Genomic DNA, 72089 nt, shown 5'->3' on the forward strand with positions numbered 1-72089 from the left:
TATACACTTATTATGGGAAATGTTTATAAAGTGCTTTTTGCCCTGCACTTCACTTCACTTCCTGGATAACATGGTGATGTCCCTTCCTGGATAACATGGTGATGTCACTTCCTGGATAACATGGTGATGTCCCTTCCTGGATAACATGGTGATGTCCCTTCCTGGATAACATGGTGATGTCACTTCCTGGATAACATGGTGATGTCACTTCCTGGATAACATGGTGATGCCCCTTCCTGGATAACATGGTGATGTCACTTCCTGGATAACATGGTGATGCCCCTTCCTGGATAACATGGTGATGTCACTTCCTGGATAACATGGTGATGTCCCTTCCTGGATAAAATGGTGATGTCACTTCCTGGATAACATGGTGATGTCCCTTCCTGGATAAAATGGTGATGTCACTTCCTGGATAACATGGTGATGTCACAACCCGACTCCCAGAGCTGTGTGGTCTGTGGCTACACAGTGTTGTCTAATTTACTTTGCACCTCCTCACCATCAAGGGCTTCTCCATTATGACCTCAGGCAGCAGTAATAGAGGAGCCCCAGAGGGAACTACAAGTACCATCGTCACCAAACACCTCTGTGGCAGTATTCACCTCAGGAAGGAAGAAAGCGATTACACTCGGCCTGTGACAGGATATTCATCTATTTATCTAATATGGCCTTCCCTTTCACTGAGTCACCCCCTTAAATCCAGTCTGCTACAACTGCACTTGTGGGAGCTGGTAGGCCTCAATTGATATCTGTCACCTCTTTATATCACTTACTGAATTACGTGTAACAGTTTGGTATTACATGCCTGTCAATTTGTAAGCTACAGCCAATAAATTTGCTTTTTACAACCTTTTAAAGGGCTTCTAAAGGTTAATGTGCGGGAATGGAATTCAAATATTTGCTTAGCTTTTGGTCTGTTATAAAATCCAAAGAGAATCTGATAAAGGCAACTGCTTCAGAACTGTGTCCTTTGTCCTAAATGTGAACTAAGCGTTCTAATCCACAAGAGGAAATTCAGTTTGTTCCTTTAGGCCAGCTTCACACGTACCGGATTTGCAGCGGATTTTACATTGCAAGTTTACAGCGAAATCCGCTAAAAATCCTGGTACTGTGATATTCAATGGTGTTACATACCCGCAGCAGGATTTTCATTCTGCTGCGAGTATGTAACGCCGGCCCCTTTAACCCCTTGCCACTAGAGATGAGCGAACCGGCCGAGGTTCGGGTTCATATGAACCTGAACTATCGGCTTCTGATTCCCGCTGTCTGCCCACTCCGTGGAGAGGGTGGATACAACCTTGAGGACCGCCTGGAAAACTGGGATACAGCCATAGCCATAGGCTGTATCCCAGTTTTCTAGGCGGTCCTCAGGCTGTATCCACCCTCTCCACGGAGCGGGCAGACAGCGGGAATCAGAAGCCGAGAGTTCATCTTTACTCGCCGCCCTGCTGGACTGACATGAGCCGGGAGCCTCAGATGCAGCAGGAGCACGGACCAGGTAATGTATACTGCAGACGGCGGGGGGTTAAAGAGGCCGGCGTTACATTCTCGCAGCGGAATGAAAATCCTGCGCGGGTATGTAACCCCATTGAAGATCACAGTACCAGGATTCGCAGCGGATTTAACTGCAAACTCGCAGCGTGAAATCTGCTGCAAATCCGGTAAGTGTGAAGCTACCCTTAAAGTATATATAGTTGTCAGCACGTCCGCTGACCCGATTAATGGTAAATTCCTCTCTGTGGCTAAAGTTCAGGTATCCATGGATACTAAGACACCGACACCATAATGAACACAACCCCATTGGATCAGAATGAGGGTTGATCAGGCGTTAGGAGCTTAGTAAGTGGCCCCTTTCATATAGAAGACTTGGGCTTCTTTTACACGGGCAGGCTATCTATCCGTAATGAGTTATGATATAGGAAGTTGATGGAAGCTCATTTACATTTATTTTCATGTTGCTATATTATCGAGTGGTTTGTATGAATGGGCAATTGTTCATACAAACCACTTTACATCACTGTCAGCACATCCCTTTTTTACACAAAGGGAAGCACTGTTGACATAAGATAATTTTTATGTCTGGAAATGAACGTTTTAACGTTTGATTGTGAGGCGTGTTTACACTAGACAATGATCAGCAAAGAGCGTTTATATGGGCAGTGATCAGGCTAAAGAGCTTATATGTCCCCTAGAATGAACTTTACCTCAGCACTTCTTACCTACAATGTCAGGGGCCTATATGCACAGAAACATTGTGAACAGTCAATGGGACAACGAGGGTTCAGGACTTCATTGATAACCAGACTATATAGGACTAACTATAATCCAGCCCTGACCCTGAAAATCAAGGCAGCCTTTCCATCACGACTTCTATGGTCATTGATCATTTGTGAATAATAAAAAAAACTGTACATCCCTCCGGGTTTGTTGCGGGTCCCTTGGTAACTTGTTACTGCAACCTGGAGTGGCCGTAGACCCACCCGGGATTTTGGTACTGGCACCCACAGAGAAGGGGAAAAATAACCCAAGGTAGACGGTGGTGTGTGTATGGATGCAGGTGCAAACAGAGGAAGCAGAGTCCAGAGCGTTTCGTATAAAAATAGAACAGTTTACTGTATAACGTTGCAGGCAGACAATACACTCAATACCAGTAGGGCAAATCTTGATACAACTTGGTTGCTGACAATAGAGCAGACTTAATGCTTTTTTTAGGAATAGAAGCTTGGTAGAAAGGCTTTGTAGAGGTAGAGAGAAAAGGACAGGAGTTGCCAGAGGAGCCCTGCCCAAGGTAGATGCTGTACTCTGTCAGAACTGAAGGATATATATAGAAGTACTCATACTCGTACGCATGTTTAGACTAAGTATGACCGCCTTCTGCCCCCTAGTACTGTAAAACTCATCCTAAGTGGGTAGCATGAGCCCTAATCATCAGTTATCTGGGTGTAGCAGACTTCCAAGGTAACCCGGTTGTTCTGCACTGCGCAGTAGGATACATACACCTTTGCTTATGGTGTCCTACTGGGATCGATTCCTCTTACTCTTAGATCCCCCTGTACTTTTTAGAGTGGTTCCTGGTGAGAGAGATATAGTCTGAAAAATATCTATATGTATATGTAAACTGCCATATGGTAATCATTATATAAACTTGAATGTGTCTTTGTTTCTCTTAAGACTTGGGAGTGGGGGGAGGATATGAGTGGTCTTAAGTGTCAGATAACTTAGGAACTCATCAGCATAAGACTGATGAGACTCCCGAATAGGCAAATAGCCAATTGTGCCAGTATTAACCAATGATGTAACCACCCTTTTCCTGTACGTCATAACTAGTATAAGAACTGTTGTTTGTGTAATAAAGCAGAACCTTTTTGCATTGATACCAATTGCTATTGGTGTCTGTTTGAATCTGTATGAGCGCCCATACTATTATTTGATATAATTTGGATACCGCACAAAGAGGAAGAAATCGCTATTAGTGCGATATCACTGGCATGGACTAGAGTGAACCTAGGTGGCTTCTCTCCCCTTAAGGTAGCTTAGCACTGAATAACTGTAGTGTTTGCTTGTAGATAGAAAATCTTTAGTTGCATTTGGTTCCTGTCAGGGGTCCTGGCCGAAGCCAGGCCCTGACTTAACTTCAGTAGGGACAGTTTTCTGTGTCCTCTCTCACTAGAAACCTGAAAGACTTGTATATTAGAGCAGCACTACCGGATATCCCGAAGTGGGTGCCAGCGGGTGGCCGAGACCACGGCTTCAACTTGAATATATGTAGAAATCCCCACAGCACTCCGGATTGGCAAAAATCAAACGTGGTTTATTGCATAGTGTAACAGCACACAATAGTCAAAAGCGACGTTTCGACGACCTCCGTCGTCTTTTTCAAGCGTGACTCAATACAAAACAGCAGATCCTTTATACAGGTGTTTAAATTAGTGCAACACAGTGATAGGTGCAGAGAGTGCACGTGACTAAGGTTTGACAAGCAACCAAATAAAGTTTTAAACTTCAATGTAAGTGAAAAAAAAAAATTACATAAAATTGTATGCAAGTGCTCAAGTGTAATTAAAAAACCGCTTGAACCAGGCGGTGAGGTATCGCAAAAATTTGTAATTAATATATACATATAAACTGTTCATATAATTTCCTTTGTAGCGGCTTCGGCTCACCACCGGTAGAGGGAAGAGTTTGAACCTTGGCACTTCTGCGCATGCGTGCGCTGACTCCATGAAAGATGACACCCATCATGACAGATACTCCGATGGGGGTGGTAGTTGTAATGGTACGAATGGATAACGGTACTGCAAACAGCCTACTGCATCACCGTGGCATCACCCCGGACCATTGCGGCACCCGGTACCGCCACTCCTGCATTAATGGCTGATGGTTCCCGCGTTTCTCATGTGAACAGTCACCACACTTCTACATACAGGGCGATCATACCGGTACTTGGGACGGTGGTAGGAGAACCGCATCACCCCGGACTAAATGTTCTGTCCGGTACCGCGTCCTCCTTCCGTCCTGTGGCCCCTCCAGGCCCCTTTCCCTTAGATCGCTAATTGCTCGTAGAGTTCATGGTTTAAGAATTAGGTGTGAACAGTGACCGAAGATTATTCATCCAAGTTGGTAACGATGTTAATTGCTGCCTTGGTTCATCTTTCCTCAATTGGTGGTGAGTCTGACCGCTACCTTCCAATATATTATGATCTGTAAAACAGACAAAAATGAATAAATAAATAAATAGAGAATCCACTGTAAACAGTTATTGCACTAAGAAATGCAAAAATAAAGAGCACAATGGGAAAAAAAGTCACCTCCTATTTCAACATATGTCGTAAGGTCTTATATTCTACATTAAGTCCCGAAGGGCTTAAAGCATTAGTCTTGAATATCCATTCAAGTTCACGTCTATGTAAAGCCAACTGTCTATTACCTCCTCTCACAGGTAAAAGAACCTTGTCCACAACCATACATTTTAATTCAATCTCCTGGTGTCCCATCTCCGTGAAATGTTTTGACACAGGAAGGTCCATTTTTTGTTTCCTGATGCTGTACCTATGTTGGGTAAATCTGACTCTGAATTCACCCGTGGTCTCACCCACATAAATCTTGTTGCACGGGCACCATAAGATATAAATGACGTGATCAGATCTACAGGATAAGTAATGTTTAATTTTGTATTCTCTTTTAGTCATAGGGTGAACGAAGCTGGATCCCTTCTCCATATGTCTGCACGTCACGCATCCCAGACATGGGAAGCATCCCACACTCCGTGTACCCAGGTAAGTCTGTGTGTCTGTCCTTCTTTGTGTTACATCCGTAGTAACTAATTTGTCGCGTAAGTTCGCTCCACGTCTATATGATAATAGAGGGGGGGTCTGAAACTCCAAAATTTCAGGAAAGCTATTTCTAATGATAGGCCAATGTTTATTAATTATGTGTGCTATCCTTGGAGAAAAGTGAGTGTAGGTCGACACAAATGGCATACGTGTAAGTGTATTGTCCTTACCCTTACTCCTCAATAAATCATCTCGATCCATAGACTTTACGCTAGTGATACATTCATTGAGTAATAGTTTAGGGTACCCCCTCATTCTAAACTGTTTGTTCATCTGGCCTAGTGCTTGGTCTAGGTCAACTGCATTGTCCACTATTCTCCTAGCCCTGATCATTTGGCTCTTAGGGAGCGATTGAACCATTCTCCCTGGATGACAACTATTATACTGTAAAATAGTATTGCAATCAGTAGGTTTGACAAAAATATTAGATGTAAGTCTGTTGTCGCTTATTGTTACTTGGACATCCAAAAAACTCATTGTGTGTTCATCTCTGTGACATGTGAACTTAATGGTCTCATCAATGTCATTCAGGACAGAGGTAAACTCATCGAGCTCCCTGTGTTCACCTGTCCAGATGACAAATATGTCGTCTATGTAGCGCCACCAGACCAGCACATGCTGGAACTGGTGGGCCACATAGATCTTGTTTTCTTCCAGAGATGACATGACCAGATTGGCGAAAGTGGGGGCTACATTAGCCCCCATCGCCACGCCGCGTCTCTGTAAGTAGATTTTTCCATCAAAGCAAAAATAGTTGTTAGTAAGGCTCAATTCTAACAATCTCATAATAAAGTCCTGTTCTTTAGGTGTCAATTCAAGTGATGTCAGTGCTTCCCTGATGATCTCAAGTCCCATATCTATTCTGATGGACGTATAAAGACTCACCACATCATAGGATACCAAAATTGCCCCATTAGGTACATACAAGTCTTTAATGTGATTCAGAAAATGTGTCGAATCTCTTAAATAGGATTTAGAACCTTCTACCAACGGTCTAAGGATCCGGTCCAAGTATATAGAAATGTGACTCAGTATGGAGTCCCTGCCGGAGACAATTGGTCTTCCTGGTGGGTTCTCCATACTTTTATGGATTTTTGGCAATAAATACAATATGGGTAACTTAGGATGTAATACTGTGAGATACTCATATGTCTTTTCATCAATGATATCTTGCACTAAGGCCTCCTGTAGTACTGTTTCTATAGAGGCTGCTATTTTAAATTTGGGATCACCGGATAATTCAGTGTACACTGCTGTATCTTGTAATTGACGTTTAGCCTCCTGGATGTATTTATCCCTGTTCATGACCACAATCGCCCCGCCCTTGTCGGCCGGCTTGATGATGATATTGTGGTCATGAACAAGAGAATTGATGGCCTCCATGTCCGACCTGGTCATATTAGGGTGTAACACATCACCTGTTTCAATGCTACTTTGTAACCTCTTGACGTCCCTTTTAACTAGATCACAAAATGTAACAATACTGGCTGGAGTGTCAGGTGGAGAAAAGTTGCTGTCAGTACGTAAGTTCAATTTTTTTATACTCAATGTTCTAACAGTAGCAGTATTATCATTTATAACACTATTACATTTAAACCAAGTTTTCAGTGATAGTTTACGTGTGAACTGTGTGATATCTAGATCTAAGCCGAACCAGTCCACTGGCTGGCTCGGACAAAAACTCAGTCCTTTACTTAAAGTCTCTATCTGTGAGGCAGTAAGATTTGTGTCAGAAATATTTACCACACTCACTTGTCTCTCTGTTTGTTGGTCGTCCTGGTTGTGGCTGTCCGGCTCCCCTTCCGTGTCTTTTTTACGTGATCTGTGTCTCCTCCTGCCTCCTCGTCGGGTTTTTTTGCAGGAGTGATGGTTCTTCCTAAAAAAACTTCATTTTCCGAATCTTGTCCTGGTGTCTGTGCAGATTTCATGGTGTCTTTCTTTTTTATTTTTTTCGAACCATATCCATTATCTTCTCCTGTGTTCCATGTGTAGATTTTTCCATCAGCATAGTCTTGCATATCCCGGAACCATTTATGTTTCTTTTGTTCCTGTAATTCTTTTTTATGTTTATCAAGAAAAACGCATTGCTTATTTAGAAAGCGTTCACATTCATCATTTGGTAAACAGTCTTTAAGTGCTTGTTCAGTTGTTTGTATCTTGTCTTGTATGGTTTTTAGTTGTTTCTGCATACTTTTAATCTGTAGTAGAATAAGATCAAGTGCATATTTGTTAGACAAAAGTTCATAAGTCAGTCTGGATTCTGTATCATCCAAAGGCATGTTCGGTTTAAGACGTGCACGCATACCTCTCGGTATGCGTTGGTTAGTGTGGTATTTACCGAGTGCACCAATGTGGAGTTGTAAATTCAGTCTTTTCTTGGTTAGGAACTCAAAGTTCCTCTGCAGGTCCAACACAGATGGTGTGTCCAAATAGGTGGTGTCCTCTTCTATTTCCCCTATGATCTTCACCGCATCTCCCAGTGTAAAAACCGGTGTATATGCTGCATTGCGGTCCATCATTGACGTAGATTCTGAAAAAACCTCCATATGGAAAAAGTAGTGTGTGCCAGCTCACTGGTCAAACATAAAAGACTTGTATATTAGAGCAGCACTACCGGATATCCCGAAGTGGGTGCCAGCGGGTGGCCGAGACCACGGCTTCAACTTGAATATATGTAGAAATCCCCACAGCACTCCGGATTGGCAAAAATCAAACGTGGTTTATTGCATAGTGTAACAGCACACAATAGTCAAAAGCGACGTTTCGACGACCTCCGTCGTCTTTTTCAAGCGTGACTCAATACAAAACAGCAGATCCTTTATACAGGTGTTTAAATTAGTGCAACACAGTGATAGGTGCAGAGAGTGCACGTGACTAAGGTTTGACAAGCAAACCTTGTTTGTGTAATAAAGCAGAACCTTTTTGCATTGATACCAATTGCTATTGGTGTCTGTTTGAATCTGTATGAGCGCCCATACTATTATTTGATATAATTTGGATACCGCACAAAGAGGAAGAAATCGCTATTAGTGCGATATCACTGGCATGGACTAGAGTGAACCTAGGTGGCTTCTCTCCCCTTAAGGTAGCTTAGCACTGAATAACTGTAGTGTTTGCTTGTAGATAGAAAATCTTTAGTTGCATTTGGTTCCTGTCAGGGGTCCTGGCCGAAGCCAGGCCCTGACTTAACTTCAGTAGGGACAGTTTTCTGTGTCCTCTCTCACTAGAAACCTGACTAGGGCTGAACTCACTTCTTCTAGCAGTTTAACTTCTCCTACAGGGGCTATTCTAAACCCTCCTGTAAGTGGTGGGGCTGAATGTGGGTAAGAGAGAGGAAGAAGGGGACAGGAGAGATAGAAAGGGCACCTGTGAGTGGTCATCACATGAACATATGACACAAAACAGTTAACCCATTGACTTCAGCTGTGCATAAGAAATACATCTAAACAATAGCGACACCTAGTGGGGAACATAAGGCACTTTTACCTAAGTGCACTACTTACTAGGGTGCATATATAACAACACCCGTGGGGGGACATCACATCAAAAGCTATTGATTGCAGTGGATCTGCCGAGACCTGCTGTGATCAAGAGATTTAGCCAGGGAGAGTGTGTGGCATATTTAAAACAGGGATGCTCCTGGTTTATTCATTTGAAGAAAACAAAGGAAATTCAGCCTTTACATCCTGGCATTAATACAAAATAAACCCTGTTAGTCCAAGCAATGACTATACATTAACGTTCCCTAGCTATACAGGTGACTTACTACCAGTCACTTAATGAAAACAACAGGTAAGATGTGGTACCTCACACAAGTATGCATCAAGTCCATAAGAGGCTTTCAGACCTCAGGCCCTCCACTACCAGGAGAGTTATCCTTACAAGAGCCTCTCTAAAGCACGCTGTGTGCAACCTTATATGCACCCAGTGACTTCCCTACATCTCCCTATATAGCTCAGCTAACTTTCCCTGGATTAGATATGAACTTTCTGAAACTGAGTGCAGACATGTAGTGGGGAAAATAAGTATTCCCTACAAAGAATAGAGAGGTATGTAATTATTATTGTAGGTACACTTCAACTGTGAGAGACAGAATTTATAAAAAATAATTCCAGAAAATCACATTGTTCAATTTTTAAATAATTAATTAGCATTTTATTACATGAAATAATTTGGTACGATAGAAAAACAGAACTTAAAGAGGATGTACCACCAGGTACGTCCTCTTTAACCTGACACAGGGATAGAACAGCGTCGTGACGGGGAAGACGGTGCCGCGGTCTGTTTTTCGAACCATGGCCCGATTCCCCTGTACGGTGCCATTCTTTCCACGGTTACCGGCTGGTGCTCAAGCACTGGAGGTAGGCCAGCCCGCCCCCAGTGGGAGGAAATTCCCTCCCCTCTATGACGCGGCTCCTTTGATTCTAATGGAGCCACGTTATAGAGGGGAGGGAATTCCCTCCCACTGGGGCGGGCCGGCCTACCTCCAGTGCTTGAGCACCGGCCGATAATCGTGGAAAGAACGGCGACGTACAGGGGAACCGGGCCGCGGTTCGAAAAACCGACCGCGGCATCGGCTTCCCCATGACGGCACCGTTGTATCCCTGTGTCAGGTTAAAAAGGACGTACCTGGTGGTACATCCTCTTTAATATTTGGTACAGAAACCTTTCTTTGCAGTTAGAGAGGTCAGACATTTCCTGTAGTTCTTGACCAGGTTTGCTGACACTGCAGCAGGGATTGTGTCCCACTCCTCCATACACATCTTCTCCAGATCTTTCAGGTTCGGGACTGTCGCTGGGCCACACTGAGTTTCAGCTTCCTCCAAAGATTTTCTACTGGGTTCAGGTCTGGAGACTTGTTATAGAGATGCTCCTTAGTAGAGATGATCGAACAGCGGAAAATCTTAGGTTCTATAGAACTCTAACCTTGCCGAACCTTCCGCATTTGATTCCCAATGCCTTCCCGGTCCGTGGAGGAGGAGACAGGCCAGGTACCGCCTGGAATTCCTAGATTCAGCCTAGGTAATAGGCTGCATACCGTAATTCCAGGCGGTACACAGGCTGGCTTCTCCTTCCCCACGGATCAGGAAGGCATCAGGAATCTAATGCGGAAGGTTCGGCAAGGTTCAAGTTCGAAAGAACCTAAGATTTTCAGCTCTTCGATCATCCCTACTCCTTAGTTGCCCTGGCTATGTGTTTCAGGTCATTGTCATGCTGGAGGACTTGGCCACAAACCATCTTAGATGCTCTTACTGAGCAAAGTAGGTTCTTGGCCAAAATCTTGCTATACCTGACCCCATCAATCCACCCTTCATTACAGTGCAGTTGTCCTGTCCTGTCCTGCAGAAAAGCACCCCCCAAAGTATGATATTTCCACCCCCCATGCTTTGTGGGGCTGTGATCTAAGGGTTGTACTGGATGTTGTGGAATTGCCGACAGTGGGCGGCCTGGGACCCGGCAGCTTAAGCAGAGCTTGACAGGTAAGTATATATATCACTGATATGTCCCCTGCAGCCCTGCCAGCATAGCTAAATAAAATTTTTATCCTGTTGCCTGTTGACATGTCCTATTTTTAGCAGTTATACCCTACTGTACTGTATACAGTTGTGGTTCTTTTTCTTAGAGCACAGGTATATAGTAGGAGCACAGCCCAGGTTTTTCTGAACTGGGCTCTTCCACGAGTTGCTACACTCTCCTAAAGTGAGTTAGATATACTGAATGTTTTGCACCATAAGAGGCATTTTTTTTTTTTTAGCAACAAACAAAACTGTTTCTGGTAATGTAATTTTGTATCATGTCCTAAGAATGGGTTTAATGGGTATTTCCAGTACCCTATGGCCTGTTTGTAGCCCCTGGAGGTTCAGGAAGCCAGAAGCAGCCAAAGCAGGTAATTTACACAATGTGGGTAACTCTCGTTGACTTTAATAGGGGTCGTGTAAACAGCATATCCCCACGAGCTATGCTGTTTATAATGCGAAACTCACCCGCTTTTCAATTTCTTCCTTCGTAAAGTCAGGGGGTTAGGAATGTTAAAATGCTGAGATGGGAAAATAAGCCATACATTACAAGTTTTTTTTTTTATTTAGCACAGTCATTTAGTCATTTGATATAATACATTTTTCAGGTTTTCCCAAAATGACTGCTTGTTGAGAAGTCTACTTTTCACCATGTTCTAAGTCTGATAATGGAGATGCTGTGTGATTAAAGGGGTTATCCAGCACTACAAAAACATGGCCACTTTCTTTTGGAGACAACACGACTCTTGTCTCCAGTTCGGGTGCGGTTTGAAATTAAGCTCCATTCGCTTCAATGTAACTAAGCAGCAAAACCCCATCCAAGCTGGAGACAAGAGTGGGGCTGTCTCTGGAAGAAAGTGCCCATGTTTTTTTTAGCGCTGGATAATCCCTTTAAAGTAAAAGGCGAGAGCTGTACCTAAAAGTTACCTTCAAAAGTGATATTCCCATCTCAACTATTATAGTTAAAACAAAACTGTATCCAGTGTTTGTTAGATGAACTGAATTACTCCCTGGGTGTGTTTTTCACAATGCTTTTAGTGCCTTGATTGGGGTGAAAAATCATCTTTTACTCTCTGGTGTCTTCTCCCCCCCCCCCCCCATTTCTAAGAACGCCCCCTGGCCGGATCTTTCCTCTTCATGCGCCACAGCAATCCTAGGCTTCTCGTTCCAGGATAGCTAGTTTAGCTAGTTGGAGAGCAGACATGGCCTGGGGGCATTCCTAGAAACAGGGGGTCACAGAAGAAGACACCAGAGGCGTCACAGACCTAAGGCTTGGACATACTAGGCCCTGTCCCGGTGACACTGCTGCTGGAGAATAAAAGAGATTATTTTTCATCCCAAAGACGGCGCCAGGAGCATTTTGAAAAACACATCCAGTTCAGTTCATCTAACAAATAGTAACAGTTGTTTGGGGGGAGGGGGAATTCAGTGGGTACAGATTTGTTTTATATTTGTTGGGCTCGTCAAGTTTTATACTTTATACTTCTCCTGATTTGCCCGCTCTTCTCTTTCCATTGACAACTCTTTGTCTAGGTTACAGACCACTTCTCTGCTCTGAGAGCAGTGGTCTGGCTAATGTGTTTAGAGCAGAGTGGTGGTCGATAACCTAGACAACGAGCTGTCCACAAGAATGGCTAATGTGTTTAGAGCAGAATGGTGGTCGATAACCTAGACAACGAGCTGTCCACAAGAATGGCTAATGTGTTTAGAGCAGATTGGTGGTCGATAACCTAGACAACGAGCTGTCCACAAGAATGGCTAATGTGTTTAGAGCAGAGTGGTGGTCGATAACCTAGACAACAAGCTGTCCACAAGAATGGCTAATGTGTTTAGAGCAGAATGGTGGTGGATAACCTAGACAACAAGCTGTCCACAAGAATGGCTAATGTGTTTAGAGCAGAGTGGTGGTCGATAACCTAGACAACGAGCTGTCCACAAGAATGGCTAATGTGTTTAGAGCAGAGTGGTGGTCGATAACCTAGACAACGAGCTGTCCACAAGAATGGCTAATGTGTTTAGAGCAGAATGGTGGTGGATAACCTAGACAACAAGCTGTCCACAAGAATGGCTAATGTGTTTAGAGCAGAGTGGTGGTCGATAACCTAGACAACAAGCTGTCCACAAGAATGGCTAATGTGTTTAGAGCAGAGTGGTGGTCGATAACCTAGACAACGAGCTGTCCACAAGAAAAGACTACGTCTATGTTGGCTTTTTTTTTTCTTTTGTTGGCCATTTCTAAAATTTTCAAGAGAATTTTATAGTCTGATTTTTATAAGGACCTGCTCAGCTCTGAAAAGTGAATTTGCAAGGCCTGTATATTAGCTTTAGATCATTTGGTCAGCCAATTGATTTTTTTATTTACTTCTAATAAAAAAAAATCTCAAGTCTTCCAGTACTTATCAGCTGCTATTTGTCCTGCATATAGTCATGTACTCTTTCCAGCTTGGAGAGCAGGAGAGGTGATGCTGCTCTGGACAGACAGAGGTGGCAGCAGAGAGCACTGTGTCAGACTGGAGATAATACACCACTTCTTGCAGGACATACAGCAGCTGATAAGTACTGGAAGACTGGAGATTTTTTTAATAGAAGTAAATTACAAATCTCTGGCATGTTCTGTCACCAGTTGATTTAAAAGAAAAAAAAATCTGGAGTACCCCTTTAATAATTTTTACATAAATAACCCTTATATTTAGCATAAAAAAAATATTTACCTGGAGTGACATTTCGGGCTATGAAAGTAACGTTTTTTTTTCTGTAAAGTTGATCTTTGCTCTTTGTTAACAAGATTTATCTTGGCTATCTATAAATGTTTAACAAAGTATTAGTGCCTGTTGAGAAGCACATGTTAACGTGATCTTCTTACTTATCTGGAGGATAAGATGATTAGCATCAAATCCAATGGATGTGTCCTTGCTATAGATGCTAGAGAAGATTTGTTATGTAAAAGTATTACATTCAAAGAGTTTATAGGAGGGACATCTGTGAACTTGAGATCAGGTTACCCCTGTGATAAGGTTATTTTTACGTTATTTTGACAAACTAGAGAACATATTTATACATACACATAGATAGTAACCTATTATACCTGGTCACACTTCACATCAGATGTAAACTTCAGATCCTCCATGGACAACAAGAGAGAGAGAGACATTTACTCTATCAAGAATGTGTGCAAATCCCCACAACCTACTCTATTCCATTGTTTTTAACATTTGTGATAGAAACTGAATGTTACTGCCTTGTAGAAGATGATTCGAAAGTATTGTACCTGCCTTTGTGATTCTATCTAGTCCGGAAGTTCCGGCGTGACAACATGCACACGTCCATTCAGACCTTCATGTAGAACAGCGACTTAAAGTAGTCTATGGAATGGGATCAAAGGTTATTCTCTGCATTCTTTCTGAAGTTTAAAAAATCTCAAAAAGTTGGTTGATGTCATTTATAGATGCTTTAGATTAGGGCTGGGCGAAATAAAATCTCGATTTTTTTTATTGATTTAAATCTCGATTTTTTTAAATTTTTTGTTAATTATGATGGGTGTAGTAGTAGAGGCATAGTGGATAAGGGGTGTATTAACAGTAGAAGCATAGGAAATGAGGGGTGCAGTAGTAGATAAGGGGAGTAGCAGTGGGAGCAGTATTGGGAGTAGTATTAGGGGTAGTATTGAGGGTAGTAATAGAGCAGTATTGGGGGTAGTAGTAGAGCAGTATTAGTAGTAGTAGAGCAGTATTAGTAGTAGTATTGGGGGTAGTAGTAGAGCAGTATTAGGAGTACTATTGGGGGTAGTAGTAGAGCAGTATTGGGGGTAGTAGTAGAGCAGTATTAGTAGTAGTTTTGGGGGCAGTAGTAGAGCAGTATTAGTAGTAGTATTGGGGGCAGTAGTAGAGCAGTATTAGTAGTAGTATTGGGGGTAGTAGTAGAGCAGTATTAGTAGTAGTATTGGGGGTAGTAGTAGAGCAGTATTAGGAGTACTATTGGGGGTAGTAGTAGAGCAGTATTGGGGGTAGTAGTAGAGCAGTATTAGTAGTAGTATTGGGGGCAGTAGTAGAGCAGTATTAGTAGTAGTATTGGGGGTAGTAGTAGAGCAGTATTAGGAGTACTATTGGGGGTAGTAGTAGAGCAGTATTGGGGGTAGTAGTAGAGCAGTATTAGTAGTAGTATTGGGGGCAGTAGTAGAGCAGTATTAGTAGTAGTATTGGGGGCAGTAGTAGAGCAGTATTAGTAGTAGTATTGGGGGTAGTAGTAGAGCAGTATTAGGAGTACTATTGGGGGTAGTAGTAGAGCAGTATTAGGAGTACTATTGGGGGTAGTAGTAGAGCAGTATTAGTAGTAGTATTGGGGGTAGTAGTAGAGCAGTATTAGTAGTAGTATTGGGGGTAGTAGTAGAGCAGTATTAGGAGTGGTATTGGGGGTAGTAGTAGAGCAGTATTAGGAGTACTATTGGGGGTAGTAGTAGAGCAGTATTAGGAGTACTATTGGGGGTAGTAGTAGAGCAGTATTAGTAGTAGTATTGGGGGTAGTAGTAGAGCAGTATTAGGAGTACTATTGGGGGTAGTAGTAGAGCAGTATTAGGAGTGGTATTGGGGGTAGTAGTAGAGCAGTATTAGGAGTACTATTGGGGGTAGTAGTAGAGCAGTATTAGGAGTGGTATTGGGGGTAGAAGTAGAGCAGTGCTAGTAGTAGTATTGGGGGTAGTAGAGCAGTATTAGGAGTAATATTGGGGGTAATAGTAGAAGACGCACACATTAAAGGGGTTATCCAGCGCTACAAAAACATGGCCACTTTCCCCCTACTGTTGTCTCCAGTTTGAATGGTGTTTTGAAACTCAGTTCCATTGAAGTAAATGGAGCTTAATTGCAAACTGCACCTGAACTGGAGACAACAGTAGGGGGAAAAGTGGCCATGTTTTTGTAGCGCTGGATAACCCCTTGAACAGGCACACACTCACACCAAAGCGGGCACCAGCTTCATGTTTCCGGTGCTCGGAGGAGCCGCTCTCCATTTTGTGGGGGTGGGTGGCGATCTTACAGGTGGATGGGGGCAGGCGGCTTCGCGCGGTCCCGCTTTGACCTGGAGGTGGAGCAGCTTGCTCGGAACACCACTGCTCCCTCTGCAGGTCGGAGGGCATTTTCTTTTCTTTGAAAATTGAATTTACGATTATCAATTAAGTTAAAATCGATTCTCAAAATCTAGGCGAATTATTCAAATTAATTTGATTAATCGCCCAGCCCTTCTTTAGATTTATTCATGTCTGTTACATTTATGTTATATTTAAAGTAAATTGCTGCCAATATATTAAAATTCACTTGGGTCTATTTTATCTGAAGTTGTTAGTTTGTGCTGCAGAGCTGTTATTCTGTAACTGGGAACAGCAAATTCCCACCATAGTGGAAGTTCTTTTCCAGGATATAACATGGACATGCTTTGGGATGTCTACTAAAACTGATAGGGCCCCACCACTACAGTACCCAGCTAAGCGACATCCAAATGAGTGCGTCTGTGTACTGAAGCCCAGCATTACACAGCCCCATATACCTGCACACATTGGCTTGCAGTACTAGCCACAGTGGCATGAATATCACTGTACAGGTTACTGTAGTGAAGGGGCTAATGTGTCAGTGATCATGGACAATATTATACTCCACTATATAACTCGGATTAAATGACAACATCAATTCCCCCATAGAAGTCCGTGAGATCTGTGTTTTTCACGGATTGCACGAATCTGACATCCAAGCAATCCATGAAAAATATGGACGTGATGTAATCAGTGTAATTTAAAAAGCTTTGCACAGTTTAATAAAAACAAACAAACATGGAAACGATGTTTTTTTCCATGGATCACAGATGTAGATTGCAGACTTCATCCACAGACCTTGAAAATCACTGAACGTGTGAATAAGGCCGTAAGCCTCTGCCCCATCATTGTACTTATTGGTGGAAGTCTTGGTGTGTCCTTTGAGGCTATATATTGGAAAATCACTAATATATTGTATCCAGAAAGATACGGATACAGCCTAAGATTGTATCTAGGTTTTCCAGGACTCCTTATGGCTGCATCCAACTTCTCCAGCCACCAGGAGTCAAATGCTAATACTGCATTTACACAGAAAGATTATCTGTCAGATTATCTGAAAGATTATCTGACAGATTATCTGCCAAAGATCTGAAGCCAAAGCCAGACACAGATTATAAACAGAGATCAGGTCATAAAGAAAAGACTGAGATTTTTCCTCTTTTCAAATACATTCCTGGCTTTGGCTTCAAATCTTTGGCATATAATCTTTCTGTGTAAAAGGACCCTAAGGGCAACATGTATCATCCGGCGTACAGGTGATTTTCGGCGGAAAGTGGCGATTTGCATTTTTATTTATTCGCAAATGGCCAATTTGCGAATAAAATATTCGCATATCGGCACTTTTCGCCAAGTACGCCGGGGGCGCGGACTCAGAGTCCGCTCGATTTATCATTTTTTCTGTGCAAATATACGCCGAAAACCTACTCCACCTTTCAGGTGGCGTAGGTTTTCGGCTGTGCGCACCGACGTGCACGGGATTTATGTAGAAGCGGTCCGCCTCTAAATAAATCTCTGTAGCGCCGGAGATGTAAAAAACGCTGGACTTAATAAATGTCCCCCTAAGTGTTTGCATGTGTGCAAACCCAAACCTTCAGTAACTTCATTCATCACTATACTCCACACTTGTAGAGTCAAGCTTCTGCAGCCTGGATCTGTGTGAAAGGTAAGTTTGTTCACCATTACAGTGGTGAGTTGGATTAAGAGCATAATTTGTTCTGGGACCGTGCTTATAATCCAAATCAACTCTTAAACCAAAGCAAATTTTCCCATAAGAAATTATAGAAATGCAGGCAATTGGTTCCAAACCCCAAAAATAATGATTTATTATTCTGAATAACATGTAAAACAGATGAAACAAACCTTCAGAAACAGCAGAATATGTGATATTATAAGTTACTGTACAGTAATGGAGAGGATGGGAAACACAAGGACTGACAGAGACTGCAGGGAGCATGAAGGAATGAGCAGGGCAGATGTGGGCACAAACATGCAGCACTCTCTGTCCAGGGAGAGAGGGGTTACAGCTATGGAGAGATTACCTCCACAGTCCTGCCCTCTTAAGTAAGCCCCACCCTGAGGTGGATCTGGTATGATTTGGAAGGTAAGAGAGACTTCCTGGGCCAGAGTACAGGGCTGTAGACTCCACTGTGCAGGCCATGCCCATCCTCCACTCACGTTCCCACCCAGTATAGGAAGTTCTTAAACCAAAGCAATGCTCTTAAACCAAGTCACAATTTTGAAAAACTGAGCTCTTAAACCAAGTTACTCTTAAACCAAGTCACAATTTTGAAAAACTGAGCTCTTAAACCAAGTTACTCTTAAACCAAGTCACAATTTTGAAAAACTGAGCTCTTAAACCAAGTTACTCTTAAACCAAGTCACAATTTTGAAAAACTGAGCTCTCAAACCAAGTTACTCTCAAACCAAGTTACTCTCAAACCAAGTTACTCTCAAACCAAGTTACTCTCAAACCAAGTTACTCTCAAACCAAGTTACTCTCAAACCAAGTTACTCTCAAACCAAGTTACTCTCAAACCAAGTTACTCTCAAACCAAGTTACTCTCAAACCAAGGTACCACTGTACTGGGGTACTCTCAATCCAAGATACTGATGTACCCCCGTTATAGGTAGCTGTGGGAAGGTTTATGAATGCACACACTGGCTTTTTTTAATCCCTGGGAGATTGTACAGCTGGTTCCTATAAGCCATACCAGGAGTACAGTCCCCAAACAGAGAGCAGGCATGGGGCAAAGACTGAGGACGGGGAATAGTGTGATGGCAAGTGCCACCCAACAAAGACATAGCTGTTGAGGCAGGGGGGCAGGTGGAGCTTAGTTCCACTGGGAGTGGTGAGGAACCCACCAATGTTACAAATATTGTACACAAAAGGGAACCAATCAGCATGATTGTGCTGATAAAGTTCCCAGCCGCACAGTACAGCTCCCTGAGGCTACCAGACGCATCTGCGGTGGTAGCTTCACGTCATGGAAAAACTAGGCGACTAGTCATCTGGGCGAGGAGCTGCTCATTACTAGTCACAGCTCAATGTCTGTCAGCGTGCAGTGCGAGGGATGATTGACAGGCAAAGAGACTCATTAGTGGCCGGTAGCCTTGGGGAGCTGCACAGTTGATCTATACTGTGAAACGGGGAACTATATCAGCACAGTTGTGCTGATTTGTTCCCTTCAACAGCAAATCATCAGCATAAAAACCATCCAGTAAATAACTGGAAGAATTACTTACCTAGGATTCATAAACATTTTTTACAAAATGTAAAAGCATAGCAAAAACCTGACGGACTGGCTTACAGGAAGAAACAACAGTCACAACAATAGCATTTTCCATTACATAAAGTTTTCATGAGAAACAATAGATTGTTTTCCGTCCAATGCTGTCTCTCTCTAATGGATGCTGTACATGTAAGGCTTATATTCTACCACATATTCCTATGGCTAGATATCAATCCAAATATACATTTTCTACAATTTTTAGAGGAAAAATAATTCAATTGAGAAATGTATTTTCTCTAACCTCCAGTAGTACTAACAACTTCATTAAGAGTGGGTTCACGGATCCGTAGCGGATTTCACCCTGCGAATTCGCATTCATCATTTCAGGGTCATTTTTCTGAAAATAATAAATATCTATAGTACAAGAGATTTTAAGAAATTCCGTAATAGGTTTTATTTACCAAAAGAGTTTCCTTCTGTACTGAAAAAGCTGTTTTCCTACCTCCCCCCTGACTTCAGAAGAAGCAGGATTTCTGTGTCCATTATGTGGCTATGGGGAGGGGCTGAGAGGAGTGAATGAGCACGGAGCAGTCCTGCACAACACGACACCTTGCAATCTTCTCTCAGCAAGTTCCTAGATAAGCACTGACTTTTCTGACCTCTGAATCCAGCGTTTTAGGTGCCCACATTCTACAAACAGCTGACCTTTATGTCTCCTCTTCCTGCTCACTCAGACCCCCCCCCCCCCCCAACACTCATTTTCAATGAGACTCTATACTTGCAGCGGGATAGTGCGGGGCAGCTCCCTGATTGACAGAGCACCGGGAGCCCCCAAAGCAAGCCGGAGTGCAGACCCGGTAATGTATGTGCCAAGCTGCAGGGGGTTAAAGGGGCTGACTTTTACATACTAGCGGTGGGATGACAATGACAGTACAGAATTTGCAGCCATTATGTGTGAAACCGCCCTAAAAAAACCTTGTCAGTCTTCCTGCCATAAGAGCCCGTTCAGACTATGAAAAAACAGGCAGAAATCCTGAGCAGAACCCCCGCCCCCGGACTCAGAATCCCACCTGCTATCTGTTTCAATGGGAGGCCTCGCGCTCCTCCGCAACATGTCAATTCTTTGAGCGGAGGCATACCGTTGAAACCAAAAGCAGGTGTGGATTCCGCTCTGAATATCTGTCTGTTTTCAGTAGTGTGAACAGGCCTTAACAGACTATCCTCTTCAGGCTACTTTGAAACAATAAAAAAAAAAGAAAAATAGAGCAGTAAAATAGATATGTAAAGCAATATGTAATTTAGTTTCGCTCATCTCTAGAATTTTTACTATACTAATGTGCCAAGTTCCAATCTATGGAAAACAAGCCATCTGTCCACACATTCTAAAGCAAAGTGGTTTGCTTTTACAATGTGCGCACAGACAGACATTTTCCATAGACTGACAGAGCTTTTTTTAACACATATGGGGGAGATTTATCAAACATGGTGTAAAGTGAAACTGGCTCTGTTGCCCCTACCAACCAATCAGATTCCACCTTTCATTCCTCACAGACTCTTTGGAGAATGAAAGGTGGAATCTGATTGGTTGCTAGGGGCAACTGAGCCAGTTTTACTTTACACCATGTTTGATAAATCTCTTAGTAGCATTTATGTCAGTCTAATGTGATGTTCGATAGAGGAGAAGCAGTTTATTTTAATAGCAAACTTTCTGCTTAAAAATAGCAGAATATAATCTACAAATTTTTAGTTAGTCATTCAAGGAACTGTTTGGCCAATGTGCGACATACAATGTACTTTTAGTTGCTAAGCATTATCATGTTTGTGCATGTCATATTTGGATTATAAAGTTTTAGAATAGGAATCACTCTGCCTACTAAAAACACACACGCCCAATGTAGTCATCAGCTGTGTGTCAACAGATGCACAGTGTACATAATACGCGCAATACATTAAGTAATCTATTAATAAGAAAGAAGAGCATTAAACAGATGTTCCCTATATAAAAGGTGCAGCTTATGAGTGGGCAGTAACTGCTAGAGCTATAAAAGCAAAAAATGGAAATTATTAGAACATATCCAAGAACGTAGCTAAAGGCCTCCACACAGTCCCCCCCCCCCTGCACCCCCAAATCAGACAGGGGCAGAACACACACACAGGACAGCCTCAGGTTGCAAAACTGAAACCCCCATCATGAACAGTCACCAGGAGATGCTGAGATCTGGAACGGATAGAGTAGTACACTGCTTTGAACTCCTAATCAGTGACACCTGCTGTGATCAATAATTTGACATGTCTGATATTGTTAAAAAAACAAACAAAAACCAAACAAACACAACAGCCAGCACACCAACACCACTGTTCAGACTATGCAGGTGCAGGCTGCTGTGGCTAATATACAGACTTCGGGTATGTGCACACTATGGAATTTGTGCAGATAACACCAGTGCATTCCATCGCTCGCCCCAGGCAGATTCCGCTGTCCGGCCAAGGAATTGACATGTCAAGTGGAGCGGACACCACTTGAAATTCTGCCTGTCCCTTTGATTCAATGGGATTTCTTGTGCGCCTCCGCTCAAAGAAGTGACATGTTAATTCTTTGAGCGGAGGCGCACAAGAAATCCCATTGAATCAAAGGGACAGGCAGAATTTCAAGTGGTGTCCGCTGCACTTGATGTTTCCACCTCTTTGGCCCTTACTGTATATACTCACTGAGGTCACCTTAACGTGGTGAGACTGCAATCAAATGGTTTGCTAAGAGCCTCATGTTTTAAAAAAAAACACACACATCAAAGCAGACAGGATTGTGTAATGTTATCAGTATTGAAAACATCTCTCAGCTTTTTCTAAATACTGATTCTATGTGCAAGTGGTAACAGTGGTAAAAGACGAGTCCTTGCTATAACTTTCAGAAAGTTACGTTTTGCTAAAATATAAAACAAAACTTTGAAATGTTGTTCTCAATGTGTACAGACTACTATTTTTTTACATTACAATAAATATTGAAGGATTAGAGAAAAAGTTTGTGTTCATGCCAAACTCAACTTTAACAAACCGCATTAAAACAGCTAAACAACTGCAGGATTTTAGCTGTTTTAATGCAGTTTCTAAAGGCCGCAGTTTATACTTACATTTGCGTGCTCGCTCTGGGTCCTCCTTCTTCAGTCCCGTCGTCTTCTACGGTGAAGGCTCGCTCAGTCAATCACAGGCTGACCAGGACAGGGCAGCACCATGGGCTGTGATTAGCTAAGCGGACTGTCACTGTTGTCTCTAGTGACAGCCCACTCAGCCAATCACAAGCCGTGGTGCTGCCCCGTCCAAGTCAGCCTGTGAATGGCTAAGCGGGCTATTACTCTTAAGATAAGAGTGACAGCCTGTTTAACCAATCACCGGCTGACTGGGAAGGGACAGCACCATGGCCTGTGATTGGCTGAGTGGGCTGTCACTCGAGAAAGCGGTATTGCCCGTCCTAAATCAGCCTGTGATTGTCTTTTGCAACGTTCGAAACGAATCTGGGTTCAGCAGGTTAAGTTCACTCATTTCTATGAGGGATGTATTTAGTCTGCATGAGATCATGACAAGTAATTTAATCACATGCAACAAAAAAAAAAGCAAAAATGTCAAGTCAGAAAAGAAAAGACATTTAGCATAAAATAGTTTATTGCTGTAAAATAATATTGAGGATAGCATGCAAAAGCTTTATACATCCTCCTTAAAAGCAAATCCAGACATATTTTCTCTTGTAACACTAAACATCATATACAGTATATAAATGAAGGTACATAAAAAGAACTTCTATAACACATATATAAATATACACTGAAATACAAAGTGCTTTGTGTAGGGTTTCCCTTCTCTCAAACATATGTACATTATCTTTATACAGACATTCTGTTTTTTATAGATATGTAAATATTTTTACAACAAAAAGTTAAGCGTATAGGCAAAATATTAAGAGAAACGACGGCACATAACATTAACATATAAAAGATAAAGAAACATTAAAAAGAGAATAATGATAAAACATTACAAAAAAAACTTTTATAAGATTGCAATAGCTCCATATAATGAAATACATGAAGCCAAAGAAGGTAGAATGCAGTTTAGTATGGATGTTCTCCGCTTTGTCCCTGCGTGAAGATATGATATAAACCTACATTGTTGGCACCTTAAACAAACATTTTCTCTATTGTGGAATAAAGTACCAGCAAATAAAAAAAAAATTTTTATATTTATGTTGGTTCTGCTATGGAGTAACCTTAATGACATTAAATCACAGCTTAGAAGCAGCTTCATGAGACAGTCTGTAGGCAATATGGCAGGGACCTGGTGTTCTCACAGGTAGCCGCCTTGGTACATTTGAGAAATTGGTTGTCTGGTACCTGGTCTGACAGTGAAGGTCATTCCTGGTTGGTGTTTACTTTGTGCCCTAGGGAGACTAGAGAGAATAGAGCAGTTTAGAAGCAGAACATAATAAGATACCTTAAAGGAGAAGTTAGGCGAAACGGATTATTACTATGGCAGGGGGTGGGGGAACATAATAAAGAACTTATATACCAGTCCCCTCGCAGCAGCACCTCACCATCCTCCCATCTCTCCTTTTCTTGGTACATCATTAGCCGATGGGAAAGGGTGGGAGATAGCCCACTCAACCAGTCAGTGACTGAAGCAATATCCTGCCTTAGTCACTGACTTGCTAAGCGGAGAATCAGTCAGCCGGGTCAAGACCTAGTAGTGGGGAAGATATAGAGCAGTGCTTCTCAAACTTTTTCTACTAGGGCCTCACCCAACAGACCAAGGTAATGCCTGGGCCTCACCAGAATGACCAAGAGGGTGCCTGGGCCTCACCAAAGTCTATTTAAAAGCTAAAAATAATGCTAGGGCTACTTTTCACCCATCTTACAAGCTCTAGATACTAATAAAGCAAGTAATAAATAAATTAATAGTGTTGCTAAAATGGAGATTTTTGCAAACAGCAAAAGAACTGTGCAGATTATAGTTACGTTTCTGAAAACTGGCTCCCCAGCTGGGCCTCACCAACAACTAGGGGGCGCCTCACTGGTGAGGCCCACCTCACAGTTTGAGAAGCACTGATATAGAGAATACTGACAAGGGTCCAGGAGCGGGACACAGCACTGAGAGGCCACCAGGGCTGGTAAGTATAAGTTCATTAATATAGCACCCCCACAACCTGCCCTAGAATTAAAAAATGTTATGGCCTTGGACTTCTCTTTTAATGTCCTTTTACATTACACAATTTTTCTGTCACCTGTATCGTTTGCGCAGCCATATATATTCATATATCTGTGCTGTCATTTTTCCAGATCACACACAGCAGTACATACTTATCTTCTGAGCTGCTGCTGTGATACGGCATCCTGTTCTCCAGCTCTCCCGTCCAGCAGCTGTGTCTTCAGTCCTCACCTCCTCTGGCTTTCAATCATTTCGGAGGAGGCGGCGATCTGAAGATTCAGCGGCTGGATGGGTACAGCGGAGTAGGCAAGTATGTACTGCTGTGGAAATATGAACATTCCTGCTCTCAATTAGCCTTTATCGTTATCGGTCTCAAATCCTCTTTACAAAGAAAGTTGGGTCCCCTTGTGCCTCCAAAACATCTGAGTCGACCACGCCGCATTATAGCCATGCAAATCCTTATGCTTGATCATTTTTTGCTCAACACATCAGGATCTGACAGTTTAATTGCTGCCAACTACTTGAAAGTTTTCTTTGTTACAATAAATGTTATTGATATGAGCTGTCAGTGGCTATAAATGTTATGGTTTGATGGTAGACATCTTATTATGGTAAAGTGCTATCTTCCGGCAGGGGGACATTTAACAGGTAAGAGCATACAGGTGTGTATCCAGCTGTACACCTGGAAGAGCCTGCTCATTTTCTTGACAACAATATACAGAAGTGACTGGAAGAGTTGGGGGGGGTCGTCTTATAAGCTGAAAAATACGGTAGTCCCCCCCCCTCCCCCCCCCCCCCAAAAAAAAAAATCCCCTTTTTTACCTCTACTTTTTCTCTGTGTTTGTTTTACTTCTGGTAAAATTACTGACATAAATAAGGCCCAAAATATGTCCTTTGCAATATCCAATAAAAATATTTTAATTAAAAAAAAAAAAAACACACTAACCTGGCTGATGATGGTTTTCCCACTGGGTAATCCGTAGTTGGAGATCTGTATCGCTGATCAGTCATTGGTGGTACTATTCGACCCTGAGGTACGAATCTTGATGTTGTGTTGGAACGTCGTGGATCTAGAACCATATTAGAACTTGTCTGTCCATGTATATAAGCCCCTGGCAGAGTAGAAGACCTTAAGGAGCTTGTACTTTTCCCATGGTTCCATGAACTCTCTGGTTCAGGCATGTACAGTCGCCTCTTAATAAGCGAGCGACTCTGTGCAGTGCCATAATTGTCATTGGAGTAACTGTTATAGCCAAGGTTACTTGTGGTCGACAGGGGAGCATAAGGCTGAGTAACTGAATTACTTCTGTCGTAGTTTGGAATTAAATCAGACTCAAGACTTGTTCTACGATCAAAGTCATATGCTCTGTTTTCCCGCTGAAGGCCACTATTAATGGATGGTACTGGGCTATTCATGAACTCTTCTGGAGGTGGTATAATTCCATATTCAATTTCATTATCCATTTTTCGTCCAGGGATAGGTGAAGGAAAAGAAGAGATATTAAAAGAAGGAGATTCAGTTGAACTTGGCACGGTGGTAGATATCTGGTTATCAAACTTTGTCGATTTCGGCTTCAAATACTCTTCATGCCTTTTTGTGGTAGAAAACGGTATTTCAGCTGAATTATAAAGATATGGTACACTGAACCTGTCATTAGAGTTGTCTGTATCTCTACCCAAAGTACTGCTCATATCAGAAGACTGGGGCTCTGCGTCCCTCCAAGTTGATGAATATGGAATATTGTCTGAATGTTGACTTGAGTTATATGTAAAACTGGTAACTTCTTCCTCCGTAGAGTTTCGGATATTTTCTTTATTAGGAACAACGACAAATGTATTAGCCCTTCGCTCACTATATGGAGAGGCACTTTTTATGACCCCACTTGTAACAGAAATTTTTGGAAGATTTCCCCTCTCGAGGGACTTGGCTTTTTGTGCTCGCTTCTGTGCTGCCATTAGTAAAGCCATTGGAGAATTTGCGTCAACCTGTTCTCCAGTGACAGGGTGGGTAATTGTACTTTCAGCCGGAGATTTGGGAGGCGATTCTGGCCTAACAGAGGGTTCTAAAAATTCAATTTCTGTATTTTGAGGAACACTGTCAAGATTGATGCCAACTTCTGTGTCTGGTTTTGAAACTTCTACTGGCAGTTCTATACTAATGCTTCTCGTTGATACCTTTGTTTCACGGTGTGGCTTGTAGGTTGGAATAGAATCATCCAACACACCTGCTGTATTTGTGTCTTTTTCAGGTGAGGCAACTGGCAGTGGAGGAACAGATAAGTCAAGAGTTGCTTTTGGAATTTTGCTTTGTACCTCTGAATATGTTGGCTTCTCTGGTTTGAGAATGGGACTTGCTGGTAAGTAGTCTGGCTCAGGAATCTGAATATCCATTTGGTTACTTTTAGGCACCCATTCAGAACTGTCTGTATCAGCATCCTCTCTTTCAAATTTAGCAGGTAGCAGAGGCACTTTTAGCATTAATGAATTCACCAACTTATTTTCTCCTCCTTTTGGTTGTGAAACATTTCCATTAGAATTCTTATTTGCCTCCATACGAGAATTTTTCAGCCGCTCCCCCTTCTCATCTTTTTTTGGAGAGAATAATGCTTCTAATTCACCTTTTATCTTCCCAACTCTGGCTTTTTGTTCATCATCAACACTTGGGGGAGAATTTGTCTGTGCAGGTCTAACCTCTATAGACTTTGGAACTTTTCTCAGGGTCTGCTGCTTTGCTTGTAAAGCTTCTAGCAAAGGTACCGAATTTGATGGACCATCAGAGCTTGGCAACGGTGGAGGTGCAGGTGGGGCCTTTGGTGGTGGTGGAGGAGGAACAAGTGCTGGGGGGTTAGGAGTGACAGAAATAGTCTTTGGCTTTGGAGAAAGCATTGGTGAAGGCATACGTACTACTGGTGCAGCAACTGAAGGAGGAGCAGGTGGTGGAGCTGTTGATTTTATAGTAGGTGGAGTCTTTGGTGGTGTAACATTTTGAACAGGTCGTGGAAGGGGGTTTAATAATTGCTGATTTGGTGGAAGAGTCATTGATGGAGGTGGTGGTGGGGCCTTAAAGGGTGGTGTGGGAGGACACTCGTTTACATTTTCTAAACTTTTTCCTCGTTTTAGATTAACTTCATTATCTATTCTAGTCAGCCCCTGAGGAAATATGTCCATCTCCTTTCTTGTTAAAGAGTTATGTTTAGACCCATTTGATAATGAAAGATCACTTATAATAGGTTTGATCGAAATACATTGAACAGTAGGCTTTGATGTTTTGTTAAGGGTTAGAGTATTACGTTTGTTAAGGCTTAGAGTATTACGTTCCGTATCATTATGGGAATATTTTTGTCCTTCCCCACCTTGTTCATGAACTGATGTAAATTCACTTAAATTGTTATTAAGCTTATAGGGTTGCTTTGGGTGATCTTCCTTAAACATTGGTGCAGATTCAATTTTGTTATCATTTATGGCATCTCCATTCTTATTTCCCTTATTTAATTCTACTTGAGAATTTTGTAAAGCATTTGTGTTATCTTTTTTAGGCCCTCTAGAGTTAACAGAGTCTGTCATATTTGCTGGTTTTTCTATTCTTTGATCAGAGTTTTCTGAGAAATCTGGAAGATCTTCCATTATCAGCATTGATTTTCTCTTATTCAGTGTATCGTTAACCGGTTGCTGTCCTGGGCTTAATGTGTAGAGTTTGGCTTGAAAACTTGGATTAAAGCTAGAAGGTACTGGACACTGGGGAGGATCTTTGGAAGAATTGGTGTTCTGAGGCTCTTGCAACTGTATTGAAGATGTCCTGGCTGGGGCTGGAGGAGGTACTTTAAAGGACCTTGGTAATGTAGATTGAGGCTCCACACTGAAATTGGTCTGCCCCTGGTTATGTTGGAAGGCAGCAGGATTTAAGGAATATCTATTAGGTAAAGTCATGGGCAAGTCTTTTGACCCTGCATGAAGAACAGTCTCCGATTTCCATTTAGTTACATTATTTGTTTGATTCTGTTCTGATTGATCTGTTGGCAAATAACTGGGTGGCATAGGTACAGAAGAATTTGGGGTTGGGGGTATAAAGTCTGGGGGACTTGGAGATGATGGAGACGAAATAGCTGATGAAGGAGGGCTTAGTTGTTGTTGCGGTGGTGGTGGAGGAGGAGGAGGTGCCATGGTTGGAGGTGGTGGAGGTGGCATAGATGGTGGTGCAGGGATCTCCTCAAGATCATCATCATGATCATAATAATTATGTAATCGAAGATCTCCAACAGAACTATACATTCTGTAGTTTCCATTCAGCTTCGAGCCATTACCTAGACATCACAATGAATAGGTATAATTAAAACAATGCACTAAAATTAAAAAACAGGCAAAAAAAATCTAAAGGCGATTCATCCAGAAGCAAGTCTGCAATGAAGGATGCATTGAAACCGGTACACGTACCGATTGCGGCTGCAGCAGGAGCTGTATACCCGAAAAAAAGCAGTTTAATCACTCGGGAGTGTGACAGGCACAGGGAGGTAGTCATCTGGGTGGCTCCTGCCCGTGTCTAGTCACCGCGCTCTGCCTGTCAGCGCACTTAGAGGGATGATTGACAGGCAGAGTGACCAGTAACGGACCTCTCCGCCTTTCCATCATTCCCCCGAATCGCTGATCGATTCGATCGAATCGCCAGAGAACGGTGACTAGACACGGGCGGGTAGCTGCCCAGATGACTACCTCCCTGCCTCTGCCTGTTAGGCGCCCGGGTGATTAAACAGCTTTTTTTCGGGTATACAGCTCCTGCTGCAGCTGGGCCAGTACTTGCCACGGCTGCTGCAGGAGCTGTATACAGCGGTTAGCAGTGCTGAAGCACAGGAGGACGGCCCGGCGTCTTTGATTCAAGCTCCTCTCCTCCCCCCTCCGTGACGTCCTCTGCTCATGCTGGCACGCCTTCTATGCTAAGCCACCAGGCAGAAGACAGGAGGCGGGGCTGTGCGACCAGAGCATAATGGAGGGGGGAGGAGAGGAACTCGAATCACAGACACCGGGCCGGCCTCCTGTGCTTCAGCACTGCTAATTAGCATATTTATATTTCGGCGGATTTAACAGCAACCGAGCAACAGATTTGAAAATGCTCCACAGCGTCGGATTCTAGAGAACAGCGCCAACAGGATGGTATGCATATGTCTATATTATTGTTTAAATCCCTAAGCATGGTCTACTTATTGTTAGTAAGAATGTTGTACATTTAATAACACTTTAATTTTGTACATTTAATAACACTTTAATTTAAGAACTCAAACTTGTTAGATCAGCTTTCGCTCTTAGGCTGTTAACTTCTCTGCATCTTCAAATTTCAGCAATATTCCTAGTAAGAGTTCTAAAAAAAAACTTAATAAAATATACAAAAAAATAATAAAGACATACCTATAGAGGTGTTTTCAGTAAATCCTGCTGGAACTGAAGGGGTTGGCACAGCTAGTCCTTGTGCCTCTGTGGTCTGAAAAGAATAAAATGAAAAACGATCATTTTACTCTAAATATTCAGAGACTTGGATCTTTCCTGCAGGGATGATGATGCTTCACAGGGACAGGAGAGGGCAATTACACACACTATAATTATATATATATATATATATATATATATATATATATATATATATATATATATAAAATTCACATACACACACCACCACCAGCAACATATACATTGTATCCCATTTCCACAGGAAGTAATTCTCGCTGAAAACTCTGTGTGTGAGCGGAATCTGCCGCTTGCCCCCCGCGCTCCCCCTTGTCCACCTGTCACATAGGCTCCATTATATGCTCGGGTGGATTCCGTCCCCCCCCCCCCAAAGAAATGACATGTTAATTCTTTGGGCGGACAGTGGAATCCGCCCGACCCTAGATAGGAGTCTATGAAGCCAGAGGAGAGTAAATCGGGAGCACACAGGGAAGAGCGGCGGATTCAGCATGGATTTTTCTGCAAGAATTACTTTGTGTGCATACATCCCAATATAGGAAATCAACTGTCTATACAGGACGTATACTGCATATACTTACACTAGTAGAAAACTGCAGTATAGGTCTCGCTCGGGGACCCGGCCTTGATTTTAAAGTTGCTGTGCCAGAGTCATCCAGGAATGAAAATGCATTGTGCACTTCATCTACAAATTATATAAAAAATATATTAATATAAATATATGGTACTTTACCAGCAGCTTTCCCCTCTGCAGCAACCATCCCTCATTTGTAGCTGTTACTGAGCAAGTGGGTGAAGACTATCTGCTATGATGCATCTAACTAACCTTAACCCTTTGAGGACCAGGCCCAAAATGACCCAGTGGACCGCGCAAATTTTGATCTTAGTGTTTCCGTTTTTCCCTCCTCCCCTTCTAAGAGCTCTAGCACTTTCAGTTTTTTATCTACAGGCCATGTAAGGGCTTATTTGTTACAGGAATAGTTGTACTTTGTAATGGCGTCATTCATTTTACCATAACATGTATGATGGAATTCCAAATATATTATTTATGAAGATATAAATTGGTGAAATCGCAAAAAAGAATGCAATATGGTAACGTTTGGGGGGTTCCTGTGTCTACGTAATGCACTATATGGTAACAGCGACATGATACAATTATTCTATAGGTCAGCCCGAACACAACCATATGCAGGTTACACAGATTCTCTAATGTTATATATGTATTTTTTTATGAAATCCTTTTTTTTGGCAATTAATTATAAATAAAATGGGACTATTGTGACACTTATAACAGTTTTATTTTTTCACCTACGGGGCTGTATGGGGTGTCATTTTTTCCGCCATGATCTCTAGTTTTTATTAATACCATATTTGTGAAGATCGGACGTTTTGATCACTTTTTATAAATTTTTTTATATATATAATGTAACATAAAATCGGTAATCTGCGCACTTTTTCCCCTCTTTTCGTGTACGCCGTTCACCGTTCGCAATGACGCTTGTTATATTTTCATAGATCGGACAATTACGCACGCTACGGTATATTATATGTTTATTTGTTTATTTATTTTTATGTGTTTTATTTATATAATAGGATAGGGGGGTGATTTCAACTTTTATTGGGGGAGGGGTTTTGGGGTAGTGTGTTAGTGTTTTTAACTTTTTTTTTTTTACACATTTGAAGTCCCTTTGGGGGACTTTTACATTCATTACTTGGATTTCTACACTGATGAATGCTATGCCATAGGCATAGCATTGATCAGTGTTAACGGCGATCTGCTCATTGAGCCTGCCTGTGCAGGCTTAGAGTAGCAGAGCGCCGATCGGACCGCACGGAGGCAGGTGAGAGACCTCCGGCAGTCCGTTTTACCGATCGGGACCCCCGCAGTCACACTGCGGGGGTCCCGATCGGTAAGTGACAGGGGACTCCCCCTGTCACTTACACTTAAACGCCGCGGTCGCGCCGCGATCGCGGCGTTTAAGGGGTTAATGACACGCGGCAGCGCGATCGCTGCAGCGTGTCATTGCCGGTGAGGTCCCGGCTGCTCACTGCAGCCGGCCCCCACCTCCTATGAAGCGCGCTCCGCTCCGGAGCGCGCTTCATAGCGGGAATAACACCCAGGGCGTACAGTTACGCCCTAGGTCGTCTGGGGACAGACTTCCATGGCGTAACTATACGCCCTGGGTCGTCTAAGGGTTAAAGAGTCACTGTCGTATTTTTTTTTTTTTTTGCAGAAATCAATAGTCCAGGCAATTTTAAGAAACTTTGTAATTGGGTTTATTAGCCAAATCTGCCATTATCTGCATGTAAAAAGCCTTTTCCCAGGTCCCCCCCTCCTTCCTCTTTTTCATCCACTCTGAAAAATCTGAAAATTGTGACTTGTTGCAGGAGACGTCCCCTGTCTGCTCTAGGGAGAGGGGAGGGGGGAGGAGGAAGGAGGGAGTTAGCCGGCAGCAGAAAGCAGATAACAGAGGATTACAGGCACAGAGCTGGGTGACAGCTGTAATCCGAGCTCAGACAGGTCACTGGTGACTGTCACAGGAGATATCCCGTGAGGGATTTGTAGATTAACTCTTTGTTGTCCTGTTTTGGTCAGGGGGAGAGCTTCAAACTGCTTTTTCATGATAAAAATGCATTTTTCGGATAATAAACCCAATTACAAAGTTTCTTAAAATCGCCTGGACTATTGATTTCTGCAAAAAAAAATTCACGACAGTGACACTTTAAGCTTTGCATGCACGGCCATGGGCAGGATCAGGCTCTCACACAGACAGCCCCGTCCTGTACTGAGGCAAGCTCACCTTGTCAACATCACCTTGTCAACATCATCACAGGCCTTACCTAGGCAAAGTGGGCCTAAAGGCATTCAGGGAAGACACAATCTACAGCTTCTATCCATTCGTGTCTTTACAGATCACTGGTGATATAAATCAGTGTATGGGGAGGGCAGGGAACACATAGAAAACGTGTTCTCTGCCCATCTGTTCCCCACAGTAAAGGGGGGGGGGTGTTAAAAAAAAATAAAAGAAAGAAATTCAGACATACTGCATAACACAAACATGTTTTGCGTGAGCATAAAAGGCTCAAGCATTAAAGGGGCACACCAGAGAGAAAAATTGTTTAAATAAACTGGTGCTAGAAAGTTTTGCAGACTTGTAAATTACTTCTATTTAAAAATCTCAAGTCTTCCAGTACTTATTAGCTGCTTTACGACCTACAGGAAGTGGTGTATTCTTTCCAGACTGACAGTGCTTTCTGCTGCCAACTCTGTCCATGACAGGAACTGTCCAGAGCAGCACCAAATACCCATAGAAAACCTCTACTACTATGGACAGTTATTGACATGAACAGAGGTGGCAGCAGAGAGCATTGTGTCAGACTGTCAAAAAACAGACCACTTCCTGCAGGACATACAGCAGCTGATACATACTGGAAGGCTTAAGATTTTTAAAGGAATAAATTAACATATCTATATAATTTTCAGTTAATATAAAAACATTTTTCTTCCCTGGAGTTCCCCTTTTACACATTCCTATCATGCAGAATGTAAATTATGACAAACACAAAAAAAAAAAAAAAAAAAAAGTGTTTTACTTTGTTCTCCCTAGGTCCCATCTGCTTTTGTGTTTTTAACAAAAATTTCATTACTAGTAAAGGAGGAACATATTTTGAAAGTTATGTTCGGATTGTTTACCCGGATGCGGGCAGGGACTAGCTTAACAAACCACCACATATGCATGTTGCCAACTTCACTTTGGTAATCAAATGACTTGTCTTGCCCTCATCGTATGAGCTAAATACGCTCAGTGCTGTTTTTCATATAAAAAGTTCATACTAAAAATATGCAACTGCTAGTAAATATATTTCACCTCTGTAAAACACCCATTTTAATCTAAAATTTTACAAGACAAAGCAGATTAACGACAAAAATAAAAGACCAATGAAAATTTGTAAAAAAAAAAAAAAAGTTATGTAATGCATAATACCAAAATAAACACAATGGGGAAGTAATAGGAAAAATGAAAGAACATATGCAAATAATCAAAGAAGGAAAATTGAAGTGGAATGACGTCCTAGACAAGAGGTTTTTGTAAGCGCCGCGTTAAACGGCCCAACATTACATTGGCACTTGTTTACCAAGCCCATACACAGCTCAATTATCATGCTGCAAAGGTTGCACAGACATTGACTTGCTTTGGTGTAAAATAACAAAGAGATGTACTTACCTGTCCAGGCTCCTCCAGTCTTGTTACTCCCTCACCACAGCCACCTTGGTAACTCCTGATCCAGTCTCTAAAGTGACAGGCCGCTAAGCCAATTATTAGTAGAGACAACACTGCGGGCAGTGATTGGCTGAACAGCCTGTCACTTTCGAGGCAGATTTGGAAGTGTTGGTGGCTGCTGCGGAGAATGTGGGGGAACACAGAAATATGGCAGCGAGACACTGGGGAGTCCGGACAGGTAAGTATAATTTTTATTTTCTTCCCAGAGCATTAGTCATTTCTTATTTGTTTTTTTAAACATGTTAAAAGACAACAATGAGACGATAATTGTTTTTTTGGCTGATCGTTGTTTTTATAACACAAAACAATAATCTGCCGGATAATCCTGATTTGGTAAAATATCACTGCATGTAAGAGTTCGTATGTATTTCTGTCCTGTGCATGAGTAACACCTAATTCTGGGGTACATTTAGGTTCCACTATGCCTATACAGATTTAACTGTTGTAAAGCTGGAGGTTTCCAATCATTGTGACAGTACATTTCTCTGCAGGGGTTAACCTGATTATATCATTTTTCTTGACTACCATAGACATCACATGCACTGCGAGGCATTGTAAGTTGACATCAGCAGAGAAAGTCTGCTCCTCTCATACTGACCAGGCGCTGCTTGCCTTGGCAGGAGTAGGTTTGTGACATCGGGGGAGAAAATAGTCATGTGACATACAAAACAACAGGGAAAAGAGGTGTTCAGATAATGTTAGTAAATTGGCAAATGATGTTACCTATTTAAATTTAATTGCACGTTTTTCATAACTGGACAACCCCTTTAAGCTCTAATTCTTTTCACAACTACCTCATGACTAATCCCAGCTCTACAATGTGAATTTCTCCAGCGTCAGGGTTGGCTTTCCCTTTTTACCTTGCCATACCTTCCAACTGGCAGAGCTGGACAAGACAGATGCCTATGGCAGCTCATGGTCCTTGTCATACACCTACAGGTCAGCGCTCACCTTTCTTCTCTGCTTCTAGGTAATTTACGCTCCCCAAGACTCCAACAGAGGAGTCCGACGTTACATATCACTTGCACAGACCATCGGGCGGCAATTTCTCTTAGGCAGGACCAGCTTCTGAAGTGGGAGTTGCTCTGCCCTAAGTGCCGGGGTGAAAGATTACCTTTAAGCTATGTTTCACTTATAGCAACAAATCTCAGACACACTGGATCCTTTAAGTGAATCTCTCACCCCCTACCACCTATGGAGCTCGCAGGACTGCTGAACAGATATGATTGAAAGGCATCAGCGCAAACCTTTGTAATCTGTGTCAGTGTTTTTCCCTTTCTTAAAAAAGCCCTCTATTCAGGCAATGTATAGTGTCAAAGAGGTGGGGCCTATTGTTCCCTGGGCTCTAGCACCACACACCTAATTATTGCTGATTAGGCAAAGAGGCGGGCATACAGCACAGGGAGGTGCAGCAGTGCTAAGGTCCAGCAAAATATAGTCCTTACCTCCTTGACACAATTCAGTCAGAATACAGGCCTTTTTATGAAAAGAAAAAAGGATACAGGCAATAAAGGTACAAATGTACAGGCAATAAAGGTACAAGTGCTCGTATTATCATCTATTCAGTGGTGCCACCAGCTCAATAGGTGGTCCGTCGAGCGGGGGTAGAATTAAAGAAGCCTTCCTAAAGAAGCCCCATCACCAAGCACAGCACACCCCACTCTCCGACAGTGTGCCAGACCTCCCTACACTCCTGTAGCCACTTACCTACCTACGCCATACTTACCTACTGTGCAGTAGCATTCTCCTTGCTGCAGTCTCCATGCTCTGCGTGAATCAGTATATCAGAGAATAAGTATAATCAGGGACAGTCAAAAAAAATATTCCTCAAACACTCAAAATCCTGCTATTGGCAATAGTGCACAATTAGGATATAAATTACATTAAAGGACAACCCCGAGGCAAAATGTATTTCTTAATATGTTATTACATAAGGAAAGTAGGACAAATTCCTAATGTACACTTATTATGGGAAATGCACATATAGTGCTATTTTTTCTCAATTTACTAGATCAGGGAGGCTTCAATTTCTGTACAAAAAAAAAAAAAACAAAAAAAACAATGATGTCACAAATCGGATGTATATCATATGAAGTGTTCAGCAGGGGGTGCAGTATATGGACAAAATACATTGTAAAAATAGCTAAGTCATTTACTCTGCTTTTATTCACAAAATACACCTATAGTGGCCCCCCCAACCTCCCCAGACCTGTAGTGTAAGGACTAACCCCCCCCCCAAGGACCCCCAAAGTCCCCCCTGGGCCACCCCAAACAGTGGGGCTGGGGGGGGGGGGGGCGAGCCAGTTGCACCACAAGTTCCAGCAGCCCCATACTGTGTGTCGTGGACAGGGCTGCTGGCACTTGATGCATTTGGGGTGGCCCAGGTGGGAGTTTGGGGGTCCTTTGGGGGGTTAGGGGTTACACTACAGGGCAGGGGGAGGTTGGGGGACCACTATAGGTGTATTTTGTAAATAAAAGCAGAGTAAATGCCCTAGTTAGTTTTACAATGTAATTTGTCCATCTACTGTACCCCCTGCTGGACACTTCATACAAATTACACCCGATTCGTGATGTCACAGTTTTTTTTTTTTTAGAGAAGTTGAAGCCTGTCTGATCTACTAAATTGAGGGAAATAGCACTATATGTGCTTTTTCCATAATAAGTGTACATTGGGAATTTGTCTAACTTTCCTTATGTAATAACCTAATTAAAAAATATATTTTTGGCCAGAGTTCTCCTTTAAACTCCATCTTGCAGAGTTGTTAGTGCTGTATTGATGATGCTATTGTTTATTTTTTCCTGTTCTTCCTAGCTGTATACAAGCTCGGCCCAACTTCTGGCTATATAGCTAATGATACCATACTATAAAAAGCTATGAATCCATCTATAAACTCTGGTCCATCCATAAAAATGACAATAGGTATTGCATGAGCAATAATGACTAGTTTGTTGAGGGGAAAAAAAACAACATGATAATTAGTGATGAGCGAATAGTGAGATATTCGATATTCGTACGAATATCCCGCAAATATTCGAATATTCAATCGAATATTCGATCCCATTAAAAAGTCTATGAGAACAAGTATTCGATTATTGAAAAAAATCTATTTGACCATATGGAGGGTGAAACCGGAAGCTGGCGGATTTGAACGCTTATCAAATATTTATTGAATATTCACGAGATATTATTATGAATATCGAATATTCGAATATCTCACTATTGGATGGAATAGATATTCGATCGAACAGTATTCACTCATCACTAATGATAATGTTATGACCACTGATGCATATTTCTCCTGAAACCTCTATTCCCAAATTATCTGAACACAAATCCTTGTGATCCACCGGCTTTACATCAAACCCACCTCCAAATTGGTACTGCAGGTGCACCGCCCAGACACCTGCTGTCCCTGGCTGACAACTCACACATTTTGCAGATGAGTGAAGATGTTCTTCATATCAGATCTGATAAAGATCACAGAGCCGGCTGTCACTGGCAGCTTTCCTTATAATGCACTGACTGGTGTGTAAAGGAATGCATTGTATGTATATTTCCTGCTGCCACACCTGAGAGGCAACGCTGTAATTCTCATAGTGTCAACATGCAACACAACACAGTCACTCACTGACAGTACCAGCACTGTGTCAGTGTCACTGGGGTCAACTTCAAATAGTTCACACTCAACCACCTGCTCGATTTTCAACTATCAGTGTATACAAACCTGCTCATAGTTCCCAGTAGCCGCTGAACTCTTTTTACCATCGCCAGTCTTCTCCCTCTTTTAACTACCACCGTTTTTGTGATATTCAATGCTATAATAGTATGTAAATTTGCACTTGAGGCGTTCCCCGGCCCTCCAAAGCACCGTTCAGGCCGCCATCTCCGATGATCGTGGCTATTGATGCATATTCCAGCCTGCCTGCTTATGCATATGTATAAGTAGGTGTGAGTATTGGTTGGTGGCGGGCTAATACTCTGGAGGGCCAAGAAACTTGCTTGGTTTTCAAACACAGTTGTACCTTGGTTTAAGAGTAACTTGGTTTAAGAGCTCACAGTTTTTCAAAATTGTACTCTGTACTCTGACCCAGGAAGTCTCCCTCACCTTCCAAATCATAGCAGATACACTTCAGGCTGGGGCTTGCATCAGGGGACAGGACTGTGGAGGTAATCTCTTCATAGCTGTAACCCCTCTCTCCCCGGACAGAGAGCGCTGCATGTATGTGCCCACATCTGTCCTGCTCATTCCTTCATGCTCCCTGCAGTCTTTCAGTCCTGATTGGTCCACCCCCCCCCCTTCCTCATCACTGTCATGTGACCACACAGACCTCTGACAGCAGCCCTGCTTCTCTATTTTAGCCTGTTGTACTACGCTCCTGCATTATGGGGATCTGCAGTTCCATCCTGTGTCTACAATCTGCTGCTGTTTTTTCAGGTTAATGCAGTTACTATACATTATACTCCAAATGCTGCTTGGTTATACTGTACAGTAACTTATAATTACACATATTCTGCTGTTTCTAAATGTTTGTTTCATTAGTTTTACATGTTATTCAAAATTTAAAAAAAAAGATTTTTGGGGTGTGGAACCAGTCTGCATTTTAATGATTTTTATGGGAAAATTTGCTTTGGTGTAAGGCTGGGTTCACACTGCATTTTTAGCATACGTTTAACGGATCCATTTTTTTTAACGGACAAAAAAAATTATGTCAGCAACGTTTTTGTGTCCGTAAAAAAAAAAAAAACTAATCCGTTTTGATCCGTTTTATAATGGAAGTCAATGTAAAAACGAATCAAAACTGATGCACACAAATGCATCAGTTTTTGCAAACCGTTTTTCATCCGTTTTTTTTTTCAAAAAACGGATTGCAAAAACGCAGTGTGAACCCAGCCTTAGAGTGGATTTGGATTATAACTATTTTCAAACACCACATTTTATAGCTCTGTGTCGTTCCATTCCCTTGTCAGTCTTTATAGAAATGTATGACCTAACAAACAACTGATACCGATTGGGGACATGTCTCTACAGTGTCAGCTCTGATTGGACTGTGTCAGTGTAAGGACAACCCCCCCCCCCCCCCCCCCCAAAACTGTTAACACCCAGTTGGTTATTGAATTATACATTTATAGTAAGAATAGAAGGAATGGTACAACATTAAGGGGGTTGTCCAGCAAAAAAAATTTCTTTCAAATTAACTGGTGTCAAAGTTATGTAGATTTGTAATTTACTTCTATTTAAAAATCTCAAGTCTTCCCATACTTATAAACTGCTGTGTGTCCTGCAGGAAGTGTTGTTTTATTTACATTCAGAAACAGTGCTCTCTGCTGACATCTCTGGCCGAGACAGGAATTGTCCAGAGCAGTAGCAAATCCCCATAAGAAAACCTCTTCTGCTCAGGACAGTTCCTGACTCGGCCAGAGATGTCAGCAGAGAGCACTGTTTCTGAATGTAAATAAACTAAACTTCCTGTAGGATATATAGTAGCTTATAAGTATGGGAAGACTTGAGATTTTTAAATAGAAGTAAATTATAAGTCTATATAAGAAATTTTTTGTTCCCTGGAAAACCCCTTTAAAGCGACTCTGTACCCACAATCTGACCCCCCCAAACCACTTGTACTTTCGGATAGTTGCTTTTAATCCAAGATCTGTCCTGGGGTCCGTTCGGCAGGTGATGCAGTTATTGTTTTAAAAACGACTTTTAATCCGGCAGCGCTGTGTCTAACGGCCAGGGCTTACATTAGTATATGCATTAGGCTGGCACACCCTCTGTCCTTCCTCCCCCACCCTCCTCATGATTAGGAATGCTCCAGGCAGATTGCTTCCTATTCCCCACCTGTGTGCATAATGAACATGGGCTGGATCGTTTATACACCTGTGCAAAGCTCAAAAAGCAGTAAATGTTCCTGGATCATTCCTAATGATGAGGAGGGTGGGGAGGAGGGACAGAGAGGTTGTGCCAGCCTAATGCATATACAAATGTAAGCCCCGGCCGTTAGACACAGCACTGTGGGATTAAAAGTTTTTTTTATGATAATAACTGCATCCCCTGCCGAACGGACCCCAGGACAGATCTTGGATTAAAAGCAACTATCTGAAGGTACAAGTGGTTTGGGGGGGGGGGGGGTCAGATTGTGGGTACAGAGTCACTTTAACCAATAAGAAAAGATGCCCCAGAATTTATTTTTTTTTGTGGGAAATACAGTGAATTACTAAAACATACAGGTAAGGAATAGTGACAGGTTCCCCTTAGCAAATGTATTCCGCAAGATCCAATTTTCTTGGAAAAACGCAGTTCTGTGAATCCTAGAAATATGGGGGGGGGGGGGGGGGGAACCATACTGCAGTGCCACATGTAAAAAACACAACCTTGCTCCAAAAAAGGACATGTGGGGAAAAAATAAAATCATCTATACAGTTAAAAAAAGCTATAAAATGTAAGAGCAGTGAAGAAGTCCTCATTATGAGTGCGCTCAGTAGTCCTCGATATTTATAAGCACCGTCTCCCTCCACCCACTCAATGAAAAACTAAAAGTGGTACAGTGTTGGTACTATATTTGTGCACCACAAAACCCTCTCCGATTAAAATCATTCAAGAAAAGTATAGAGGCCAAGTATAAATTAGTGTAATTTAAAGCTTACCTTTTATTATAGTTGGTTAAACTACACCTATGAATGTGTCCCAAACAAATCATCAAACAGCCTCGAGCTCCAGTTAAATGGTACCACAAAATTGTCTGCTAGTACATTTAGATCAAATGGAACAATAGAAAAGATAAACTCAAGGTCCACCTACAGAAGCCCAAAATATCCCTATAGGTTTTCACCAACTATAGTGGTAATTACACAAATCTCTCTAATGGTGGTTTTACACGGAGTGATAATTCGCCCGATCGTACAATTAATGATTTTGAATAAACAATGTTTTTTTTTTTTTTTATAACGATCAGCGTTTAGACAAAACGATACATCGTACGGAAAAATAGTTATGCGATCGCTTAAGCCTATCTCGCACATAGGTGAAATCGTTAAAAGAATGCTTACACGGTACGATCTGGGAATTTTTTTCGAACGATCAAAGACGATTTAAAAACATGTTGAAAGATCAAAATGAACGATTTCTTGCTCGTCGCTTGATCGGTCGCAGCGTTTACACAGAATGATTATCGCTCAAATGCGATCGTTCTCGTGCAAAAACGAACGATAATCATTCCGTGTAAAAGGACCATTAGTATATAGAAAAGGAGGATCATGTGATTAATTTTTTTTAAATAAACCACGATACATAAAACAAGTACACCCAGCCAATAGACAGGCAACATATAAAGACCCTCACCCAACTACAGAATCAGACTGAGAACCGTAAGAATTAAAGGAGAAATTAAAGATTTGGCTGTGCGGGCATGATGGGAATCGTAGTTTTGCAACAGCTGGAGGGCGAAGGTTCTCCATCCCTGAATTAAAGGGTAACAAATTAAAAGGGTAACTATAATCTTTAGCGGAAGACAGGATATGCTATTAAAAAAAAAAAAAAAATAGAGCCTAATGATCATTCAAAAGGGATGGAGACTGAGCCATGAGACAAGGTTGGATTACACTTTGCAGGTTATTCTACAGATTGTCATACACAGAAGCTAGCCATACCAAAAATTGTAATAAACTGCAAAAATTAATAACTTATAATACCGGCATGTTTAAAAAAAAAAACTAAATATCCAATTATAATCAACATTCACGCGAGTTTTAGAAAGTAATCTAAATGCACACGAATGCCAAGTGAGAGGTAAAACAAACAAAAAGGTACATAAACAACGTGCACGTGTTTCATGCAAATAAACCTCCTCCAGACAGTGTGTTTTGCCTGCCACAAATAATCCAGCACAGAATTTATGATAAAAAAGGTGTGGCCGCTACCGAGGATTCACTAGTTTTAAGGTTTCATATAAAATGCCTGTTGGCCAACGCCTCAGAAAGAATGCCTCATGAAGGGTGTAGATAGGAACACCTACAGAGCTGAATCTTTCATTAGCCATTTCAGTACAGAACATAGAAATCACTTCTACACAGAACCCCCAGAACTATTCTAGAACTAAATTCCACTTGCATTGAAGCTATAGGCAACCGTCAGCTGCGGGAACATCCATGGGTACAATACATGCACACGGAGCAGCACTGATGGTGCGTACCATGATTTCTATACAGAAGCACACAGAAAGAACTTCACTATGAAATCAGAGGTATATAGGAAGACAGCCAGGACCACATTATATTGCAGGATCTTGTGTGCAACAACCATTATAAAAGTGTACATATAGGAAGGGAAAAGTAAATCATCACCGGTAAAAAAATTAAAAAAAAAAAAAAAGATTAAAAATGTATCAGTTTAGATATCACAAACAAGCCATACTGTATCTAAATCTTTGGATAATACAGTACGGACAGTGCAGAAGACACCCGGACATATAAAAACACAGCTGTCTGAGTCACTAGGATGTCAAACCACAACATAAACACACAGGGAATTAACCGAGACAAAGAGAAAGCAAATCCATGGCAGCAGTAGCACATCCATGCCTTTCCAGCTATTACATACAGTAGCTACTGATCAAAACTTTTGAGATGTCTCCAGGACATTAAAAAAGAGTCTTTAAGGTGCCAGTGCCCACTTACATGCACCCACTACCAAACATTGACCTCCTGCCACATGAGAACACCAGTATTAAAAGGAGAAATCTACCGGGAAGTGGGGGGGGAATAAAAAAAAAATAAAAAAATAAATCAAAAGACACTAAGCTTACCCGTCTCTGTGCCTGCCCTGTGCCGCATGATCGGTCTCCAATAGCCCGCCGGGTGTCATCTTCTCCTGGGTATGACACAACCCAGCTGAAATGTCACAAGCGGGTGGGACTAGGCCCACTTAGCCAATTCAGTGACTGCGGCAGTGTCCTGCCCGAGTCCCTGACTTGCTGAGCGCGGCCTCCACCAGAAAGGTTGTGACGTAGCTGGAGGGGAGCTGAGAAGACAGCAGACGGGGATCATGAGTAGGACGCAGCGCTACACGTGAACCGGGACAGGTGACTATAACCTCTTTTTATTGTTCCTGCAACCCGAAAAAATGTTTGACTTCTCCTTTAACAATGCACAGGACCCAGTCTTACTTGATAATGCGCTTATACATTTCTAGGAATAAGGTAATCAAGGTAAACTGTCTGCTATCACATTGTACTGGAAAATTACAGAAACTGGGCAAAGATATCCATCTGTAACATAACATACTGGGAAGAAATAATAGAGTTTCTGGAGAGAGTTTATTATGAAATATATATATACACACACACATACATACACACACACGCATACATATGCACTTAACAAATTCACACAGTAATTTGGTCTTTTATGCTACAAGCACAGGCCCTCCAGGAATTCTCCGAATGGGGAGTGGATTACCATGACAGCAAAGACAAAATCACCACAAGCTACTGAGAATAAGGAAAAGTGAGAAACGGCGTTAATGGTTCCAATGAGATATACCGAAAAGGCAATATTTATTGGGGGTCTCAAATGAAGACCCCCCCCCCCTTTTCCCCTGGATATACTAAGAGGCACATGCCACTTAATAAACCTGGCTGGACCTGCCTCCAGCATCTGTAGATTTGTATCATGATTTACCCCATGATAAATCAGGCATGGTTGGAGGCCACACCTCCTCCCCAACTTCAGCCCCCCCCCCCCACGAGCAGGGGATATGCCAGGGAGAAGGGGCAAATTAAGCATTCTTCCTGGCCTACACCAGGGTAGCAATGACAGTAAATGTCCCCCAAAGTGTGTAGGAAACCCCTAGGGTAGCAAATCACCACCACAACATCAGCCGATAAAAGAGCAAACGCTCATTCATTGGCTGACTGATGGTCCATTTACACGGAGCGATAATCGTTTTCACAATAACGATGGCATTTGAGTGATAATCGGCTTGTGTAAATAAAGCTAACAATCAAGCGACCAGCGAGAAATCTTTATTGTGATATTTCAGCATGTTCTCAAATCATTGCTGGTCTATCACTGATAATTCGCAGATCATTTCGTCTAAACAGTCCTTCACAGATTCACCCTCGTATGAGAGATGACCCTTAGCGATCTTAAAACTAAATTGTTGCTGCAAAATCGTTAAACGGAGCAATAAATCGCCCAAACGGACCATATGGGTCCGTTTAGACGGACTGATTATTGGCCAGAAGCATCGCTGGAGACGCTCCGGCAGCCAATAATCAGCCTGTGTAAAAGGAGCATTGATCAGCCGAAGACCAGCGAACAGCCAAAACCCGCATTTTTTGACCATGCTGAAAAACGTATCTTTATCGGCCGCACATCTCCCTGTGTAATCATGTGCAGCCGAGAAAGATAAAGGGAAACTGACAGCACAGATGTTTATATACTGTATCCATGCTGTCAGTTTCCAGATCACAAGGTAATCCAGCCAAGAGACATGAATGGCGTATTATAGAACTGAGTGCTGACCTACTAACTCACCGTTTTGCTTACATGAAGAGGCGTAGAAGATGAATCTACATTGGCAAAATTGAGGAGAAACGACGCAGACTTTATGAGACAGACTGGGATGGCACAGCAGAATGGTAATGCGCATGCAGGCACTGCCAAGACATTTAAGTGAGGACAGAGGACTTTACTGCTGTCACAGGAGGGGGTTGCAGTATTAACGAAATATATAGCTTTGATAGCTCGGCAGTCAGCTTATCAGACGGCTGCCTTTAAACTCTGTCACTCCGCTCAGTGTGCCTGAAAAAGCTGTATCCAGTCCTGGGAAACTGGGAGAAGAAGTTTCCTAGGACTGTATTCAGCTTTTCTAGGTACCTGGGGAGGAACGGCAGGAAGCAGCATGGACTTCGCAGCCGGGTCTCCTATTGTGTCGGCGGTTCCGGGCTCCATAGCTTCAGGTCCCGGTAAATCACATGTGCGCGAGTCAGGGGGAGAGTCTAAATGTGACTAGTCATGGCTCTCCCCCTGCCTCGCACATGCAATTAAAAAGCTATTTACCGGGACCTAAAGCTACGGAGCCCGGAACCACCAACACCATAGAAGACCCAACTGCGAGGTCTGTGCGGCCGTTCTGGGAGCCTAACTAGCACAAATGTACTGGTTCCTTTAAAAAGGAAATTTTTTATTTTTTTTGCATGAGAATTTCTACACTGTCCAGTAGTGAGGGTGCACAGAAAAAAAGATAGCAAGCCACAAAAGCATCCAAAAATAAAATATTCATTATAAATGTCAAAACAAAGACACAAAAAACAAAAAACAGAAGAGCATATAAAATATGTGCAGAAGCGCAATAAGCAATTGTGCTCTTGTGAGATCGACATCTGTGCTATAGCCAAGTGCAAAGAGGCAGCGGAGGTAAATGATTAACCCATTGCTTCACAAGTGTGTTAATAATGTACAATACATATTGTACCTCTCCTCGCGGCATCTTCATAGGGCACAGGATTAATAGACCTCAGATTGCCTAAGCCCGTACCCAACGTCACGACAGATTAAGCATATGCGTCACTATGGATGTCATGCCGATTATTTAAACCTATACAAATATGACATGCTTCATGAATGTGAGGTAGACTGTAGCACTACTAGAGACATAGAGCTCAGCCCTAACCAGCAGAGTAGATTTACACCAATTGTTATATTATCCATAAATACATGAACACACAAGCAAACAGGAATGTGCCGAGCTCCCCCTCCAGCAATGATGTAACGTACACTGACAACTGGTGAGAATAAAGCAAATTCATAGCGGGAGAGCCACCTGAGTCAGACATTATTGTGCAAATCCCAAGAGGCCAGTGACATAGGACATTCCACATATTCCGGATGATGTCACAGGATAAAGGGATGTCTAACACCGCTGTCACCTCATTTGTCCACAATATATTCTATGAATGCAGTTTGCTCATTTTATCTCACTATCGGCCGAAGCCGAAGATGATGGGATCTGCGGCACGCCGGCATGGGGCAGAATGCAATTATGTGTTTACACATCTGGCACAATTCATTGGCATCTGTGGCAACCACATTCCAAATAAGCCATGGAGAATAAATTAGGAAAAAAACGGATGTATTTGTGTGCATCCTTTTTTATCCATTTTTCCATTGACTTCCATTATAAGCAAACGGGATCAAAACGGATGTTTTTTTTTAACAGACACAAACGTAGTCGACCTCATTTTTGTGTCCGTTAAAAAAAAAACTGCTCCGTTTTGATCCATTTTTTTTTTATAATGGAAGTCAATGGAAAAAACGGAAGCACACAAATGCATCCGTTTTTTTTTGCAAAAAACTGATTGCAAGAAACAGTGTGAACCCAGCCTTACCAGGGATTTCCAGGAAGATTGATGGACTGAGAATATAACTATTGTTATATACACGATAGAGCTGCAGTATAACAGCAAACTTATTGACGAGTGAGGGGGAATAACATTGATTCTCCCACCAAAATGACACTCGACAACTATTAAACATCAACAGAACAATCAGTTGTTGATGTTTATGTGTCAGAGATATAAGGGTCTGAGCAACTATTACAATGGCTGAACAACCAGGTCAGAACCAGTAGGTACTGTAGGGTGGTCTCATAATTAACCATAAGTAATCCAAGGAAGTCAACCGGTGAACCGGCCACAGGGTCATAGGCACCCAAGGCTAGGGAGTGTAAGATAGATTGGAGTCGATCCCACAAAGAGTTGATGTAGCACATATACTGTGTTTCTCCAAAAATAAGACCTACCCTGAAAAGTATGCTCTAGATCCAGAGAGATAAATAGTATAAAACCCAGTCTTGTTTTCTGAGAAAATGGTAGTAAAAAACCTTATAAATGGTATAATGGTACCTTATAAATTTACTAAAACTCCTTCCTAATATACCATCTTGAGCTTCTGGAATCTTTTTGGGACAGTACTGACAATTGGGATTTTTGACTTTTGGCTCTGTTATGTTGTAGGTGACCGGTATACACCATGCCTTCCACTATTTTCAGGTCTGCAGTCCCATTCATTTCTATAGCCCCATACACACGGTACGGATCCACTATAGTGCATGAAGGGGTCCATGCCAGTGCAGGCGGCTTGCTGACGGCTGCGCATGTACATTTATTGTTCTGTGCATCAGTGCCGTACACACATAGCACTACAGATGTGTAAGTGTGGCCTAAGGCTAGAATAAAAAAAATATATATATATATTTATATATTAAAATTTGTCACATGGTCAAAAGCACTGTGGCTAGATGTTAGCGAGAGTAAAGGGGTAAAATGAAATCTAATACCCACAGGACATCGCAGCAGGGTCTGTGTTTGGCGTTTTTTACAGAAATATTGGTGTTGTTCTCCCATAGAATTCTATACGTGGGTAAAAACACTAAACGAAACATCATATAAGCATGTTAAAAAGCCAGAGGGAAATAAAACACTAAGTAATTTACACTAAGATAAGAAAACCGGATAAACCACAAAAAAAAAAAAAAGAACAGGAACTGCAGCTGACTGTGTTTTTATCCCCAAAAATGCCTTGCAGTGTCTGAAATAAATTCAGCGGTGTTTTTTTTCAGCTAAAAAAATGACAAAAAAACCCCAAAACAGCTGTCGCAGTTTTGTGAGCGTTTTATCCTGTGCATTTTTTTCACTACACGTGGTGTGGAGCAAAGTTGCCAAACTGAACAGGTTCAGCGACATTCTCCAAACCTTTGGCACTTAAAGAGGATGTACCACCAGGTACATCCTCTTTAAGCTGAACCCATGGATCGAACAGCGCCGTCACATGGAAGCTGGTGCCGCGGTCCGTTTTTCGGACCGCAGCCTGGTTCCCCTGCACGGCACCGCACGATGCACCGGAACCGTCCGCTGCTCAAGCACTGGAGGCGTTCAGCTTAAAGATCTTTAACTCCCGGTGTCTGAAGAAGTTGGATGCAGCCTAATGGTGAGTTTACTCTCAAAGATGTTCTCTGTTTATAGTCTGTTCCTGGCTTTGGCTTCAATAATCTGTCTGTGTAAATGCACTATTAGGGAATCCTGGAAAACATAAATACAGCCACTCAGTTACTGGCCCAGATTTATCAAAGGGTGTAAAACATACACTGGTGTAAACGGCCTATAGCAACCAATCACAGCGTATAGAGCTGTAAACTGAGCTGTGATTGGTTGCAGTTTACACCAGTGTATATTTTACATCCTTTGATAAATCTCCCCCATAGGCCGCATCCATGTTTTCCTGGCAACCCTAGGGCAGCATCCAACTTCGCCAGATTTCAAACAGGGATTGAGTTTTCATATTTCCCCATTGACTCTCAGCTAACATCTGGCAGCAGTAGTTTCTGAACCATGTGCCAATCTTGGCTTTTTTTTTTTTAAGAAAGTCCACTGTAAGGCCCCGTTCACCCTGAGCAAGAACATCGGAATCCCGCCGTGCTCAGTGTGCTGCTTTGAGTGAAGGAGAGGGCGCTCGCTCCTCCCACTCTCCACTCATAGCAGTGACATGTCATTTCTTTGAGCAGAGAGTGGCAGCAGCGGACGCGCGCCTTCTCCTTCACTCGTAGTGAGACACTGAGCAAGGTGGGATTGCGACGTTCTTGCTCAGTGTGAACAGGGCCTAAGGGTCAATTCACACTGAGGAATCGGTGCCAAAATTCCAAGCGGACCACAAAAAGAAGAAAAAAGCTGAACACCACAACAGCGCACACCTCAAAAATAGAATATATAATCAAATTTTATTAATACATGATTTCAAAAAACACCAAAAACAAAAAAGAAACACCATGGCAGACATAATTAAAAACAATTAAAAAACCATATAGGTATGTAAACAATCCAAGGAGTGAGAGGATATGATAGCCCTCTCACTAACTCAGGAAAACACTGGAACAAACTATCTCATCTCATGGTCAAACCAACATGTATGGACAATTTAACTTATTGTGCAATATAAACTAGCGTCACATAATTCATATAATATAATATTGACAAACGTGTAACAACAGAACCCAAATGTCACAGGTGATTAAATGAAACCCTCAATTAGTGTAACAAATCTGTCACAAAAATATGAAATAACAATAAAGTGCTATCCTATAAAGTGCTTAAGTGCCAAAAAAATCTAGAAAAAATTATAATTATCATAATACGCCAGATAAATACACAGATCACAAAAACAATTTTAGTCTGATCACCCTATGACCATGAGAACCGGTGTCCTGACTGAGACCCAACGCGTGTCGTCACCGTAGTGACTTCATCAGCCCACCACCCCTGATGAAGTCACTACGGTGACGACACGCGTTGGGTCTCAGTCAGGACACCGGTTCTCATGGTCATAGGGTGATCAGACTAAAATTGTTTTTGTGATCTGTGTATTTATCTGGCGTATTATGATAATTATAATTTTTTCTAGATTTTTTTGGCACTTAAGCACTTTATAGGATAGCACTTTATTGTTATTTCATATTTTTGTGACAGATTTGTTACACTAATTGAGGGTTTCATTTAATCACCTGTGACATTTGGGTTCTGTTGTTACACGTTTGTCAATATTATATTATATGAATTATGTGACGCTAGTTTATATTGCACAATAAGTTAAATTGTCCATACATGTTGGTTTGACCATGAGATGAGATAGTTTGTTCCAGTGTTTTCCTGAGTTAGTGAGAGGGCTATCATATCCTCTCACTCCTTGGATTGTTTACATACCTATATGGTTTTTTAATTGTTTTTAATTATGTCTGCCATGGCGTTTCTTTTTTGTTTTTGGTGTTTTTTGAAATCATGTATTAATAAAATTTGATTATATATTCTATTTTTGAGGTGTGCGCTGTTGTGGTGTTCAGCTTTTTTCTTCTTTTTGTGGTCTGTTATATTTGGACACCAAGCTGCACCCCCATTTGGTGGAGCTCCCTCTTTCTTTGTTGTTTTTCAATAAAATTCCAAGCGGAATCCGCGTCTCAGACTCCGCCTGCCTGTAAGGTATAGGGTGCCTCTGCTCTCTGTGGCTCAAAGAATTAACAAGTGGAGAGCCGCAGAGAGCTGAGACAGCCTATACCTTACACTGAGACAGGCGGAATTCCGATCGAAGTTAGCGATAGGGATTCCGCACAGAACTTTGGCGCCGATTCCTCAGTGTGAACGTACCCTAACCCATATGGTAAACATTCATTGCTGAATCTGCATTGCCAACACCCACCGCAGATCTGCCCCATCTGCACCGGCCCTTTCACCGACAACCTCCTCTTCTCTCCCATCTACTCACATATGGCTACCATAGCAGATGCTTGGGGGCCATCAGCATAACACAACACCTCCCTACAACTGGATTGTATATTGACACCTTTATAAATAGAAACGAGAAGCGCACAGTCTGAACAGCAGCGTACGATCGTCGCACCATATGCAGAGTATTCACTTTATAACTAAACAGGTAAGACACACTGGGCAGGTAACATCCAAGCCACACCTGCCTGCTCCAGCACAAACAGAAAACACTGTACGTGTCAGAGACGGGGGTCAGCGACTACGAATATACTGCCTGAGATAGGCTATAGGACCCTGGCAGGAGAGGGTTAACCACATACACCCCCAGCTCCCCTCATTGAGCCACACCAGGCTGTCATATATACATGACTTGCGGTGTCAGCCTATCTAGCTGTTATAGAACCACAACTCCCAGCATTCTCACCCATGCTGGGAGTTGTAGTCCTACAATAACAGGTTGTGGTCTATTGTATTGCAGCACAATGTAGATAGAGAAGCCGCAGGTGAAGCAGAGCACCTGCCGCCCCTCCTGTCACTCACCATTGGGCTCTATAGACGCTTTCCTGGACCCCTGAGGCAGTATCCATGGGGGGTTGTTCGCATACAGCGAGTTGTTACTTGCGGTTTTCTTCCCAAACAGCTTATTTAGAGTCCCCTTCTTCATTGTGTACAGCGCGTCCTGACGGGTGAAGAATAGCAGTGTGAATAGTGCCTAGTAGCAGGGCATGTCTCCCGGGCAGCAGCAGGAGGTCGCGGCGGGCAGGAGGAAATGAGGCGCAGGCCGCCCTCTCAGGCAGGTAAATAGCTCATTGCTGCTGCTGCTGCAGTCGGTGATTTGCCTGGACCTGGCCCCACCCTCCACAAACCGCACTAGTCACATTCCTGCTCACACCTGGCACCACCTTCTCCGGGAGCTCAGCCCCAGTGTAACCTCTGCTGGGGGAAGGTTATACCTCAGTGCTGGCTGCTGTGCAGGAGCCTGGGAAAGCTGGGTGACAGCTAGTGCAGCATGGCCTCATACAATATGAAACAGGTGACTTCCTGTGTAGGTAAAAAAACAACAAATGTATCTAAAGCATGTTCCCTCCCCACAGTGTCACCTGCGTCCACCCAAAATCTTTAGGGATGGGTTTCTCCAGGTCAGGGGACTGTCACAGCTTTGGAAATCAACAATAATGTAATTCCATAGTGGGAAATCTTTATGTGGGATCGTGCAGATTCGCTGTATGTTCACAGAAAGATCTCCGAAAACTGTATTTATTGTGGATTTTTATTTCCGCATTGAAGCCAGGGGGAAAAAAAATCATTCACAACATTGGTTTTGTGATATACTCAAAGTTGCCCACAGTCCCAGTTTTGCTGGAGGTCACCCAGCTTTCCCAGCATCTTGTATTGAGTATAATAGAGGTCACCCAGCTTTCCCAGCATCTTGTGTTGTACTCAGTATGATAAGGTCACCAAGCTTTGCTGGCGTCTTGTACCCAGTATGATAGTGATCACCCAGCTTTCCTGGCATCTTGTACTCAGTATGATGTGGTCACCCAGCTTTCCTGGCATCTTGTACTCAGTATGATGGGGTCACCCAGCTTTCCTGGCATCTTGTACTCAGTATGATGGGGTCACCCAGCGTTCCTGGCATCTTGTACTCAGTATGATGGGGTCACCCAGCTTTCCAACATCTTGTACTCAGTATGATAGGGGTCACCCAGCTTTCCAACATCTTGTACCCAGTATGATGGAGATCAACCAGCTTTCCTGGCATCTTGTACCCAGTATGATAGGGGTCACCCAGCTTTCCCAGCATCTTGTACCCAGTATAATAGTAGTCACCCAGCTTTCCAGCATCTTGTACACAGTATGATTGAGGTCACCCAGCTTTCCCAGCATTTTGTACCCAGTATGATAGTGGTCACCCAGCTTTCCTAGAATCTTGTACCCAGTATGATGGAGGTCACCCAGCTTTCTCAGCATCTTGTACACAGTATGATTAAGGTCACCCAGCTTTCCCAGCGTTTTGTACCCAGTATGATATTGGTCACCCAGCTTTCCTAGAATCTTGTACCCAGTATGATGGAGGTCACCCAGCTTTCTCAGCATCCCAGTCTGCTTGAAACCTAACAAATATCAGTTAAACACTTCATGTCCAGAAAGCTGAGCTAGAAGGAGCTGTTTGACGATGTTAAGACATGGGAAAAACTATGTACTGGGGCTGGATTACTTACTGGGGTTCAATGGGCTTATCTGCTATATGAGGGGACAAATGGGGGACCCTTACTGGTATGCGAGGGTAGAGGAGCGCCAAAGTACTACTGAGTCTAAAGTCTAAATACTACATAGGAGCACAATGTAGGCACTGATACTGTGTGGAGTCTAACATGTTTTTCTAACAGATTCTGCAGACACAAGGCACCACCAAGTTATGTCATCAGGATGACTAGGAAAGATTAAGAAGAAAAGGAAATGTGAGTGACTCTGATCAGAGGAAACTCCCCCTGTGAGCCACTTAGAGAAGATGCCCCCTGTGAGTCACTGTATGCAACTGCACTGTAATTACTTTTCTTGATGGGGGCTGTAATATTATGGGGGCCTCATACTGAGGGCTGTAATATGCTCCCTCTGTATTGCCCTGTCCTGCTGTTTTTGCAAGAAAGTAGTTGTGTTTTTTCTAATCCTGGACAGCTTTAACCCCTTGCGAATGTAGCCAAGCTTCAGACTTCATGTGGCAATTTTTCATCTGTGCATTTTTCCATTGACAAGGCTATATAGGAGCTTGTTTTGTTGCAGGATGAACACTCAAGGCAATGAAAAAAAAAAAAACTGCAATTCCACCATTTTCTTTTTACATTTGAAATTGTGTTTATTAATGTTACTTTGTGGGTCTACGATTCGGATAACACATTACACATTGCCGTAGGTGCTGTAGATTTTTAACAGAGTGGATGAGATATAAAAAAAAAATTATCCACTGACTGCAAAAGAAATCTGCACAAAAGCCTTCTGGAAATTGACACATGGCAAAGATTTCAAACCTGTAGTTCGCCAGCTTTTGGACCGCTGTGCTGTGTTAACGTGCCTTGTTGGATGGTATTGGAAAGCAGCCACCATGGGAACAGTCTAGCCTTCGAAATAAGACATTAAAGGGGTTATCCAGAGCTACAAAAACATGGCCACTTCCCCCCCTACTGTTGTCTCCAGTTTGGGCGGGCTTTTGAAACTCAGTTCCATTGAAGTAAATGGAGCTTAATTGCAAACCGCACCTGAACTGGAGACAACAGTAGGGGGAAAAGTGGCCATGTTTTTGTAGTGCTGGATAACCCCTTTAAGAGTCCTACGCTGGTGTTGTTCCTGGTGTGTTCATAACCTGACCAATTGTAGAAGGCTGCTTTGTGCCTATCTAGACCCAGCGCAACCCAGTGACAGTATTTTCCCCTGGTTCCCCAGCAGTCCCAGAGCTGCAGGGCAGGAGTGCTACTGTACTATCCTGCACAAGATGACCAGTCGGACATTTTTCACTAAATACATGACTCAATTAGTAGGTGCCCAAGGCAAGTTCCCACAGGGAACAGTGAGAAATTCGCTAACAATTTGCAGATCGCTTGGTGTGAACAGTCTTTCACTTAAAATGATCGCAAAAACGTTTTTTTCTAATGATTTTTCTCTTCATCTATACGCTGATCGTTATAAAAACCAAATTGTTGCTTCAAAATCGTTAAACGATCGATTGGGCGAATTATCGCTCCCTGTAAATGGACCATTTGACTAGATAATCTGTTGCTCTTAAAGTGACACTTCCACTCCCTTTTTTGCATTCTGACTTCTCTACACAGGAGTAAAAAGTTTCATACCTTATTTTATATCATACGTCATGGTGCTTGTTCAAGTAAAAAGTGATCTTTTATCAACTGCAGATTGTGCTAAGTGGGCGTGGCTTCACAGCAACAGCACCACATAGCCCCGCCCACATAGCCCCCATTGGCCCCCGCCCCTCCATGGTGTCATAGGCACATAGGCCCCGTCCCCACACCGAACATTGAAACAGGCTGGACAAAAGGTCTAGGGCCTATATGTCGATAACAGTGGTGCTGTGGGCGGGGCTAAGTGGCGCGGTTGCCATGAAGCCCCGTCCACTTAGCACAATCTGCAGTTGATAAAAGATCACTTTTTACTTGGACAAGCACCATGACGTGTGATATAAAATAAGGTATCCTACCAAAGAGGCCTAGATAGTGCGGTCTATGCGCACCCAAAACTCTCCAACACAGAAAAAACGAAAAAACTGGAATGCAAGACCAATATAAATATAAATATTTTTTATTAATATATCAAAAAAAAGATTATTAAAAAGTACATGATGGGGGGGCTAGAGCTAATACAAATCCCCATACAAACGGTGGATCAAGGAATTCTTATACATAAAATGCTATATCATAAGGTAGGAGATAAATAAATAAACAACCTACATGTACAAACATATATACTGGGCACTGGGTTGGTACTACATTCAGAAAATAAATAAATAGATAATCCCCACAGTGGGTATATGGCAGAAAAACATAAAGACACCATCAACAAATAGTAAATATTACCCATACATGTCCTTAGTATATAGGTCCACCTCACCGTACACCCGACGCGCGTTTCGCGTGTTGCTTTATCAAGGGTGATAAAGCAACACGCGAAACGCGCGTCGGGTGTACGGTGAGGTGGACCTATATACTAAGGACATGTATGGGTAATATTTACTATTTGTTGATGGTGTCTTTATGTTTTTCTGCCATATACCCACTGTGGGGATTATCTATTTATTTATTTTCTGAATGTAGTACCAACCCAGTGCCCAGTATATATGTTTGTACATGTAGGTTGTTTATTTATTTATCTCCTACCTTATGATATAGCATTTTATGTATAAGAATTCCTTGATCCACCGTTTGTATGGGGATTTGTATTAGCTCTAGCCCCCCCATCATGTACTTTTTAATAATCTTTTTTTTGATATATTAATAAAAAATATTTATATTTATATTGGTCTTGCATTCCAGTTTTTTCGTTTTTTCTGTGTTATAAAATAAGGTATGAAAACTGCTAAAAGAGAAGTCAGAATGCAAAAAGGGGGTGACAGTGTCACTTTAAAGACAGTCTAGTTTTTTGGTGCAAAGTTTAAACCATTTATTACTTGGCTTGAAGTCCGTCAGAATTTACAGTCAGATTCAGGTGCATTTTTTTTGTGCAAAATAGACCACGCCCTATTTTGTATCAACCCCACCCCTTTTTTGAACCAGGCAAAAAAGTGTCTACAATGCATAATAAAAAGGCATTCCAATGTACACCACCGGAGCCTAGAGAGGGAGAGGGGCCTAGTGTTCTAATATTCAGCCCATTCACTGTAGTGCAGGGTGAGTGCCGAACACCAGAAGATGCAGGAGACGGAGCAGGACGTGCACAGAGAGAGGAAAGGGTAAAGGACCTGATCACATGACCTGAAGGTCCTTAATCTTACAATGTGGAGTGTAGTCTGACAAAGAGGAAGAGGGAGAAGACTGAGTTATAAGTGTTGTGTGTCAGTGTCTGAGTGTGTCAGTCAGTCAATCAGTCAATAATGATAATAATAATGTCAATAATGTATGTTTGTGTACGTTAGTGGTGTCTCAAGGCTCTGTCGCCCGATAGCCTGTAAAAACTTGGAGCCGGCCCTGTATACCACAGCAGTGACTATGTTCAGTCTAACTTATGCTTTTATTTTGCATGACTCAAGTTCACAGTAGGGAAACAGACTGAATGCTGATTTTGAGGTGGTATTTTAAGTGTTGTTTTTTCCACGTGACTATGTCCCAATTTAAAAGTTCATAGGCAGTTACATTATGTTCAGGTCCTGAATGTACTTTCTCTAGTCAAATAGTTGAGGGATCGGAAAAAAAGGCAGCTGAGGGGAACTCAAATTCCTGTGGTTGCCCTAGGAGCATGACAACAAACAAAAGAGCATCCTTTATGTGCTGCAGGCAAGCCACAGAGAATCTGATTGCCTTGTGGCTTTCCTGATCTCCATTTTGAATAATTATGCTGTAGGCAGTTTACAGTATTCACAGTAAGTGCAGTACTCTAATATATCATCTTATGACTTCTAAACAAGACGTAAACTAAGAAAATTCGATTTTGTTGGGAGGTACAGGCGTCACCTCTCTCCCATTTCCTTCCCTTAAGTCCTCCTAAATTTAAGAGCCAACAAAAGAAGACTCAAGGTCAGGGGCGTAACTACCACTGTAGCAGCCATAGCAGCTGCTATGGGGCCCACTGCATCAGGGGGCCCTGTTGCCTGCTCCTGCAATACACTGAGCCCCTGAGTTGTCATTTGCAGCCTTAGGTGGCCAAGTGGGCATCCCAGGTTCTGCAAATGCCCCTTGAACTGCAAGCACTCCTTGCAGTTTTGACTAAACTTGACGACTTAGTGGTCAGTCGGAAGGGGAATCAAATGTTTGCTATGGGGCCCAGCCAGTTCTAGTTACGGCCCTGCCAAAGGTATGTTTGGTTCGGAACCAGTGAATGCCAGGAGAGTGAGAGTATCAGAGAGCACTAAGAGTACATTTTAAGGCGTACTCTTTCACATTAGGGTATTCACACAGTCTGTACAGGAAGATGTATTGCAGAACACAATGCGGAACTCCCAGGATCATGATCCATTATGATGTTGGAAGCTCCGAATCAGTTTAACACCTTAAGGACCGGGCCAATTTCGTTTTTTGCGTTTTCGTTTTTTCCTCCTTGTGCTTAAAAGGCCATAGCACTTGCATTTTTCCACCTAGAAACCCACATGAGCCCTTATTTTTTGCGCCGCCAATTGTACTTTGCAATGACAGGCTGAATTTTTTTGATAAAGTACACTGAAAAAGCAGTAAAAAATTCAATGTGTGGTGAAATTGAAAAAAAAAACGCATTTCTTTTATTTGGGGGGTATTTGTTTTTACGCCATTCGCCCTGGAGTAAAACTGACTTGTTATGCATGTTCCTCAAGTCGTTACAATTACAACGATATGTAACATGTATAACTTTTCTTGTATCTGATGGCTTGTAAAAAAAACCATTGTTAACAAAAATATGTTCCTTAAAATCGCTCCATTCCCAGGCTTATAGCGCTTTTATCCTTTGGTCTATGGGGCTGTGTGAGGTGTCATTTTTTGCGCCATGATGTGTTCTTTCTATCGATACCTTGATTGCGCATATGCGACTTTTTGATCGCTTTTTATTACAATTTTTCTAGATTTAATGCGACTGAAAATGGACAATTTTGCACTTTGGGATTTTTTTGCGCTTATGCACGATGTGATAAATTAATAGTTCAGGCGATTACGCACGCGGCGATACCAAACATGTTTATTTATTTATTTTTATTTATAACATGGGAAAGGGGGGTGATTCAAACTTTTATTGGGGGAGGGGGCTTTTTATTAATAAACACTTTATTTATTTATTTTACACTTATACTAGAAGCCCCCCTGGGGTTAGGGTTATTCCCTCTGGGGGACTTCTAGTATAAGCACACTGATCTCTCATAAAGTAATACAGCATAGATCAATGAGATAGGCACTCGATTGCTTCCAGCTGCTGCAGCCGGAAGCAACCGAGTGCCGAACCGGGATCAGCGCCATTACGGCGCAGACCTCGGCCGGCAGAAGACACGTGGATCGCTCCTCCGGGACAACGTCCGGGGGTGCGATCTCCGCCACTAGACACCAGGGAACGGCTGCATCAGGTAATCGGATGCAGCTGTCATCTTTGACAGCTGCATCCAATTACCTTATTAGCGGGCACAGAGATCCTGGGCTACATGCCGCACCCGAGACTGCGGTGGTCCAGAGCGGGGTCGCCGCGCGGTAAATATACGCCAGCGTTTAGACGGTACGATATATCGTACGGAAATTCGTTTTGCGATCTTTTTGCGATCGTTTTGTGATCGCTTAAGCCTATCTCACACATTGGTTAAATCGGCGAACGACTGTTTACACGGAACGATCTGTGATTTTTTTGCGAACGACGAACGACGATTTTAGAACATGTTGTAAGATCAAAATGAACGATTTCTCGTTCGTCGTTTGATCGTTCGCAGCGTTTACACGTACGATTATCGTTCGAATTCGATCATTATCGTGCGAATTCGCACGATAATCGTTCCGTGTAAACGCAGCATTAGGGTACCCTCCTACTGCAAATAGTCCAGCTGTGACATGTAATCATATGCAGGGGCGGTCTTGGCATTTCTGGGGCCCCAAGCAAAGTTATGTCTGGGGCCCCCCCCCTCGACATGCGATCCAAAACAATAGACCGCTGTGTGTTGCCCCAGTAGTATATACCCCTTGTGCGCTACCACCAGTAATATATACTCCTTGTATGCTGCCCTCAATAGTATATACCCCTTGTTTGCTTCCCCCAGTAGTATATAGACCCCTGTGTGTTCCCCAGTTATATATAGCCCCCTTTGTGCTCCCCCAGAAGTATATAGACCTCCTGTGTGCTTCCCCAGTTGTATATAGACCCCCTGTGTGCTGCCCCCAGTCGTATATACCCCGTGTGCTCCCCCACTGGTATATAGGCCCCCTGTGTCTCCCTCAGGGGTATTTAGCCTCCCTGTGTGCTCCCGCACTTGGATATAGACCTCCTGTGTGCTCCCCCACTTGGATATAGACCCCTGTGTGCTCCTCCTGTAGTATATAAACCCCCTGTGTGGTTCCCCCAGTAGTATATAGACCCCCTGTGTGCCCCACCAGTATTATATAGACCCCTTGTGTGCTGCCCCAGTAGTATACAGACCCCTGTGTGCTCCCCCAGTTATATATAGACCACCTGTGTGCCTCACAAGTAGTATATAGACCCCCTGTATGTTCCCCCAGTAGTATATAGACCCCCTGTGTGCTCCCCCAGTAGTATATAGCCCCCCTGTGTGCTCTCCCACTTGGATATAGACCTCCTGTGTGCTCTCCAAGTTGTATATAGACCCCATTCTGCTGCCCCAAGTAGTATATAGACCCCCTGTGTGCTGCCCCCAGTAGTATATAGACCCCTCTGTGAAGCCCCAGTAGTCTATAGCCCCCCTGTGTGCTCCCCCATTTATATAGACCCCCACTGTGCGCTTCCCCAGTTAAACAGACCCCTGTGTGCTCCCCCTGGGCGCTCATTACGAGTGCTTATAGTTACAGTTCAGATGGCAGCAGCGAGCGGGGCAGCGACCCTGTCCAGCGGTCTTGAGCATAAGAGCGGGGCGTGGGGGCCCCCCTGTATGTTGGGGGCCCCAAGCGATCGCTTGGTGTGCTTGGTGCCAAAGACCGCCACTGATCATATGTGATTTATAGGCCTTTATTGGTGTGTGACGATGTGCAAACATAAATGGCTATGGAAATGAGGTCCAGTCAGCCAGGAAGGTTGGACATTACCAGCCACTGTCATCATTCCTCTGATAATGGCTGGATATGTATGTGCTGATGAGCTTTGGAAAGTGAACACTTTAAATGGCCCATTGGAATGTTCATATGCAAGGATAGAATTCCTTTAGATAGTGCACGTTACCTGCATATCTCAATGGCTAATGTAGCTGCTGACTCCTAAGCAAGCAAATCTTTCCTCTGTTCTGCTTGCTCGTAGCCGCTAGACATGGTCTGGAAGCCAAAAACATCCAAGGTGATTGTTTTAAGCAATTTATGTATTTTTTAGTTGCACAAACTAAAAAAAGCAGCACCTTGCAGGGGGGCAGCACCAGGGAGCAGGGGGACAGAAAAAACTATTTTTTTTGTTTTTATTTTTTTTAGTTTCCCTCCTCCCGTTCAGACTTGCCAGTAAATCTGGTGTCTTTTCCAGGGGGGTGGGGGGTATGGTGGTATTGGTCAGGTCTGGTATTGCCAATAGGTGCGTGAAGATGGGGCGTCTTCAGGTTTAGTGCCTAGGGCAGCAGCAGCTGTTAATACAGCCCTGGCTACACTGCTTACATAACTACCATTACCTCTATAGGACTCTGGGCAAAACAGCCCATTCAGCTTTCCTGCTGCGAGTGGCCCAGAGAAGACTGTGGGATCCTAGGTCTCTTACTGTCCATTCTTCAGCGTGGAGAGAAGCGGAGAGAGGAGGAGTGCGAGCCTCCCATAGACTGTCATTATGACACGGAGGCGCCAGTGTGAACAGAGCCTAATACTCTGCAATGCTATGTAATGTATTATGTCTTCCACAGGTATCCTATTTGGTTTCTACCTCTGATGTAATGTTAGTAGTACATATCCAAGTCCCACAGCAATAATAGATGGTGGAAAGTGGGAAAATGATGTCAGTGGAGGTGAGTAATAGACCTGACTGGGCTTGTGCTTGTATAATGATGATGTTATTGTAAAGGAACCAAATTAAGGAAAGACCTGTAAACCTATCCTCAGAACAGTTACATTTTTCTATGAAAATCAAACCTTTTTGTAACAGAAGCCATCATTTATTAATGGATAACAATTACATTGGAACTGTCGGAGAAACTATTGAATAAGAGCTAAGGTGAGGGGTTTTTTTGTTGGTTTTTCTTCTTTGGGAAGGTGCACTGACAACGGGAACAAGGAAAACTACGACATACAAACACAAAAGTAATTTATGGTCATTTAAAGTGGATCTTCAGGATCTGACCTTGTAAATGCTCATTTGTATATGAGACACTTACCTAATAGTCTTCCTGTTTTCCATTTATACTATTTACTGTATGTCTTTGCTGTAATAATTAACTCCTTAAGGACTGGCCTGAAATGGCCTTAAGGACCGAGCCAATTGTCACTTTTGCGTTTTTGTTTTTCCCTCCTCGCCTTCTAAGACTCATAACTCTTTTATTTTTCCACCTACAGGGCCATGTGAGGGCTTGTTTTTTTCAGTACTTTGTAATGGCATCTTTCAATCTACCATAACATGTATGATGGACCCCCCCAAAATATCATTTATGGGGTGAATCTGGGTCAAAAAATGCATCTCCGATACTTTTTTTTTGGGGGGGGGGGGGGGGGGATATGCAGGTTTACTAGGTTTTCTAATTTTTACTATTTTTTTAGCAGTAAAAATTTTTTGGGGGAAATAGGTATATTTAAAATGGCCCTATTGTGACTCCTATAGCACCTTAATTTTTTTCACCAACGGGGTCGTATTGGGGTGTAATTTTTTGCGCCATGATCTATAGTTTTTATAAGTAAAATTTTTTTTCTAGATCAGACGTATTATTCATTTTTTATTAATTTTTTATGTATGAAATGTAATTTAAAAAAAGCAATTAGTATTAGTATTAGTAAATATTAATATATTAGATTGAACACACTGATCACTGCTATGCCATAGCATAGCAGGGATCAGTGTTATCTGCTATCTACTGATAGAGCTTGCCTACGGCCTGTGGCAGACTCTATCAGAAGACTGACGATCTGACTGCACGGAGGAAAGTAAGAGACCCCCGGCAGTTAGGCCGTGCCATCATAAAATGACAGGAGATGCTCCAGCCACTTACACTTAAACGCATCGACCTGCCATTGAGGGTGATGGCCTGGCTGCGGATAGCAGCTGGTCCTCACCTGCTATGGAGCAAGCTCAGCTTCTAAGCCCGCTCCATAGCCCGGAACCCCGGCAGGGCATATATTTACGCCCTCCTGTGTTAAGGCACAGGCAGCGGGGGCGCAAATGTAGGGCTTGTTTTTTTCAGGAACAAGTGTAGTTTGTAATGGCGCCTTTCAATCTACCATAAAATGAATGACAAAAAAATTATTGTTTATGGGGTAAAATTGCGAAAAAATGCAATTCCACAAATTTTGGAGGGTTTCTGTGTTTATGTAATGCACTTTACTGTAAAACTGACATAATATCTTTCTATAGGTCAGTCTGAATACAGCCACACCATAAGCATAGATAGGTATGAGTAAAAGTCAGCAATCCTGGTGTTTTTTACTGCTTTTTGTTTACACCATTCACCATGCGGGAACAATATTGTTTTCTTTTAATATATAGACAATTACATATGCTACAATATGTGAATTTATTTTATTATTTTTACTTAAAATTGGAAAGAGGAGGATTTAAACTTTTATTGGGGGAGGGGGGGGCTATAATTTAAAAACCTTTTTGTTTTTGTTTTTTAGTTCCATTGGATATTATGCAATCATTAAATTTTATACACTGGTCAATGCTATTCCATAGCATTGCATTAATCAGTGTTCTCTGCTATCTTCTGGTAGAGCCTGCCTGAGGCAGACTCTATGAGAAGACTGAGGATCAGACTGAACAGAGGTAAGTTGTATACCTCTGGCAGTCAGGGAATTTGATCGGGACCGGGTCCTAATCGAATTCCCGGAGGTATAAGATTATTTGGGTGGTGAAATTGCTATCTTATAAGGACAGAGAGGTATTTAGCCCTTAATGGTATGTTCTTACTGGAATGTTGTATGACTTGAATGACTTTCTAGATAGGTTTTCTCTTGGAGTCATTATGCCGGACAACAGTGGGAAGATATATTACTAGTTAGTCTTATCCCTTTAGGGAAATAAAAATTCTTACTGTTTTCCCATAGAGTCCTGGAGCCTGTGTCATTTGACACTAGATGTATAGTATACGGTATGTAGACAATTGTAGACAATTATACTGCACGTTGCACAAGCACATTACATGATTTTTTAATATGTGTTACATCTACCTATTCAGTTAAGCATGTTGCTATGTGATTACTCATATGAATGATCCAATATACAATTGATCAACTTCATCTACCTTGATCTGGCTGATCATATTCTTATGGTTTTGACCAACTTTTTTTCTAAAACCTTTTTACTGACCACCTCACTCTCATGATAAAGTTTAGTATATTGTGGAGTCTAGCTTCCACACTGGCTGCCATAACACTTAAAGGGTACCCATCACCATGAAAATGCTACCTAAGCTATCATTATCACATTATAAAGGAGAAAGAGCTGAACAGATTGATAAATACTGTATATTTATGTGAAAAGATTCAGTATAACAATTTATTGATTGAAATCTCTAATGTTTCCATGCTAAAGAGTCCTGTCCATTGAGTGACACCGCCCACTGGACTCTTTATCACAGAATGAGCAGGGATTTTAATCAGCATGTTACAAGTTATACTGAATCTTTTCCCACAATGATATATATCAATCTGCTCAGCTCTTCCTGCTCTATAACATGATGGAGATACAATAAATAGCATTGCCTTGGTACAATTTAAATTAGTGGGTTCAGTTAGAGGCGTACACTGTTGAAATTCTTTTCTTTTCAAATCAACAAGTGTCAAAAAGTAAACAGTTATATAGATTTGTATTTTACTTCTATTCTCTATGTCCTACAGGAAGTGGTATATTCTGTCCAGTTCGACACAGTGCTGTCTGCTGCCACCTCTGTCCATGACAGGAACTGTCCAGAGCAGGAGAGGTTTTCTGTGGAGAGTTTCTACTGCTCTGGACAGTTCCTGTCATGGACAGAGGTGGCAGCAGAGAACACACTGTCAGACTGGAGAGAATACACAACTTCCTGCAGGACATACAGCAGCTGGTAAGTATGGGAAGGCTTGAGTTTTTTAAATAGAAGTAAATTACAAATCTATATAACTTTCTGTTACATTGTCATGGCTGAAAGTCACAAACTAAAAAATGGGTAATTTAAGTAGGGAAAAGCTGGATTCTACATGCACTTACAGCAGCTCCCTGTGTACCTCAGATAGATAAATCAGACTCCCTTCCTCCAAGCTGTACTGTCCTGCTCTGTGAACATTCTGTCCATATTATGGCTGACACGGAGGAGCATGTGACCATACCCCACCCTCTGTGTCCTCCATAGGTATATACTGCTTAATAGTGGACACAGGAAAGGCATGGTCACATGCTCCTCCATGTTGGCCATCTTATGGACAATATTACCACAGAGAAGCAAAGCCTGAAGGAGGGGAGTACTGTGAGTATGTGGTGTTAGAGATGAGCGGATTTCCCGAAGTTCGGGTTCGTATGAACCTGAACTATCTGCATCTGACTCCCGCTGTCGGCTCCGTGCAGCGGGTGGATACAGTCTAAGGAACGCCTAGAAAACTGGGATACAGCCATTGGCATACGAACCCGACCTTCTGGAAATCCGCTCATCTCTATGTGGTGTGTGCTTGACTGGTCACCTATGGAGTTGCTCCGGGTAATGCCACTTCTATGGTGGTTGGTCAGTGGAATATAGCTCAGTCGGAAGGTAGGTTGTCGTGACGCCAGTGCTAAATCACAACACAGGTATGGAGGCACAGCTTCTTTTAGTTCTTGAGGCTGGCTATAACCTTCCTCAAATGGTCGGTGACCTGCCGGGTTGTGATGGGTCCCTTGGGCGCTTATCAAGGTGGTCCAGAGTAGAGTTATGACCCACCCGGACTGTCGGTACAGCCACCCACAGAAAGGGAAAATGACCCAAGGACAGTGTAGCAGCTGTGTAGGTGCTATTGCAATAATCACGGAGTCCCGGTAAAATAAATAAATGTGTTCTTTTACTGACGAATATGTTGGCATTCAAGTAGACAATCACTTTGGACTTGACTTGACTAGATCTGCCCCGAGAACTGTAGAGGTAATGAAGCAGTAGCAGTGCTGACTTGGTTGCCTGCTGAGAAGAATACAGTGAGCTAAGAGCAGTAGAGAAGAGTAGGTTGTGAAAGTTCAAAGGAGTGGAGAAGAGTAAGTCATGAAAGTTCCAAGTAGTGGAGAGGAGTTTGTCTTGAGAGTCCCAACCCAATTTAGTACTGTGCTCTGCTGGAATTTTTCGAAGAAGAAGAAGAATACTTGAGAATGCTTGAAATAAGAAGAATACTTGTACCTGTGTTTCGACCTTTGTGGCTGTAACCACCTGTTGCCCTACAGTGTCAGGTGACCCCTTCTACTAGGGTGACAAAAGCCTCAGTCCTAGTTACCTGAGTTGAGCGAAGTGTCCAAGCATTACCTGATGTCACTTGCGTTGCGAGATAGAGTACGTAGGCTCTTGGCTGCTTTGCTCTATTTGGATCAGTTCCTCTGCTGTAGAATACTGTCCTGCACTTTTAGAGATGTTCATGGCATAGGTTGGGACGATACCTGACTTGTCTTCTCTGTTGGTGTTTAACTCTGCATTAGAGGTAGAAGTGTTGCTTTAAGAAGGAAAGTCTGTGTCTTCTATACGTCTGTCTACGACCACACTCCAGACTAGACTACACTGGACTGGGCAGGGGACCTGGCAGAGCCACGGCCCAACTTGACTACAGCAGGGATTATCTTGTCTTGCGTCCTCTCTCTACAGTAACTTGGCTAAGACTGACTTAGTGTGGGTCTATACTTCCTCTACCATGTGACAACTTTCTATATGGTGTGTAACAGCTCCTGTGAGTGTTGGAGAAGAGAATGCCAGGAGAAAGAAGGATAGAGATAGAGAGAAGAAAAGAGCAGTTCTCATTGGTGTGCAGATCCTAAACAAAACAGTAACCCTTAATTCTCTACAGGTGTGCAATATACATACAGGAATACACATACTACTGACATCTAGGTGGCAAAACTTATATATGACTTCATTACTACTATGAGTTACAGGCTTTTGCGAGGGGTGTTCAGACTAGTAACACCCCAGACTAGTGACACCAGAAGTACACTTACTTATACCATACACTGAAAAATGTTACTGTAATGTGGCCAACCACTTTAATGTTAGCCTCCCAAAGGCATGCATATAGTGTAGGGTCTGTCCCATTTTTGAGGTTACCTTAATGTTGTGGGATGGTACTCTTTGATCAAATGGTATGCTAAGAACCTCATTTTTTCTATAGCAGTATTAAAATTATATACAGATATAATTATTTATTTATTAACTTATGAATATATTTTAGCATTTCCAGTGTGTTGTTTAGTTATGTTTGTGTCATCAGACCTGTCAAAAGTTATTGATCACACTGGGTCTTGTGATCTGCTGCGATAGCAACAGTATGTGTCAATCAAATCTGACTCGTGCCTTCTATAGGCTCTGCCTGCTCCCCGCAGCCACCACTGGAACTTCTGAGCCGGTCTCTGAAGTGACAGGCTGCTCAACCAATCACTGGCTGAGATGGGATAGAGCCATGGCCATTGATTGGCTGAGCGACCTATCACTTCAGAGACTGGCTCTGCAGTTCCAGTGGCAGCATCGGGGAGTGGGCAGAAGCTAACGGGACATCAGGGAGCATGGAAAGGTACCATATTTTCCAGCGTATAAGGTGACTGGGCGTATAAGACAACCCTGACTTTTAAAAAAATTGCCAGGGGTTTGCCTTATACGCCAGAAAATGCAGTAAGGCAGGGGTTAACTGCTGCTAAATTTTAAAAAAAGTTTTAACTCACCTGGGGCCCGTTTCCGGCATTGGCGTGCCTCTCGTACCGTTCTTGGCGCAGGCAGTGTGACGTACACTACCTGCGCAGAAGATGGAAATCTCCAAACCTCTCCCGGGCAGTCGAGCATCTCATCGGAGAGGCTTGGAGACGCTCTGCTGCCGGGAGAGCTTCGGGAGAATGAGGGAACTTCCAGCGCCTCTCTTATTCTCCTGAAGCTCTCCCGGCAGCCTATGATTTTAAGGCTGGGTTCACACTACGTATATTTCAGTCAGTATTGTGGTCCTCATATTGCAACCAAAACCAGGAGTGGATTAAAAACACAGAAAGGATCTGTTCACACAATGTTGAAATTGAGTGGATGGCCGCCATTTAATGGCAAATATTTGCTGTTATTTTAGAACAAAACGGCTGTTATATTGAAATAATGGCAGTTATTTACTGTTATATAGCGGCCATCCACTCAATTCCCGAACAGCGGGAATCTGATGCAGAGCGTTTGGGTTCATACGAACCCGAACCTCGGAGGGTTCGGACCATCCCTAGAAAAAATACATTGAGTGGACATAGCCTATAACTGATTGCTGTATCTGACGGCGATGGAGAGAAGATAAACCTGATGATACCATTCCGACTATGGGGGAGATAACAGCTGTATTTCCGTGCTTGAATGCTATGCATTTTGCATTGTTATAAGACATAAATCTGGTGGCTGATGTAATAGCATTCTGTTTGTCACATACCATCCATTCCTTCCTGTATCACACAGGCTTAATCGAAATATCTTGTCACAAGGCATGCCGTATCCATTACATATCTTCTGTGAATGCACCCATCAGGGTAATTAAGATCTAGATGCGCAAGTCAGGAAACACCTTGGAAACATGAAGAAACATCCAGCTTTTCTGGTTCTTCCACTTGTGCAAGGTTCTCAGTTATCAGAACCTTTCCAAACCTTATGTACATGGCAATGTTTACTTACATAGAGCTGTCAAAACCCACTGAGCAACCTGGGTAGATTTATGATGGGAAATGGTTGTCATGGTGATAGGTTACATAAGATTCGTTTCTTGTGTTCTATTAAGAACATTTTCTACAATTCAGTCCATTATAGTTCTAATAATCCATGTTCTTATAGAATGTCCTGTCCTTCCAGGCAATACCAAGTCTTTATCTGATAATTGTAGGATTTGATCTTCCATTGTTTAACCTGTCCATCTAAGCAATTCTTCAGCCCTGACATTTGCCCTCATATTTTATTTCTGTAAAAGCATCTCAGTAAAAGGTTTTATTAAGCAAAAAGCTGTTTTCCTACCCACCCCTCCCCCTCACTTCAGCAGAATCAGGCTTTATGTGTCCATTATGTGTGCTTTATGAAGTGGGGAGGGGTAAGGGGGGTGAGTGAACACAGAGAGGAGAAAAGGAGGCTCTACACCCTGCAATCTTCTCTCAGCAAGCTCCCAGATAAGCACTGACCTTTCTGACCTATGAATCCAGCGTTTTATGTGCCTAGACAGTCTGCAAACTGTACAGCTTCTTCTCTGCTCTCCCTGCTCATTCATCCCCCTCGACCCCTCCCCCCTCCATAGGTTACAATGGTCTCGGCAAACTCATCTTCACTTTGATCCTCTGCAATGAAGATGACTTTGCTTGATAATGCACAGATAAGTAGTGAGAGGGCAGGTTGGAAAACAGCTTTTTGATTACAGAAAGAGGCTTTTTTGGGGAATACAACCTATTACAGAGTTTCTTAAAATCGCTTGTACCGGATCCACAGCGGATTTCTCGCTGCAAATTCGGAGTGAGACCCACTGCGGATCCCTTACTGTGAAGGTGAATGAGTCCCATGCGTGTAGGGAACCGCTGCGTATAGGGAACCCAGCCCCTTTAACACCCCCCCCGGGCGCCCGCAGTCCCTGTAACCCCCCGGCTGCCCCGGCCCCGAGCATACATTACCTGCCCGGCGAAGCGACTGTGTGTGAAGCTCCCGTCTCCCCTCGCTCCTCATCAGCCAATCAGTTATTGGGGAGCGGGTAGGGGGGGCGTGAGCATCACACACAGCTGCGGCACCGAGCAGGTAATGTATGCTTGGGGCCGGGGCTGCGGGTGGGTGGCTGGGGGGTTATAGGGGCCGCGTGCGGACAGGGGGGGGGGGGTTAAAGGGGCCGGGTACCATACACGCAGCGGATCCGCTGCATGTATGGGACCCATTCATCTTGACAGTACAGGATCCGCAGCAGGTCTGCGGATCTGGTACGTGTGAACGTGCCCTAAGGATAAATTTGCATTGCTGCCAAAAATATTTTCAAGACCAGAATTTGCCAGTACCTGCTTGAAAGCCGATCCTATAATATCTGACCTTTCCTTGAGTGGCCATACAAGAACTATTACTTTAACAATCTTAGAAATTAAGCAACTCAAACAACAAAGTATACTTGAGAGAAAAAAATATGAATTCCTGCCTTGGCACCTGCCCCATGTATGTTTACACTATGCGGTCACCATACGCCATATAAATATGACATGGCTAGCCTGTACCGAAACCGAAGAGTTCATAACGCCAAGTGCTATTGAGCAATTTGCTGTGATTGATTTGATCAGTAAAACATGTTTCCTGTCTGAATCACCAGCTACTTCTTGTCTTTGTAATAGTGTGAGCAAGCGAACTATAATCTCTAATGGACTTCAGACAGATGCCAGCATGTCTCTAGTAACTGATGTGTGAAGTCATCTTTCCTCAGAGAGCATTGTGTGTTGATTCCGATATACCAAAGTGCATCAATGCATCATAGTCATTATACAACTTCCCTATGGTATTGTGAGGAAGCTATTTGACTTCATTTTCTTAGAGTCAGATATGTCACAGAATACACAGGAGCAATAATAGATACGTACAATATACATTAAAAGGTTAGTTCACAAAAAAAAACAAAAAACTTTCAAATCAACTGGTGCCAGAAAGTGGCAGAGATTTGTAATTTACTTCTATTAAAAAATCTCAAGTCTTCCAGTACTTATAAGCTGCTGCATGTCCTGCAGGAGTGGTGTATTCTTTCCAGTCTGTAGAGCAGGAGAGGTTTTCTATGGGGATTTGCTACAGCTCTGGACAATTCCTGACATGGACAGAGGTGGCAGCAGAGAGAATGCACTGTGTCATACTGGAGAGAATACACTCCTTCATGTGGGGCATACAGCAGCTGATAAGTACTGGAAGACTTGAGATTGTTTTTTTTTTATAAAAGTAAATTACAAATCTCTGGCACTTTCTGGTACCAATTGATTTGAAAGAATTTTTGTGAACTACTCCTTTAAGATATTTATTTAAAGGAGTATTCCAACAATTAACATTATCACTCAGCAACAGGATGTTGCATATCTAGGTGATCGTTGGGAGGTCGCCTTCTAAAGTTGGTGGAATTACACAGCCACAGCATCATCTGGGGAAGTGAGGACTCACCTTTTTGCTCAGTAGGGATTAGCGAAGCTCGAGCATGCTCGAGTCTATCCGAACCCAAGAATTCGGCATAGGGGGAGCTGCTGAACTTGGATAAAGCCCTAAGGCTATGTGGAAAACATATCCATGTATTAATGTTTTCCAGACAGCTTAAGAGCTTTATCCAACTTCAGCAGCCCCCACAATGCCGAATGCTAGGGTTCGGATAGACTCGAGCATGCTCGAGGTTCGCTCATATCTATTGCTCAGCACTCGATTCTTCTTCACAAACAGCAAGCAGGGAGCAGCAGGAGGGGCCACCCAAACGACCCTTAGATCATTAAGGTTGCCCATTGAAGTCCACAGAGGTCTGCTAACGCTGCTACTATTACACAGAGTGACGATTAGCAGACTGTCAGTGCAAAAATCGTACTTTTTCAACACATTGAAAGATCATGATCAGTCGACATCATGCATATAGGCTGATGATGGCCTTTCATCTACTATTACACTAAAAAATTATCGGCCTAAACAGCCGGTGATTGGCCTAATAGGGCCGATAATCATTTAATGTAATAGGGCCTTCAGATTCCTGCCTATCTCTAGAAGAGAGGCGACATTTCCGCCATTAATAAAAGGACTAGGCCAGAAATGCATCAGCAACACTCCGTTTATTGTCTATGAAGCAGCGCCCAACAATACTTGGTTTTCAAACTTTGTTGATTGCCACTGTATTACTATGAATGGAGAGCTGTCCGTGCTTGTGCTGTCTTCACCACTGGCTGAGTTACGTGCACAGGTTCGTCCCAACTACGAGGGTGATGAGCTGTCCTGTTTTCACATTGCGGTCTCAGGATCTATGAGCAAAAAGATGACAGCAGCTGATGAAAGAAGTAGTCTTGTAGGATGACTCCGATAATGTACAACCAGCAAAGAGTGTGGAGGGCAACATATTACCAGGACAAGAGTGTCTAAGGAAAATAGCTGGAAAACAGCAGAACAAGAGAACTCCATTCGTAAAAAAATACCAAATACTAAATTGTAAATTTCACCAAATGAAGACAGACTAGACAAGACAAAGACACACAGAAAACACTATGTCCTGGGAGCAGAACATAATAGCCTGCACGTAATGGGGAACTCTGGCTACATCATTTTTCTTTCAAATCAAGTTATATAGATTTGTAATTTACTTCTATTTAAAAATCTCAAGTCTTCCAGTACTTTTCAGCTGCTGTATGTCCTGCAGGAAGTGGTGTATTCTTTCCAGTCTGCCACAGTGCTCTCTGCTGCCACCATTGTCCATGACAGGAACTGTCCAGAGCGGTAGCAACTTCCCATAAAAAAAACTTCTGCTCTGGACAGTACCTGACATGGACAGAGGTGGCAGCACTGGAAAGAATATACCACCTCCTGCAGGGCATACAGCAGCTGATAAGTACTGAACGACTTGAGATTTTTAAATAGACCTAATTACAAATTTATATGTCTTTCTAATCAGGGGCGGATTAACCTTACCATAGGCCCCGGGCTGTTCACCAAGCCTGGGCCCCCCCACCCCACTGTAACTATGGAAGCACTAGCCTGGCATTCATAGTACAGGATAGATAATGTCATGATGTCCTCATTTGTGCAAAATTGCCATAAAAAAACTGTGATTTTTTGCAAATCATGGCCGAAGTGTAGCCAGGAGACAGTACACCATTGAAAGTATAAGTCTTTTTGGGTGGTCATGGGCCCCCCAGGAGCTCAGGGCCCCGGGCTGCCGCCCAAAACGCCCCTATTATAATCCACTACTGTTTCTAATGCTGCGTTTACACGAAACAATAATTGGCCCGATCGTACGATTAACGATGTCGGAGTAACGATTTTTTTTTCACAAAGGTCAGTGTTTAGACGGTACGATATATCG

General features: G+C 42.7%; 1 protein-coding gene across 1 annotated transcript; it reads right to left on the reverse strand.

Annotated features, from left to right (window-relative positions):
* Positions 1–22798: 22798 nt before the first annotated feature.
* Positions 22799–51204, reverse strand: LOC138767786 (uncharacterized protein C6orf132-like). Its single transcript, XM_069945557.1, has 5 exons — positions 50932–51204; positions 30382–30485; positions 29747–29819; positions 25296–28650; positions 22799–23594 (listed from the first exon to the last, which is right to left on the reverse strand). The coding sequence occupies exons 1-5, from the start codon at positions 51053–51055 to the stop codon at positions 23492–23494; spliced, it is 3759 nt and encodes a 1252-aa protein (XP_069801658.1). The 5' UTR covers positions 51056–51204; the 3' UTR covers positions 22799–23491.
* Between the last annotated feature and the right edge of the window lie 20885 nt (positions 51205–72089).

Source organism: Dendropsophus ebraccatus, chromosome 11 (genome assembly GCF_027789765.1).
Source record: "Dendropsophus ebraccatus isolate aDenEbr1 chromosome 11, aDenEbr1.pat, whole genome shotgun sequence".
NCBI classification, from domain to species: domain Eukaryota; kingdom Metazoa; phylum Chordata; class Amphibia; order Anura; family Hylidae; genus Dendropsophus; species Dendropsophus ebraccatus.

Coding starts and splice junctions, on each gene's coding strand:
- LOC138767786 (XM_069945557.1), bottom strand. CDS start 51,055: ATGAAGAAGGGGACTCTAAATAAGCTGTTTGGGAAGAAAACCGCAAGT. Junction 29,820..30,381: donor TACTGCAGTTTTCTACTAGT/GTAAGTATATGC, acceptor TATTCTTTTCAG/ACCACAGAGGCACAAGGACT. Junction 23,595..25,295: donor GGAAAACCATCATCAGCCAG/GTTAGTGTGTTT, acceptor TATTCTCTCTAG/TCTCCCTAGGGCACAAAGTA.